The sequence below is a fragment of the Chelon labrosus genome (genome assembly GCF_963514085.1).
Source record: "Chelon labrosus genome assembly, chromosome: 1".
Classification (NCBI taxonomy): Eukaryota; Metazoa; Chordata; class Actinopteri; order Mugiliformes; family Mugilidae; genus Chelon; species Chelon labrosus.
In genome coordinates this window covers 2,125,716-2,188,038 of record NC_140337.1, presented here as the reverse complement: position 1 = coordinate 2,188,038, position 62,323 = coordinate 2,125,716, and the positions used below count along the sequence as shown (strand labels likewise).

At 42.2% G+C, this 62,323-nt stretch overlaps 2 protein-coding genes across 2 annotated transcripts; one reads left to right on the top strand and one right to left on the bottom strand.

The window, feature by feature from the left end:
- Positions 1-1,932: 1,932 nt before the first annotated feature.
- Positions 1,933-18,269, top strand: LOC311486661 (myelin-oligodendrocyte glycoprotein-like). The gene is made up of 4 exons (XM_084542606.1): positions 1,933-4,369; positions 16,742-17,119; positions 17,249-17,338; positions 18,084-18,269. The coding sequence occupies exons 1-4, from the start codon at positions 4,354-4,356 to the stop codon at positions 18,167-18,169; spliced, it is 570 nt and encodes a 189-aa protein (XP_084398732.1). The 5' UTR covers positions 1,933-4,353; the 3' UTR covers positions 18,170-18,269.
- Positions 18,270-28,995: 10,726 nt separating this feature from the next.
- LOC311486651 (tripartite motif-containing protein 16-like) lies at positions 28,996-31,146 on the bottom strand. Its single transcript, XM_084542578.1, has one exon. It carries the CDS (start codon positions 31,129-31,131, stop codon positions 29,461-29,463), a length of 1,671 nt encoding a protein of 556 aa, XP_084398704.1. The 5' UTR covers positions 31,132-31,146; the 3' UTR covers positions 28,996-29,460.
- Positions 31,147-62,323: the final 31,177 nt, after the last annotated feature.

The window sequence follows — 62,323 nt, the reverse complement described above, 5'->3', positions numbered from 1 at the left end:
GATGTATTTATTGTTTCTGTAATCTTCACTGATGGTGATGTCAGTGTGGAACACACTTGTTACATGTTGTGTACACAGATACAGTATGTGTAGCTGTGTTCTTTTTTTATTATGTTTCATGGGATACTAACGTTGTAGGGTCATTTTTCTGGGCCTCACAACTTTCTGAGTGATGGTGTGGGGAAGGTTTTCTTGGACTCTTTGGGGTTTTTAATGGCAGTTAGTCATGGTTCGTCTGAGTATTGTTTCTAATCATTTTCTAATGGCTTCTCCAGCAGGATGATCCTCCATGTCACAAATGAAAAATGGTCTCAACTGATTTCATGAACATGTCGTGAGTTCAGTGTCCAGTAACACTTTGATGTTTGGTAGATGCAGCTGCTGTTTTTACTGACACTATTTTGTCATCCGTCCTGTGCTTTGTGGGACATATTTCAGTGCTGCAGTAGCTGTTAATACACCAAAGGTCAACAAGCTAACAATCAGCTAAATTTACTTTAGGTACTTTCCTCTTTCCCCTTTAGATCACACTCTGTATTTGTACAATGTTCCTACTAAAGAAACATGAATTGATCTGAATAAAGACAGTATTAATTAGGGGTGGGAAAAAAAATCGATTCTCCGATTTATTTCGATTCTATCCTGAACGATTCTGTCTCGATTCAAATAAGTTCATAATCGGAATTTTAAAATTAAAATTTTTAATTAGCTCGCCCGCTGCAATATTCTGTGCGCCTGTTGCGGAGCTCAACAGAAAACTCTCCTCTCTGGCCTGCTGATTCTCTGCCGCATGTAAACAACTCGCATGTACTCGCATGTAAACGCATGTAAACAACATGCGCGTGCATGCGCACACACGTGCGAGTTGTTTACATGCGGCGATAAAATGGCTGCAACAGCGAGCGGTACAATACCTAATGTGAGTACGTGAGGGCGTTCACACTGAAAATTCCAACGGGACGAAGTGCACTGCAAGTACCCGGATGGTGTACTCATAACGGTCAAAAAGCTGAGTGTGAAACGCTGCACACTTTCCACCCTAAACGGCAGCCATCTTGACTACGAAGCGGAAGGGGAGGGACTATCAACCCAATTCAAACTTGCGATAGTGGCGGCTGATCTCGGCGGCAGTGATTTGGAAGCGGTGGTGGAGCAGTTTTACAGGTCCATACAGATGTAAGTTATAATATGACATTTAATGAAAATGATCTATATTGCTGTTTTACACGTAGTACTATTAAATTGCTGGTCGATATACGCTCGCGGTCAAAATCAAAATACGGCGTTAGTCATTCGTCATTTCCGGTAAGTATAGGCGTAGCACCCGATTTGAGACGATAATACCAGAGCCCGTCTACGGAGAGCCTTGCCACTCTCTATTAAGTCCCATTGTAACTAATTTTGGTTGCAGTTCCACCAGATTTCCACTGGGGGCGATCGCCATGAGTGCAACATGAATGGGACTCTATGGAGCTAAACGGCTAAATGTGTCTCTTTCACCCGATTGTCGTTGAGAAATCTCAGATTTGATTGTAGGTTTTGCAAGTTCAACATGGGTTATAGGTCAAAAGTTGAATGAACGAGAACTTATGTCCTTTCGTTTTCTTACAGGTTGAGTTGTTGTTGCCCATAACACGCTAGCATTGTGCTAATGAACGCTGATTGGTCAGTGAAGGACTGATTACGACTAGATCCCGCTTGACGGTATCGTGGCATCCGAAGCGGGACCAGAATGTAAAGGCGGACTTTTTCGCCCAAGTTTTTTTTTTTCGGCCCGGTCTTTTAAAACAACAAAACAGAAACTCTTCTAGCACGATTATTTACCCGTGTCAGCTGTGTTGTCCATGCCTCGAGAGAAAAGAAAGTGCAGAGCGCGAAAGCACCAAAGCAGTGACTGAAGGATTGCCGTAAAGCAGTATCTGGTCGTACGATGTGTATGACGTCACTGACATTTTAAAATACTTTTTAAAGCAAAATAAGTGACTCTAAAAAATCTAACACCCAGCAGTGTGTCATTTCTTTGCAACTCCTTTCAAATTCAATATTCAAATTACTGCACAAAAAATTATATCCTGAGAAAAGTGGATTTTGAGGGGTACTGCTCCATAGACTGCCATTCATTCTGCACTCGTCCTGAGAGCGCCCTCATATGGAATCAGAGTGGAACTGCAACAGTTCAGAACCCGGAAGTTCAGTGAGAGTGGCACTTCTCCCCATATTAGACGTTCTCTGATAATACCTTTTTGAAAATTACGCACTATGGACGTAAGTGCATAGTGCTCATAGTGCATGATATCGAAGTGTACTGACGAAAGTACGCCATTTGAGACACAGTCATAAGACTTGCACCGGCTTCTTTAAAGGCTGACGTATGGCAGCATTTTGGATTTTTTGAGGATGGAGGAAAGATCGACAAGACTTTCACCGTTTGTAAGGTAAATACTAAAAAAAATTAGAGAAGGTAATTCATCTGTTTTTCTTTCTCTAATGATCAACACAATAGTAGGAAATGATTTGCAAATTCTGAGTAGCAAACTCATATTTAAGAATCTGACCAAACTAAAATATGTGTGTGTGTGTGTATATATATATCACAAAATTTAAAGTCACGCATGGAAATGTACATTAAAAAAAAAAAAAAAAAAAATCAATTAATCGTTAATCGATTAATCGATAATCGTTTTAGAATCGAATCGTTGACCTCTGAATCGGAATCGAATCGAATCGTGAGGTGCCAAGAGATTCCCACCCCTAGTATTAATGCTGTGTGGTTAACATGTCTGTTTTCTTTTTTATTATGTAACCTTTACGTGACATTTGTAGCCAGAAGAACTGGATTTCTGAGGATGGCCTACCGAATGCTAAAGAAGACTTAATGATACGCCCATTGCATTAAGTGTTTTTCACTGCAGACCACAATAATGAAATTTTGTTTGGACTGGTATTACTGCATTCATGGTTGAGGTCAAGACTGTGAAAGTGCATGAGACAAGAAAGACACCACTGATTGACCTCAAAATTCTTTCTTTTTCTAATCCCTATCCGTGCTTACGTACTGCTAATTGTCTGCAGATGCCTCACATAACCACCTCAATCAGAACCCCATCAAAGAGGCAGTCCTGGCTAGATTTACGCCCTGGGCATATTTTAGGAATGAAATACAATTTATTTGGAAGCAGTTTGTGTTGTGCGGCCTGGGATCAGTCGATCCCTCGCCCCCCTCCCCCTTGCCAACCACTGCAGTCGCAAGTTGATCCCCTGCCCAGCTCCCCCTTGCCTCTACTGACACACACAACCATTGACTGTATACCTGTATGACTCTCAGCAGCAAGTTGACGTGACAATGAGGGCGCCCCAGCGCCCACTCCACTAACTTGACATGGAAATGAGCTGTAGTGTAGAAAACTGGCATGTTTTGTTTTGAGTTTTTTTTTTGAGGGCGCTCGTGCCCATAGCAAAAACCGGCCCTGCAATCATTTGCAAGAATTAACCACATCCAGCTGTGAAGCATTCAAATTCAACTCAATTAAATTTTATGTATACAGTGTCAATAACAGTATCATCTCAAGACGCTTTACAAAACTCGGCCTGAAACACTCAGTAAATAAAGTGCAAAGTTAAAAAAAAGGTGGTATCAAAAGGTAGTATCATCAAAAGATCATCAACAATAACATTTCAAAGAAAAGTCTTTGACATAACATTTTAAATAGAAAATAAAATAAACTTTTTTCAGAACTCAAATCTAAATTAGTTAACAGAGTGAAGAGACTGTAATTCTCCAACTATAATGTGACTGAGCCAGCAGTTCATTTAGAAGGATGACTAAGGTGTCTAATGTATAATACCATATTGTTGTACTAATACAAACTTCGGTAAGCTGAGGTAAAAGATTTCTTTGTTTCCATATTCTGAAATCAATACTTTTCCATGACGCGCAGACTTCAACTGAAGAGGTCGACTTCATCTGACCTGACCAATCATCTGAACCCCTGTCGTCGGTTCAAGGAATTGAAACTTTGAATCCTCATTTAATTTCCGGTTCAGGATGGCCAGGAGGGCTGTAGAGTTCTTCTCTCTTTCAACAACTTCTACCAGTATTCCTTTGAGTGAGGCACCTAGATTGGTGGTCCTTTCGCGAGCTGCAGGGGATTAAAGAAAAGGAATAATTAGTCAACTGCCTCACAAGAGGTCTATGAGGTAAGTGGACAAAATGAAAAATATAAACCTCTGACTCACTTTCTTTTTTCGACACTTTGACATGGTGTAGCCTCCGACTCCAACACTGAGGATCAAGAAGACAGAGAATACTACGAGTGGGATGAGTCTGCTCCGACGGATCAAACCTCCTGATGGATGAAACCAAACAGAGGTGAGACTGACTGTGACTGGATACCTCCAGACACACAACATGAACATGAGTCAGCTTTAATAAGAATCCAGTAGTGAGTTTAATCCTAAAAGTCCCAGAGTTATGCAGACAGTAAACACTGATAGAAAACGACTGGTGGGGAGTTACCAGTGATAAAAAAAAACAGGGCAGGTGGACTGAGACACACTTTCTGGTATTCAAAACGATGCATCTCAGGTTAATCTGCATAACATCCTCTGATTGGTGAGTACTGGGTTGTTAACACAAGGACACCACCCAGAGATGATCTGAAATAAAATCTAAACGCCAAACTAGTAATTTAGAAACTAAAGATGATGAAACGGCTTCAAGAAAGCTCCCAAAAACTGCTTTGTTGTTAGAGATGCCATGACAACATAGAATATTCACAAACCCCGAAAAGCTTTTCCTTTTCTTTTTAACTTCAGTTTTCGTTATTGCCTCACCTTTATCATCCGCCTCCATCTCTGGATAAGATGTGAAATCTCTTGGATGCTGTGGTGTCGCTGTTGTCACAGTTTTGGCAGATTTTGCGTCTAGAAAAACAAACGATTTTAAAATGTGATTCCGAGAAGAACATTTAAAGAAGGGTGTTGCTGTTTTTTAAACACATTTCAACCTTAATTTGGACATAAGCTACAATCAGTTAAACTCACCAACAACTAGATGAAGAAATGAAGACTGTGTTGTCCCCTTTAACTTTGGGATGAAACATCTGTATCTTCCTGCATCTTCAAGCGTCACATTAGTAATTTTCAGCGATATGTTGCCTTGTGTCAGGCCATCCGTGAATAACTGCGTTCTCTGCATGTATGATGAGATCTTCATGTCCAGGTCTTCTCGTAAGGCCCGGTACAGATGGACGTATCTGTCTCTGCTCAGTCTGTTGTTGGGGTCAGGCTGGACGTCAGGCTTCGACCACTCCACTGTCAGACCCTTCACATTTAACCTCGGTTGCACGTGACACGGCAAGATGACATCATCCCCTGGGGCAGCTACGATTGGCTGAAGTGATCCGATCACTTCAAACTGACCTGAGAAAAAGGGGAAATACTTAGCTTATTGATAACATAAAAAGACTTTCCATACATTCATGCACAACTTTTGAGAGACGCTGAGATTGAAAAGTAGACAATGGTGTGCCACTTCAGCTCCAACAACATATCCTGATCTCACCACCTTACGCCATTGATCTGCTTCTACTTTATGGACATAAATTAAGGTCTAGACTAGTCAAGACGAGCTGAAGATCGTTCATATACTATAGTTTAACTCTAGACGAACAGAGTTAACTTGTGTTAACATCTGTATTTTATTTATTGGCTGTGTCTCATCACCTTACTGAGCTCTAAACTGAATCAGACTTTATACAGAAATACTGTAACAGCTGTGGTATAAACACACACTGATGGACTTTCCCAGAAACTACTTTTCTATCACTTCAATTGCCTTAAATAGAATAGAACATACTCTTTTAAATAGAATTTAAAAAGATCATTATTACAGTTAATTGAAACTTAGTACTATTACAAAATAATAATAATAAAACAAATCTTAAAAAGAACACTAAACATACACACTGACAAAATATTAAGTACACTGGTGAAAACAAATATTCTAATACAACAGTTGTGCATTAAATCGTCCTTCGTGGCTGTTCTAATGTTCAGAAGATGTTGAAACAGTGTCAGAAAGGTGGCAATTCATTCATTCATTCATCTTCTATACCCGCTTGGTCCTGTTAAGGGTCGCGGGGGTCTGCTGGAGCCTATCCCAGCTGTCATCGGGCGAGAGGCAGGGTACACCCTGGACAGGTCACCAGAGACAGACAACCATTCACACTCACATTCACACCTACAGCCAATTTAGAATCACCAATTAACCTAATGAGCATGTCTTTGGACTGTGGGAGGAAGCCGGAGTACCCGGAGAGAACCCACGCAGACACAGGGAGAACATGCAAACTCCACACAGAAAGGCCAGCCGGCCCATGGATTTCGAACCGGTGACCTTCTTGCTGTGAGGCATCAGTGCTAACTACCTCGCCACTGTGCCGCCCGGTGGTAATTCGATGGAGGATCATTTCGAACGATGTAATTTGTAGTGCTGTTAAGATGGATTGAATTAAACATCAGTGCTACAAACCACATCCTCAAAAAGTTAAAATGAATAAACAGCTCTCTCAGTTATTTGAAACTAATGCTGAGTACTATAATCTTCATGAAGATGAACACATGCACAGATGATTTCAATTATATCATATCAAACAAAAGAGATTATACACCGATACACAGATTTTAGATCTATACTGGCCGTGGTTACTTGGCAACTATGTGTAAAGTACGTCTCCAACCAATCCAATGTAGCTACAACAACAGTGAAACAAATAAAATAAGGCTTACATACACACACGGGGTACGTTTTTAACAAAATAAACATTTAAATTGTTAGAATTCAACAACACAGATGAGGCTACGTGTTGTATAGACTGCAAACTTACCTTTAACGAAGGAGAAAAACAGCAAAACGTTGACGAGAATTAAAGAAACACTGGAGCTGAAATGCTGAATACCCATGTCAGCAAGACAACGTGCGACAGTCAAACTGAGCAGATACAAACTAAACACAAACCATATCGACTGAGAAAGAAATAGGGAAATCCCCAGGGCAGGTCACCACGCAATCACAAAGACAGAGACAGACAACTGTAGCGGGTTTGACTTGTTGTAATGTTGGGGTGCCAGTCAGAGTCAAGTCTGACAACGTAAAATAAAACAGAACAAAAAAAAATAGTCAACCCACACAAAATAATAACCAGGCAGATCAAATACATCCGTAAAGCACAAAAGCAATCAACCAACCCAGCAATGTGTTTTTCACCATGTATTTCACACTTATGATCAACAGTGCCAAAACAAACAAACAAAAAAGGGGGTGCGCCTTAGTCCGTCTCTTAGTTCCAGTTCAGTCCGGTTGGGAAAGTCTGTTTCGGGTTTTACGCAAAATCACAGTTCAGTCCAGTACATGCGCCCCCACAAAACAAGAACTCAAATGTCCGCTCCGGGTTTTACCGCTGCTCCAACACAAAATAAGGAAACAACTCAAAATAACGAAAGTTACGATGTAACTACGGTTCTATGAGTCCCGGATGACCGCCAGAGGCGGTGCTTTAAGCACTGGATAACTCCGCTTGCGCTAGCGCATGTCGAGTACGAATAACAACAACGTCACCTGTGACCCCTGCATGACCCCCGGGAGGCTATATCTTCCGGTGTCAGCAGGTGATCAGCTCCCAAAATCTTCACGTGAGCGCGCAAGGATTCTGAGTGACAGAGCGCTCTGGCGGTCATCCGGGACTCATAGAACCGTAGTTACATCGTAACTTTCGTTCTATTTCGTCCCTCCTGACCGCCAGAGGCGGTGCTTTAAGCACTGGATGACATATACCAACAGTGTCATGAAGAATCCCACAACCCACCTAGTAATGAGGGGTTGAAGACCCAGGGCAAAGGACCACGCCCAGCGGGTGGGGAGCGGCCACATTAAGCCGGTAATATTGATGAAAAGTACCGGGCGAAGACCAAGAAGCTGCTGCACAGATGTCATCCAGGGGTACGCCCCTCAGGGCAGCCCAGGACGTGGAGACACCACGTGTGGAGTGGCATCTGACCCCCGCCGGCAACGCTCGACCGTTGACCCTGTAAGCACAAGAGATGGTGTCCACAATCCAATGGGAAAGGCGCTGTTTGGAGAGGGCACAACCCCTGTTATGCCCCCCATAGCAAACAAACAACTGTTCTGTCTGCCGCACGTGTGCAGTGGCACTGATATAGGCAACCAGGGCCCGCACAGGACACAAAACACGCAACCCATCATCAGCCACTGGGGGATCAAATCGCGCCAGGTGGATAGGACGGTTGACATGGCCACGGGGCAAGGTCTTCGGCAGAAACGCAACATTAGGCCACAGGGTCACTCCTGACCCTTCAGGCCCCCAACGCAGGCAGGACTCGCTGACAGACAAAGCATGTAACTCCCCCACCCGTTTCGCTGAGGTGATAGCCAGAAGAAAGGCTGTCTTTAATGACAGCCACTTGAGGTCAGCCCGGGCGAGAGGTTCAAAGGGCGAAGAAGACAGGGCCTCCAGCACCAGGGAGAGGTCCCACGCTGGAACCCTGGGGGGGACAGAGGGCCGCAGCCTCAATGCCCCCCTCAGAAATAGAGACACCAACCGCTGGCTCCCTACGGTAGCATTGTCTATCAGGTTATGCTGCCAAGAAACGGGGCGTGGCCCATGTCAGCAGGCGCTGGGACACCTGCAACAGTTGTGCCGACTTGGTGCTCCCCTGATGGTTGATCTGGGAGACCACTGCCTTGTTGTCTGACTGAACCAGCACATGTTTCCCCTGCAGGTGCTGTAGAAAATGCTGGAGTGCCAGGTGGACAGCCCGCAGCTCCAGCACATTGATGTGCCGTGTGCAGTCCCGACGAGACCAACGTCCTTGGGCGGATCTGCCACGCCAAACTGCACCCCATCCTAACTGGGACGCATCTGTTGCAACCGTCTCTCGGAATGAAGGAAGGACCCCCAGAGGCGCACCCCCCAGTAGGAACGCCCTGTCCTGCCATGGCTCCAGGGCGCGGACACACACCCGAGACACTCTGATGAGCTCGTGCTTGTGAAGCCTCTGGTCCAGACGGAAGCTGTTCAGCCACATTTGAAGCGGGCGGAGCAGCAACAGGCCGGAAGGTATGGCAGTCGATGCGGCCGTCAGTTTGCCCAGAAGCTGCAGGAACTGAATGTAAGGCAGCCGCCTGCCCCTCTTGAAGGAAGGAAGGAGCTGGAGGATGTCGTTCACGCGCTTCTCTGACAGGTAGGCCTTCATGGCAACTGAATCCAGAACCAGACCCAAATAGGCAGCCCGCTGAGTGGGAACCAGGCAACTTTTTGCAATGTTGACCCTGAGGCCCAGTCGGGACACATGCGACAGAAGACGGTTGGTGTCCCGAATCACCTGGGCCCGGGAAGGCGCACACACCAACCAGTCGTCGAGGTAAGGCAGGATCTTCATGCCCCCCGCCTGCAGAGGTGCCAAGGCCGCTGCAACACAGCGGGTAAACACCCTTGGAGACAGGGAGAGCCCAAAGGGGGGCACCCTGAACTGGTAATGGTGGCCCTGGAAGGCAAACCTCAGAAAGGCCTGATGATGAGCAGCGATTGGGACATGGAAGTATGCATCTTTGAGATCTATGGAAGTGAACCACTCGTTGGGGCTGACTACACGCTGAACATCTGCTACAGTCAGCATGTGGAACGGCAGAACTTTTAAGTACCTGTTCAGGCCTCGCAGGTCCAGGATGGGTCGAAGTCCGCCATCCTTCTTGCCGACCAGGAAGTACGTCGAGTAGAACCCCCCGGGATGAAGGAGGGGGTCCACCGGTACGATGGCACCCTTGTCCAGGAGGGTCGACAGCTCCTGGGTTAAGGTCTGGGCCTTGGCAGGGTCGCCGATAGAGGTCATCCTCACCCGGCCGAAGGCAGGGGGCCGGTGTCGGAATTGCAATTTGTAGCCCCGGGTCAAGGTGGAAACTACCCAGGGATCTGAACAGCAGGCAGCCCAGTGGCTGAGCTGCTGCTGGGAAAAGCATCCAACAACCGGCCCCGTGGCTCTAGCGCCGCTGCCCCCGGGCCCCGAAGGAACCGGAAGAACGGCGGTCGGGCTTGGAGGCCTGCTGCTGACGAGGTGAGCGTCGCACGGTTGAGCGAAAGTCATCCGCCGGCTTCTTTGCATCCCGTCGCGACGGCCGCCGACCACCCCGGGGAGGCAGCTGTGGAGGACGTGGGGGAGCAGATGGAAAAGCCCTCGGCCCGCTGGAGGTAGGCGTTCTCTTATGCAGGCCTGCAAGCCGCCTCCTGGTCTCATTGGCCTCAGCCGTGCGGTCCAGTGCATCCAACGCTGCAGAGCCAAACAGCTCACCAGGTGTCGCCGGCACCCTGCGAAGGGCCCTACGAGTCAGGCCTCCGTCAGGGGTGATTGGGCCAGCCAGACGTGTCGACGAGTGTGGACGAGCGTGGACATGAGTCGACCCAATTCTCTCGTCTGGCAGGCAAAAGTCTGCACTGAGGCATCGCAGATGTCACGGACGGAGTCATCCACCTGAGCCCCCTGCAGAGAAGTCGAGAGAGCCAGAAGGAAGTGGGATAGGGTGTTTCCAAGGCGGCCGATGCGCGCTGCCGTGTTGTAAGCTTTACAGACGTAATCATCCGTGACTTTACACTGGGCAGAAGGACACCGGGGATCCGACTTCATTGCCTCATCCGGAGACACGATCAGGGCAGCAATTGCAGGCTCCACCGATGGCATGTGGAGAAGGCCAACTGTCTCAGCACCCTCCATGGCGGCTAAGGCCCGCTCGTCCGACCCTGGCCTGGTGAGGGCTGACGTGTCTCCCCAGCAGGAGTGCAGCTCCTTCAAAAAATCAGGAGAGTGTGGCACCAAAGTCTTCGCCGTTGGGGGGTTGCGCCTGTAGAAAGCGCTAGGAGCCTTTTGCTCACTCGGAGGATCAAGCTGCAGGCGCGCCAGGGCAGCTCGGATGATTGCCTCCATGGAAGAGTCCTCAGAGCCCCGCCGGGAACCCGAGGCTGAAGAATGTGAGGAGCCCGCCGCCGTCGGAGTCGCCAACTCAGCCTGGGAATCATTAAACTGGCTGGACGAAGCTGCAATGGAGATGGCATCGTCCACTGGCAGCGGTGACCCCTGAACAGCTGCACCAGCAGCATGTGGCATCCTACCAGCAGGCTGCAGGCCAAGAAGAAGTGCCTTCATCTCCTCCATATCAGCTGCCAGACGGTCAACCTTAGAGGAGAGCTGATCGTCTGTCTTCCTCCGTCGTTTTCCTGCGGGGACACCATCCACACCCCGTGAGGCAGACCTCTTCTGTGCATCCCGACAGGAATCCGCCCCCCCAGACTGGAATGAAGGCAGGCAAGATAGTGGGTCCAGTTGGGCCAGCCTGGCCAGCCTTACTGATCTTGGCATGATGGCACAATTTATGCAGGCTTCATCTGTGATGGCCTCCCGCAGGTGATCCATGCCAAGACAGGACACACACCGATCATGGCCATCCTCAGGCTCCAGGGACGCCATACAGTTGCTACAAGCATGCTCCATCCGGGACCGGATGGAGAGGTAGCCAAGAAAAATACAAAAAAGACACAAAAAAGAACACAAAGTGTCACGTTGCCGGGACGGAAACGCCAACACCTTGAAACGCCAAGCCAAGTTGGGAGAGGGGGCAGGTGCGCAACCTTCACCAACAAGGTCAGTAGTTTAACTTTTTTTTTTTTTTTTTTAACACCCAACTGAGCTTGAAGAGGGGCTGAACCCTACCTCAATAACACAGTTGAATCCTTCAATAATACTGTGAACACTAAAGAGAGAACACAAAACAAGCAGAGATTAGCATAAAACAGCATCATCCTGCTAGTAAAGTTGTATGCAATGCTGGAAGGTGAGGTGCGGAAACGCCACCAAACCAGCCAGCCAACTTTACAGAGCAGGTAAACATACAGCGTGCAAATCGCTGGCGACAGCCTCTGGGAGGACGAGCGTCTGCCCGTTACTCCCGCTACAGAGGCACGAGACTGCACAAAGCCAGCAGCACGCCAGTGATAACCATACCAGTACAATTGAATGGCTATACTCTACTTACGTACACCTCAACGCGCGGTCACGAGAAGAATGAAGGAGCTGATCACCTGCTGACACCGGAAGATATAGCCTCCCGGGGGTCATGCAGGGGTCACAGGTGACGTTGTTGTTATTCGTACTCGACATGCGCTAGCGCGAGCGGAGTTATCCAGTGCTTAAAGCACCGCCTCTGGCGGTCAGGAGGGACGAAATAGAACCAGCGTCTCTCGTCGCGGTGCAACAAACGGCACATACAAAACAAAAATGCACACCGGGTACTCACGGTACCGAAGTTTTTTAAGTAGTCAGTCAGTCTGTCAGAGTCGGACTTGCTCCACTGGAACGGTATCTCCCGACTCCAGAGACAGCTGATCCGACAGGGAAATAAACAAATCCAAGCGGCGTTCGTGCCGACAGAACTCCAGCGAGAGGAGAGAGGATTAAGTGGACCGCTGTCACTTTCCTCCTCCACGGACTCTCCTTCTACGTGGTCAACTCACCGGGGACTTGCACTCATCATAAATGCTTCCTGGAGGACGGATTCAAACTGCGCGGGAATTGGTGGATTATTTCTATTGGAGTAGGAGATGAATGTGGGTGGATGACGGAGGAAGCCATGTATGGAGGTGTGTTTTGAGATTATGACTTTGCGGGCGCTACACAACAATTCACACTCGCATGCGGTGGAAGGACGGTGGGAGCACGGACGTAATTGGGGGGGGGCACAGGGGACGTGTCCCCTGCACTTTTTCAAAAGGCCGTTTTGGCCGCTAAATTTTCATATAAGCTTTTGAAATTTACAGCATAGATTTGCATTCTAAGTTATAAAAATGGTTTGTTAAATATCTTTGTGGTTTTCACAGTGAAAAATCTAAGTTTTTCCTAATCTGATTTTATGTTGTTATGTGGTTTTAGGTCCACTGTGTTAATACAGTATGTCAGAATGAAAAAATAACAGTAAAATCACACCTGTGAAGTTATCCTGAAATGAATGCAACAAGGCAAGGTAAACTGTTTTTAAGATGAAATATAAGGTAAAATCAAAAGTAGTAAAAAAACGGGCAATTATAGACCTCAGAGGGTTAAAGGGCTAAAATCCTCAAAATGATGGAATTTATGGTAGTTTTGTAAAGTGCTGAAGTGGTTTAAGAGATTTATGCAGAAAAAATCAGTTAATCAGTTAAGTTTTTATAGCAGTGTTTTGGAAGTGGACATTTTTGTGTCCCAAGAAGATAGAAAATTTAAAATCTGATGCTACACAAAAACTAATAATGCATTCAATTTGAAAAAACAAGCTAAATTACAGGCGCAAAGAGGAAGGAAGTCAAGAGTAAATATTTAAGAAAAACTCACCGCCCCTCAGGTATCGTGAAAATCAGATAAACCGGTCTGCTTGTGTTCACAGCAGTAGAAGCAGGGCATTGTGGGAAAAAGTGAATTCCTCAGATATAAACTCAAAAAAGGAGGAAGTCTGTTTTTTCAATCAGTTGTGTTTTGATTCTTTGATTCTTAGAATCATTTCAATTTGTAAAAAATGAAACAACAATTTGATTAGGCTACTTATTTGAATATTTACTTTTACACCCAAAGCCGTTTAGCACCTGTAACTCAACCATGAAACGAATTCACAGAAAGATATTGAGATCATACCTGTCAAGTTTTGGATTTGAAAATAAGGGAAATTTTCCGGCGCCCGCTGCAAGCAGTCCCACCATGCCAACCAAGCTCCAGTATCCCTTACATCAGGGGTGCCCACACTTTTTGGCTATATATATATATATAGTTATCACAGTGTTAAAAGCTCAATCCATCTTTGTTTTTATTTTTATCAAGAAAAATTTTAGAAAAATCGCACTGTCTCTTTAAGAAAGACGGTAGTTTTGAGTTGTTGTTGAAGTTGTGCGTGGCTGCGGATGTGTGCCGCTGAACGGAGGCCATGTTGCGAATATAAAGTAAAAATAAATAAATATGAACGTTTGTCTTGCTGTTTGTTTTGGAGGTGCGACAGATAAATGTTTTAGACTAACACCTAAAAAGAAAAAAAAATCAATGGCACGCGATCTACCCGCACTTTTTCTCGCGTTGTCACTCATCATCTGACGTCACACACTAACCTCGCGACAGCTGCCACCTACAGTACCTGTAGTAGGCTACTGCAGGTGGCAGTTATCGCGAGGCTACTGACAGAGCTCAGATTGGGAATGTTTTTTGTTTTTTTTTTACTCCGCCTGGGCCCGGGATATTATTATTTTTTAATAACGCAGGTTAAAATACGGGAGATTTACGGGAAAATACTAATACGGGAGGACGGCGGGAAAGAAGGGTAAAATACGGGACTTTCCCGGCCAAAACGGGATACTTGACAGGTATGATTGAGATGGAGATTAAATGCCATTTGTTTTCATTTTTGGACAGGTGTGAAGAAGAATCCCAAAAATCTACTAACCGTTAACAAGATTTGAACTACGGACGGCCGATCACCAGACTGACGTGTTACCCACTAAACCAATTAAGGATGATACTGAAGAAGCAGTACTACGATATAAGTAAAGGATAATGGATGACACTTCTACAAATTTAATGCACGCATTCTAGATGGTAAAACGGCCCAACGCGAAGCCTTAGAATGTAACCTGCGTTGTGTTGAACCTGCGCGATTCAGCTCTGCACACGCCCGGACTCGAACCAGCAGCACCTCGGATCGGGAGGCAAGCGGGTAGTCTAATGGAGTGAAGTCCATTATCCCGCTTATTCTACTGTTACCAACATGTTAAAAATGCCTTTTTACAGTTTAATCGAAGAAATGAACACTGCATTGAACTGCAGTCAGATGTACAACGTTTTCAGTAGGCCAGCCTACCATTGTTGCAGAAATCACATATAAGAAGGTATCCCTTCGATTTCTGTTCATTTTCGCAAATTCCAACATAACGAAGCGAGAAACGTCAAAATCGTCATGAGGAGATTCCTCCCAAACTGCCCAATCACGTCTTTGAACTGACGTCACGAGGGTGGGTTTCCGTTCGTGCAGTTCGTGGTAAGCAACTGCAAGATCTGACTGCAGGCGAAGACTCCCACGATATTTTAAGGTCATGTGACATGGTGACGTGGTGGTAAGTCCCTCCCCAGCTGACACAAGTCGGACAGGATTTCTAACTAGTATGCATTGCGTCCATCCCAGTATGCATTGCGTCCATCCCAGCATGCATTGCGTCCATCCCAGCATGCATCACGTCAAGTCAGATCTGCACAGATCTGCATTAAGTCGAACGAGCCTAGTCCCTATAAAGGCGGGGAGCTACCTCTGGCCCCACCTGATAGGGTGGTGCTTTGAATGTAGATGCCAGTCTGGGCTATTTTTTTTAAAACTGAATTGAATTGAATTGAATTAGTAGGTGCGTTCGACTTCATGCAGATCTGTGCAGATCTGACTTGACGTGATGCATGCTGGGTTGAACAAGTTCATTTTAACCAATCATATTCGAGGTCTATGAGCATGAACAACCCAGCATGCATCACGTCAAGTCAGATCTGCACAGATCTGCATGAAGTCGAACGCGCCTAATGATACGCCCATTGCGTTGAGTGTTTTTCACTGCAGACTACAATAATGAAGTTTTGTTTGGACTGATATTACTGCATTCATGGTTGAGGTCAAGACTGTGAAAGTGCATGAGACAAGAAAGACACCATTGATTGACATCAAAATTCTTTTTTTTCTTTTTATAATCCCTATCCGTGCTTACATGCTGCTGATTGTCTGCAGATGCCTCAAGTAACCTCCTCAATCAGAACCCCATCAGGAGGATTTTCAATCATATTGAGAGGGGTGATGTAAAAATGAACAAAATATTCAGTGGTGCGTTTCTTTTTGAAAATTTGTGTGATTCCTTACACCCAAGACTAAACATTCTCAGTACTTTCTATCTTCCCTACCCTGAATCTGCCCTGTCACAGACTTTTAGTTTCATTTTTAAGGAAAGTTGCAAGCAAAGCAAATGCTCCTCAGTTGCAGGTATTCCCCTTTGTGGGTCAAATAAAGGTTTTTCTTGTCTTTAAATTGTTAGTCCCTCCTGATGAGTCATGACATCACATGACCTATGAGGAGCTCATCGGAATGACGAGGCGGAGTGGGAGTGGTTGTCTGTGTTAGAAGGCGGTGGGGGGGTGGGGTCCGATATGGTTGTGTTTAGTTTCTGTCTGCTCTCAGTTTGACTGTCGCACGTGTTCTTGTTGACATGGACGTTATGGATTTCGGCTTCAGTGTTTCTCTCCCATCGAGTTTAATTCTCGTCAACGTTTTGCTGTTTTTCTCCTTCGTTAAAGGTAAGTTCGCAGTCGATACAACACGTAGCCTCATCTGTGCTGTTGAATTATAACAATTGAAATGTTTATTTTTTTAAAAACGTACCCTGTGTGTGTATGTAAGCGTTATTTTATTTCTATGTTTTCACAGTTGTTGTAGCTACTTACTTTACACATCGTTGCCAAGCAATCATGGCTATAGATCTGTATATATAAATCTGTGTACCAGTGTATAATCTCATTAGTTTGTGCACTTTGGCAAGTAAATATGTTCATCCGGGTTTGATATGAATCTGCATGAATGTATGGAAAGTCTTTTTATGTTATCAATAAGCTAAGCATTTCCCCTTTTTCTCAGGTCAGTTTGAAGTGATCGGATCACTTCAGCCAATCGTAGCTGCCCCAGGGGATGATGTCATCTTGCCGTGCCACGTGCAACCAAGGTTAAGTGTGAAGGGTCTGACAGTGGAGTGGTCGAAGCCTGACCTCCAGCCTGACCCCAACGACAGATTGAGCAGAGACAGATACGTCCATCTGTACCGGGACTTCCGAGAAGACCTGGACATGAAGATCTCATCATACATGCAGAGAACGCAGTTATTCACAGATGGCCTGACACAAGGCAACATATCACTGAAAATTACTAACGTGACACTTGAAGATGCAGGAAGATACAGATGTTTCATCCCAAAGTTAAAGGGGACAACACAGTCTTCAGTTCTTCATCTAGTTGTTGGTGAGTTTAACTGATTGTAGCTTATGTTTCAAATTAAGGTTGAAATGTGTTTAACTCATTAAAAAACAGCAACACCCTTCTTTAAATGTTCTTCTTGGAATCACATTTTAAAATCATTTGTTCTTCTAGACGCAAAATCTGCCAAAACTGTGACAACAGCGACACCACAGTATCCAAGAGATTTCACATCTTATCCAGAGATGGAGGTGGATGATAAAGGTGAGACCATAATGAAAACTGAAGTTAAAAAGAAAAGTAAAACCTTTCAGGGTTTGTGAATATTCTCAGTTGTCATGCCATGGGTAAGAACAAAGGAATTTTGAGGAGTTTTCTTGAAGCCATTTCATACAGTTTCATCATCTTCAGTTTCTAAATTACTAGTTTGGAGTTTAGATTTTATTTCAGATCATCTCTGGGTGATGTCCTCCTGTGTTAACAACCCAGTACTCACCAATCAGAGGATGTTATGCAGATTAACCTGAGTTGCATAGTTTTTAATACCAGAAAGTGTGTCTCAGTCCACCTGCCCTCTTGTGTTTTTTGACAGTATGTGAATATCTTTGGTAAAAATGTGTACAGACAAAGTATGTATGTGTATTTTTATATAATGTATGTGCACGCCTCTCTTTGTGTAATCTTCTACATGTATTTAGATGTAGCAGTTCTCAGTTTTAGAACATATAATTTTAATAACACAATGATCAACTCATGTTTTTTCTAACTCACCTTAAATACTTAATGTGTTTGTTGTTATGCTTAAGGAAAAGAGCTGTTGATGGCGGTTTAATATTAAATATAGGTCAATTTAATGGGTCTTTATTCAGAAAGTCCACATCAGAATGGTCTGATATTTCCTGGGTGACTTCCTGAGTGTTGAACTTTAGTAGCAGTTGTAACTATTGCTTTATTACTATAAGTGATTGTGTTCTTGATTGTTGGGTGTTTTTTTTGTTTGTTTCTTGAGCTATGGGCTGTGTGTGGAGTGTGAGCAGTTTGTTGCAGGGTGCAGCTGAACTGATCATCAGGACCGGTAGAGTGGACGGTCAGTGATGATAAACCAGTATTGTTAGTGTTGCAAAACAAGAATTAATGTTACATGAAAAATGTAAAACTTTGTTAGTTAATTCTGGGTTTCGTGTTGGTGATTTCATTGCAGGTTTACAACCAAACTAACATAATTGACCAACTGAGTTCAACAGACGTGTGTGTGCAATAAAACATGAAAAGAGACAAGTTGTATCTGTTGTACTTTTTCTGGTAACCCTTTCAGAGGGGAGTTTAAATAGTAAAAATCTGGACCCTGAGGTTGTGTATTATCAGGGTGAAGTGAAATTAGTCTGTAGAAACTGGCTGTTTCCTGTTAATTGCAATCTGAACTGGTATGGAAAAGATCTAAAATATAAAACAATTAAAGGGGCTCTTATTTTGAACTTCCATATCTGAATAGTCTGATATTTCCTAGGTGGCATTCTGAGATTGTATACTATCAAGGGGAAGTGGAATTAGTCTGTGGAAACAGGGAGTTTCCTTTAAATGTTAGATTTTATTTACATCTTATTGACTAATTTGACACAGTCCCACATTTCTATAGTTAGTTACCCTTTCATTGTAATTCAGTGTAAAATTATTGCAAATAATAATTTGTCATTATTTTTTGTTTATATTTTTCATTAGATTTAATTTGTTACTGATGCATGAATGACATCGCACGTGGGGGCTGGCCTGACCATGTTCTCCATAGTGGAGGCTGGCTTTACCGCGGTGATTAACTGGTGGAGTAACAGGCTAGAGGCGCTGCGGCAGCCAATCCAGAGCTACTATAATCTCATGTTCACCGTAGATAATAAGACAACGTCTTTGACTGGTAGAGGAAGCATATTCCTGCCAAATAATTAATTCATCCATTGACCTGAATACTGTCTCAATCCAAATAAAGGAGCAGTTACAATAATTCTGTGAGCAATAAAATTTATGGAATAAAGCGCACCAATAACTGCTGGGAAACTTCCCTGCATGTGTTAAGATCTGTTTGCAGATCTCATTTTGTTATTCCGCCCCGGCAGCTGATCTTTAATCAAAGACATGCTTGGGTTCAGAGAAGTGAAATAAGTGGACTGTAAGTTCGTGATACACAGTCAGTCGTCTGTGTCTGCTTACAGTTTTTTCCAATTCCTTAAACACAATTCTGCAAACTAGGCTGATTTTATCAAAATACTAACACAATTCACCAAACCACACACCCAAACTGCAAAATACCTCATAAATCCCGCAAAATGACGCACTGCAAGCAAAATCAAACTTTTGTACCAGATGGCACACACTTTATTCGTATTACAGATTTTTGTCTAACCAACTACACACTGTTGGGCATAATGAAAAGCACTCTCATCTTTAGTATGCTTTGCCATAATACTAACATAGTTCAAACTGTAGAGAATTCTTCAGATTGTTCACATGCACAGGAATCTTTGCAGATACACACACGTGCTATTGAAATATTTATTTTTTTATTTTTCACCAAACAAGTCAGTGCAACATATGCACAGCAGATATATTTACATTGGAGTTAACTAACATATGCTCACAAAACAGTAAGCTGAAAAATACAATTGCAGAAAAAAAATAAATGAATAAAGAGGAAAGCAAAATAATTAGACAGCATCCTGCCGGCCAGCTGGGTCTGGCCACAACGCCTCGTCCACATCACAGGCAATATCTTCTCCTGCCAGACATCGAGGGAAGAAGTGCCTTGAGTGCCTTATCCATCCCTGAATCATACCCAAATCAACTTCATCACATGCCTCTTCCATAGCCTGCACAAGAAGCATGCGCACAAAGGGCTGCTGGTCGTATATCTTTCACCGCCATGCTGAAAAGAACTCTTCTATAGGGTTCAGAAATGGTGAGTATGGTGGGATGTATTGCGTGAGAAATGGTGGGTGGTCAGCAAACCAGTTTTGGACTGGGGCTGCACGATGAAAGCTCACGTTGTCCCACACTACGACATACCGGTTTCTTTGATGGTCTGCATCATTCTTACGCTCTGGTGGAATGAGAATGTTGTGAAGTCTGTCCAGAGATGTGAGCATATGGGCTGTGTTGTATGGTCCAAGGTTGGCATGACGGTGGAGGACACCATGCGTATTGGAGATGGTGGCGCACATTGTGATGTTCCCACCACGTTGGCCAGGAACATCTATAATGGCTCTGGCCAATGACGTTTCTTCCCCTTCTCCTGGTCTTTGCCAGGTTGAACCCAGCTTCATCTATAAAGATGAACTCATGTGGTATTGCATGAGCATCCATTTCCAGTACTCTCTGAAAACAAAGAACAGAAATGAGTCAAAATGGATGTTACAGTATCCAGTACACTGGGAAACAATGTTGCGTGTAGTGTACTGCACTCAATATTGTACTTGCATCCACATATGCTCGTCTGAGGTCTTTGTTTCTTTGAGAGTTTCTCTCAAAAGGCACCTTATAAAGTTGTTTCATTCTGATGTGGTTTCGCTTGAGAATGCGACCCAATGTGGACAGACTGACTCGTTGAATGTTGTTGAATATGATGTTGTCTTGGATGATGTGGCTTTGAATCTCTCGTAATCTGATTTCATTATTTGCCAAAACCAAGTTTACAATGGCAGCTTCCTGTACCCCAGTGAACATTTGGCCCCTTCCTCCACCATGGTTGAGTCTCTCAGTCCTTTAGAGAAACAAACAAAAAATATATATATATGGCTTGGACAATGCAGCCTAAAGATATTTCCCCCACAGTAGAGTAACTTGTACAGGAAAGTAAACAGGTCTCACCCAGCTGATACATTATGACATGTGGTGTACTACATAGTGTGAAAGAAATGTTGGTTACATAACTGTGCTCCAGTCTAAATGTCCGGATTACAGACGCAACAGTGAAACGGCTAAAGTTGGGCTGCACTCTGTCCAGCCTCTCGTATTGTCAGTCCATGGTTGATTACATGATCAACTAACGTTGCTCTTATTTCATTTGAAAGTTGCCTTCTTTGGCCACGAGCTCCTCTACCTGCTCTACCCCTACCTCTCACTCTTCCTCCCCCTCTCATTCTCACCCTTCCTCTCAGCAATGTCTTCCGTTGTTGTTGTAAAAGAAAAAATGATGCTCACCTGTGGTCTTTTGTTGATTGAAGTGTTAACAATTACATAACACCTGTTTGGCCAGGTGGCACATATAGTGGCCAATGAGCTCATGTAGTGTCATTTTAAATGACAGTGTTTTGAAATTGCAAACATGTGACTTTATGTCAGATTGTTGTGTCTTAGGCAGAGAACCGCGTTCAGTACACTTAAAAAGTGCCATTTCGAATTGAAAATAGTGAATGTGTTTAAAGTTTTGGAGATTTGAGATGATGTTTTGCTCCCTGTGTGTCAGTTTAAATATTTGTGCTATCCATGTCATTTTAGTGTGTTAGCAACTGGAAAAAACTATAATAATTGTATGGTAATTTGTCTCCCTCTAGTGGCCGTCTTGTATATCTTTCTCGTCGCGTTATGTCTTTGCAATTTTGTGCTTTTTATGGTCATTTGTTGATTTGTTGTCATTTGTTGATTCATTTTTCAGATCTGTTCTATCTCTTTTCTATCATTGTGCACCTACTTGAGGTGCACAATGGCCGTATTTCCTCAGGAGGCTAAGGTCGTTTAATATCTGCCAGAAGCTGCTGGACATGTTCTACCAGACTATCGTTGCCAGTGTCCTCTTCTATGCTGCGGTGTGCAGGGGAGACAGCACTAAGAATGAGGGCAGAGTTGGAGTCCCTGACATCAGTGGCAGATGCAAGGACCTTGAACAAACTCTGGTCCATCATGAACAATCAGATGCAAGGACCTTGAACAAACTCTGGTCCATCATGAACAATGTCCACCACCCTGACACCATATTCAGGCAGAGAATCTCATTCAGTGACTGTCCATGGACAATTTTTTAAAATGATAATAATGACATATTCATTCATCTTCTATACCCGTTTAGTCCTGTTAAGGGTCACAGGGGCGAGAGGCAGGGGTACACCCTGGACAGGTCTCCAGTCCATCACAGGGCTAACACAGAGAGACAGACAACCATTCACACTCACATGCACACCTACGGCCAATTTAGAATCACCAGTTAACCTAACCAGCATGTCTTTTGGATGGTGGGAGGAAGCTGGAGTACCCGGAGAGAACCCACGCAGACACAGGGAGAACATGCAAACTCCACACAGAAAGGCCAGCCGGCCCATGGATTCGAACCAGTGACCTTCTTGCTGTGAGGCATCAGTGCTAACCACCTCGCCACTGTGCCGCCCATGACAGATTCAATAACATTTAATTTTCATTCATTTTTAATTAATATTCAGTCCAAACAAGTTGAACCGAGAATCCACACCGTGGATATACACATCAAGCAGATGAATATATGTAGGATAACTTTTTCTCTGCAGGGACAAAAACAGCTGACTGTGGCACCAGTAGCTACATATGCTGCTCTTCACCACCAGAGGTCAGGGGATGCCTGAAGCATGTTCTTTCACATGATATGATGTATATTATTCGTATGATTCCTTTATTCTGAAGTCTCATTCTATGTGATATCCTGTCATGCACTAGTGACAGGAGTGCAAATTGTATAGTTCATTAAACACAGAAATACCAAAATAAATAAATAAATCACATTATTATAAAGAAAAAAGATGTCTTATTCAATTTAAGCCAATCGTAAATCATTGCTAATATTGATTAGCAGGAAAAGAAACATTGTTTTGCAGACATTTTGATTTGTTATAATCATGCTACTATGAACAATAAGGTCACCTATTGTCCAAAAAGATAATATTAAAAAAAAATATTATAGCAAATAATAGGAACAAACCCAAAGGAATATTATTTATTGTAGGACTAGGTAATAGCAAAATAGGCCTTCTTTACTCATTTGTTTTTATTTTGTATCATTTCCTCACCACATGTTTTCCATCACAACGTTTCTGCAGATAACAGAGCTGCTACATGATTGAGTCTTTAATCCAAGATGTGTAGCACAGAAAAGGAGAACTGGTTTAATCACATGTACAGTTTAACTGCATGTGATGCCAGCGTGACTTTGTGCAAACAACACAGACTTCCTACATGTCCTTAATTTGCAGCTAAGGAAATTCATCGCCAAAAAAGCTCAAACAAAACTTCTTTTCATCCCACACAGACAAAATATAGGGTTTTGTATTGTGTAGGCCCCGTGCCATAATGGTCCTGACCCAACAATACAAACTGAAATGCCACTGTTGCAATAAATATACCAGCAGCAAACAAACAAATTGTTGCATTTTTTTATACACCGGCATAAAAAATAATCTAGATCCATCTTGTAAGTGTCTCTGGCCAGGAGTTGTGTGTTTCCTGTTGAGCTCCATACTACATCTGTTGTCGTGGTCTCATCAGCCTGCCCAGTCTTCATGGAATCCTGCAGTTATCCACTCCTACCTGAATGAACAATTCTCCAACCTGCCTATGATTCCTCTTACATTTTCAAACTGTCATGTAACATCATCAGCTGTATGTTGTATTTGTATCATCATCAGATTCACATGTACGCTTTAGTCAGATGTATGTATCTATGACAGATGTTTGTTTATGTCGTTCCTCCTGCTGTTCTCTTCTCTCTTTCTTCTGTCTGTACCCGGCTGGCCTTAGGCAGATGGGTCCCTCTGTATGAGCTTGGTTCTGCTTAAGGTTTCTTCCTGTTAAAAGGGAGTTTGAGGCTGGATGTTATAAAGCGCCTTGAGACAATTTTTATTGTAATTGACGCTATATAAATAAAATTGAATTGAATTGAATGAAAAGTACAGTAAGCCTCAAATGGGAAGTGCTTGCTCCATTTAGTGAGTAATTTCATCTAAACCAGTTTGTTAAGACTGTTTCCATTTCTGTCATGGAAAAGGGATCCATTCTTTGCTGTTTTTCTTGAGGTCTCCATATTTTAGGTGTCTAAGGGTAGAGATGTTGTGTGAAGAGATGAAAAGGATCGAAGAAAGGACATGAAAAGGGTCAAGGGGAGGACACAAAGGGGGAGGAAAGTGTAGACTGATAATAGAAGAGAAAGTGAGACTCAGAGTGGAGGCACATCTCAGGAAGCTTCGGATCCATGTCCACTGGTTCCTTTAATGAAAGGTGGAAGAGGAAGAAAAGAAAAGAAAGGAATGCAGTGGGTGGTAGTTGAGAACTGAGACAAACAGAGAGAGAGACAGGGTTAGGACACACAGTTATGGGTAAGCCTGGGAAATAGAATGATATGGGGTGTGGTCTAGTTCCCTAACTTAAGTCACAATAACTTCATCATAACAGACCAGACAAGTTTTAGGAACAACAATAGCTGGTTGGTCGTTGCTTGAATGAGAAGTGGGAGTTTTAGAAGCAAATACAAAAGCATAGTTGATTAGAGGGATATTCAAAAACAAATATCCTACTCCCAGTGTCAAGCCTGGTTGCTCTCCTTTTTGTGTATCATCAAATTTCTTCTTTTTGGTTGTAGTGGTTATAGCAGTGGCATATGTGGTACCAACAGGGCCAGATGTAAAAAAAAAAATGTTGGTGTTTTAGAAAAAAACAGATGTGGCACAGGGACAATCAATTTTGTAGTAAAGGGAGTAGATGCATTTGTTAAAGGGCCAGATGTGCCACAAGGAAGAGAAGATGTGGTAGAAGGTGGGGCAGATGTGGTAGTAAAAGGATCAGATGTAGCACTAGGAGGAGTGAATGTGGTGGTCAGTAAATCAGACGTGGAAGTACAAGACACGGATATAACACCAAATATGTAAAGATGGTTGTAGATGAAGCAGGGGAACTGAGTGGTGAGCAATGGCAGGCTCTTTTAAGGTCTCGGTCAATGTTTGGGTAAAACTCCGTAACAGTTGTGTGGAGTGGACATTGTGTTCCAGGAAACACTTGAAACTGTCCTCCCAGTTCCATGTGGAGCTCCTCCAGAGTCTTAGTCTGCAAGTATCTGTTGTTAGATTCAATGTTCTCACCCCAGTGTGCGCTTGCTAGCCATCTCCTCTGACTGCTGCTGTAGCAGCAGAATGCTGACCAGAGCATGGAAGGAATATTAATCCAGCTGTTGAGGATGTTGTTGTTGCTGGGCTGCGCTCCTATTACTACAAAGCCTTCTATTTTATTATTGTTGTTGACGCAGTATTTATCCAGAACACATCTGATGCATTGCTCCATGTTGTTCCAGCTTCCAGCGTTGAATTGGTGCTTTTGTGGAACAATGTTAGTCAGGGTAAATGTGGATTTCCGGTCATTTTCTTTAAATCCATAAGAGCTTGGCAACAAATGACCTCTGTCAAAACTTTGGTTGTTTTTGTAGTCGGTGTTCCCAGCCTGGTAGTTGTAGGTTATGTCATATCTTGAAGGTGACATATTGTCGTTTCCATTAATGTCCTCAAGCTGTAACAGTTGAAAGACTAAATTACTGGTTTCCTACAAGGCAGCAAAGTAGACTAAATGTAGAGTTAATATTTGCTTGCATATAATTATATAATTAAAAGAAAATAAAGGGAATGCTTAGGGCAACACTTTTATTCACTTATTCCTATTTTATAAGCAAACTTGGACTTAAAAATTGTAATGTAATACTACAACAATGTCCCACATGTTTAGCCAGTGCAGTCAGCTAGTAATTAGTTATGATTACAACATTAAAATTTACACTAATACTACTGTTTTCGGTTATATAGCAGTGTTTTTCAGCATGAACGATGACTGTATTGCAAATAAAACCTTTAAAAAAAATTTAAAAACACACTGTGTGGATATAGCTCTGTTATGCGTATAAAAAAAAGACCAAAATACAAAACAATAGTGTTTTTTGTTAAAAAAAAAAAAAAAAGCTCACCTGTGGCTCAATATTCCACTTCTTATTTTTAGGTCTCTTGCCAAGGCTCCCTCTGTACTTTGCAGCAGAAAACACTGAGATCTTGTTGTGAGTGTCATAAAGCGTCACAAAGGTCCGGTTGTTATTGAAAGTCTGGCAAATGGGTTTGTATCTGTTCTGGTCCAGGATGTTCCCTCCCTCCAAGATTCCTGGGACATTTGGTGGAGTTTGCTCAAGAAAAAATTCTGCACAGTCTGGCATCGACCTCACCACTTTAGTTTCTGCAGGAACGCTGGCGAGAAGGAGGAGAGCAGCGAGGGGCAGTAATGTCATGGTGGAACACTGTAGAACAAAAAAATCTAATTAGAAAACATCACTGTTAGGTCACATCTGTCCACTGAATCACAGAGAAACGTCCACTGTTGCATGTCAAGTTAAATCAAATTACTGAGTAAAGTCCTGCCTGATGACCCTCAACAGTACAACAAGGTTGTTCACACTATGCAGTATGTACATATATGTTTTTGAGAGTGACAAGATGGAAGCTTTACTCACCTCGGGTTTCATAATAGTCAGCTGAACTGGTCTCCTTGTGTTCACAGCAGTAGAAACAAGAAAGTCATTGTGAAGCAAGAGTGTCCTCCTGAAATATAGCTTTAACCTAAAGAGGAAGTATTTTTATGTTGTCAGCAGTCTTTAAAACTGATGAATTCTTAGAATCGTTTTAATGTGACCGAAACTTCATTTGAAATATTTTAAAAATGCGTCCTGCACTAAATCTTAGAGTTTCATGACTGTTTGAATATTCAGTTGATGCTAAAACAGCTGTGATAATTCAACTGAATGATTATTTGGAGGAGGTAGTTTGTGGTTCTGTTAAGCTCCATTGAATTAAAAATATAATATAATTCAATATCCAAAAAATCATTGAAGAAAGGCAACTGGACTTGTAGAGTTTCTTGAAGACCTTTTGCCACTCATCCAAGTACCTTCTTCAGTTCCAAGGGACTGGTGATTGAGTTTTTTGTTTAAACAAGAACACCTGTGGGCGTAGCCCATCAGAAACCTGCTTGACTAGTTTCTATTAATGACCGGATGCTGGCACGACTGGTGTCTGTTCACGGCTTGATACTTACCTGTCTTTAAAGGGGGACTGTTTGTCCCTGTCCTCTTCCTCCAATGAATGGTGCTCTGACAATCAACTGTAAGTCAGAGGTTCCAGTCTCAAGGTGCTTGGGGACAGAAGACTATGTTGTAGATTGATGGCATATTATATATCAGTCCACCTCACTTGTTCAGAGAGGGATTTTCCAATTTGAAATTGGTGGCTTTTTTTTACTCCCAAGCATCTGTCTTCTCTGGCTAAGATTTGGACGTTGTTTTCTTCAAAGGAGTGTCCTTTGTCCTTCAGGTGAAGGTGGACCGCTGAATGGTTTCCTGATGAGCTGGCTCTCCTGTGTTGGTACATGCGTATGTGGATGGGTTGGTAGTGTGTACAATCCTGACTGCACTGAACACCGCACACTCTGTTACTCTGTTTTTGCCTGGGCGTTTTGTCTTTGGGGTGAGCACGTTTCTGCCTCAGCATGTCACTAGTCAAGCAAGTTTCTGATGGGCTACACCCACAGATGTTCCTAATTAAACCTCAGCTCCTCACCAGACCCTTAGAACTGAAAGAAGCTACTTGAATGAAACATCTTCAAGAAACTCTACAACACCATGACTGAGAGCCTTCACAGACAATATATTTCAACACTACTACAAACAACAGATGTTTTAAAACTGTTTTATGACAGCTGTTTTATTTTAAAACAATGCTGAATAGCATGACCTTCATGAAACTTAGGTTTAGTGCAGGACTATTGTACCTAATAAACTGGCAAGCGAGTGTATGGTAAAATATAGAAACAAGAAGGTAAGGACTATCTGCTAATAGTAGAGGTGTAGATATATGCAATTTATGGCAGAACTTTGCAAAGACAAGAAACTAGTGGTGGCTGGAAGGTGATTTGGAGATTGAAGGAGTCACCACCAGAGGGAGCTTTTACTACAAATGCACAATGTAACATTCAGATGTCACATAGATGCAACTAAAGATGTATATGAGCAAGAAAAGAGACTTTGACAAACTGCAGACATCGATAAGACAGCTGTAAATGCCGTATACACTAATGCAATAATAAAAAATAAGGAGACATACACCAATCAGGCATAACAGTATGACTAATACTGTGTAGGTCTCCCTCTCCTCCAAAACAGTTGTGACTCATCAGAGAATAGACATGGGCTTTCTGAGAATGTTGTTAGTGGGGGCCTTTGGGTCCTATGTGTTGAGGGGAGGGGCCTCTGTGGATCATCCCACTGATACTTGATCAGATTGGGATCTAGTGAATTTGTCCGTTTCCCTCTCAGTCAAACATATCAGGCTGCACAGCTGGCCAGTAATAGTGGAATACATTTTGGTTTCCAAATACACAACACTGTCTCATGGATAAAAACAATAAGGAGAAACACACGAGCACAGAGTTTACACCAGCACAATTGACACTAATAATATTCTATTTAATCTAAACAGACATTTTGCTTGTACAGTTTTAGGGACAGTGCACATTGAGCCAGTTGGCCCATTTTCAGCTTCAGTTCCTGGACAGATGTAATGAAGACATGTCCAGTAAAATACATTAAAGCAGAAACAGCACTACTGCACATGTAACAGTCGAAAACTCTTAATATTTCAGACAAGCAGCGTGACATCAAAACTATTAATTTCTAGTATTTGGTCACACACTTGATTGTCTTTTAATCTAGATTAAATTACTTTCAATTCAGTCAGTTAGTTTGACTCAGAGTATCAGCTATGTACAATCAAATAATGACCAATGTCCTGTTGCGGCAAACGTGTTAAACGTATATAGTGAAAGAATTCCAAGAAACTGATCCTTGTCTTTATCTTTTATTAAGCTGAAACAATGATTAGTCAAAGCTTTCTCTGCTGAAGATGAGACACATGGAAAAAATGAAAATTCTACAGCCTAAGACACTTCACATCGCACCACCCTCTCTTATCAGAAGCCGATTAAGAGAACAAAGAACGTCTGTAAAAATAACTGAAAACAGTCAGGCATGTGACAAGTAACTACTCCAAAAGAATAAACACCAAAGCTGTTAGAAAATAATGAGAACAACTTGAGAGTATATGAAATTTCCTGTTGAATTCTAAGTTTATCTGTACATCCATTTGAACAACAACAAAACAACAACATGTGGTCTTCAAATCAATAAATGTCAATTTAATTCAGATTTCTTTCTTTCCAAAGTTAGAACTAAATCTCATTAAGGAGCACCAATCAAACAAAGTTCAACATCATGATGCTGAGCTCAGCTATAATGATGGAGAGCACATCAACTGGTGACTAAAAGGCACATTTTAACCTTCTGTCGTTAAAGTGACTTTTGGCTATTTGATTTTAATGAACTCAGCAGTGGTATCAATATCTAAAAGGAGTCCAGCATAGAGCGGCTGAGTGAATGTGGTCTGTACTCTGTGGAGGAGAGTCATGGTTTCAGAGACGCTGTAGAAAGACAGAATACCTGCTCTGTGATCCAGGTACACTCCTACTCTGGAGGACGGAGGGCCAGAGACTGCAGTGGTGACATCGTTGTGGGTAAAAAAAAGTTTGTTTGTTTCACAATGCAATGCCCAAGATTTGTCATTCAACCCAAATGCACATTCACGTGATTTCCCTGCTCTGCTGATGTTCTTGTATGCGACTGCTACACCAGCTCTTCCTCCTCTCCACTCCACCTCCCAGTAACAACGTCCACTCAGACTCTCTCTACTCAGGACCTGAGCCCACCCTGTGAATCTGTCTGGATGATCAGAACAAAACAGTTGTTGATTCATTACTGTTGCTTTTCTGTTCTCTTCAGATAATACCAGATATGTGTGTGCTGTGTTTGGATCCAGTGTGATTTTACACGAATATTTTAAGAATTCATCTCTGGTCTTAGGCTCTGGTTGTGACAGTAAAACGTCCACTTCAGTCACTGCCAGGGAGATGTCTGTCCATGTCTCTTTCAGAATGTCCTGTAGTTTCTCTCTGGTCTCTGACACAGCTGCTGTCACGTCCTCAAAGTAGCTCAGAGGACGAATCTTGATGCTGGATGAGTGTGTAGACTCACTGGGTGGTGGCAGTGAGGGGTAGCTGTGTAGAAACTGGTTGTGATCCTCTGTGTTTAAGAGCTGCATCAGCTCGGAGCCCTTCCTCTCCAGCTCAGTGGTCTCCTGCTCTAGCTTCTCCTGAACCTCTTTTACTCGACTCACTTCAGTTTCCTGCTGGGATCTGACCAGCTGCTTCACATCAGAGCTTCTTTTCTGGATGCGACAGATCATGTCAGCGAAGATCTCCTCACTGTAAGCCACTGTTTTATCAGCAGAGCCATTGATGGCCTTTACCTCCTGTAGAAGCAGCTCCACGTCTTTCTTATTCTTCTGGATTCTCTGCTGGATTTCGTGTAGCATCACCTCCACCTCCTTCTGCTTCTCAGCCCTTTCTGTTGCAGCTGGGACTGTGTCGTGGCCTTTATGTACATCCATTGTGCAGAGATAACAGATACTCTGCTGATCAGTACGGCAGAAAATCTTCATCACCTCATCATGACGGGAGCAGATGTTCTCCTGGAGCTTCTTGGAGGGGTCGATCAGCTTGTGTTTCTTGAACTGAGCTACATCATAGTGAGGTTGGAGGTGTTTCTCACAGTAAGAAACCAGACAGACCAGACAGGACTTGACGGCTTTCAGCTTCTTCCCAGTGCAGACAGCACAGGCCACATCTTGAGGTCCAGCATAGCAGTGATCAGCTGGAGCAGCTTGGAGTCCAGTCTTCTTCAGCTGCTCCACTAGCTCTGCTAACATGGTGTTTTTCTGCAGGACAGGCCTTGGTGTGAAAGTCTTCCTGCACTGAGGGCAGCTGTGGATTCCCTTCTGGTCTTCTTCATCCCAGTGGCTTTTAATACAGTTCGTGCAGTAGCTGTGTCCACAGGAAGTCGTCACAGGATCCTTCAGTAAATCCAGACAGATGGAACAAGAGAAGGTTTCTCTATCCAGCTGAAATCCTTTCTGCGCCATTTCACCTCTCAGCGTCGATGACTGAGGGAATTTCTGTTCGGTGGAAGTGAAACTAGTCAGAGAACTGATCTAAACAACATGTTTCTGCAGTGAATGTGTCTCTCAGCTCTAATACTTCCCCTGATGCTGGTTATACCCATCTTCAGTGCAGAGATCTAAAGGGGAGGGGACAAGGAAATATGAGAACAGAGTAGCGCCTCTATGTTTCAGAGCAGCAAGAAGAGGCAGGGCTTATAACACTTTGACTTCGTCCAGGAAGAGGAGCAGTTTGAAGCAGATGCTGCAGCTGTTTTTTACCACTCCTTTACAGCAGAACACATTTCTGACAAACTTTGGTCAGCTCAGTTTTTATTTCTAGACTGTAAATTCTCCTTAGAATGTCTGTTTAGAGATGGCTGACTGGTTTTTATAATTAGCTCCTCTGTTATCCTAAAACGCACTTGATTCAACATTTCATTCATACTTTATTACAGAGAGTTTCTATCTTAAACAACACTGACAAAGCTTCATTCAGCAGTCCAATATACGACAACAAACAAACTAAAAATATATTAACATATTACCTGAAGCTGAGGGCTGTTGAAAGACAGATAACATGTATTTTAGCACTTTTACTGAAAGTATTTCAATATTACATTTGTTGGTTTACATCTTTGTCTGAGAAAGAGACGCAGCCAGATCTCTATTGTCCACTGAGCACAGTTGCACATGGAGAAGTGTGACAGGAGGAAAAGTCACGTAATGTAGAAATATATAAAAGTTGTATGTTCTGCATCACGGGTAGAGAGAACTAACCCACTATGCAGCTTGTGTTCATGGTGTCGGTTCCTCTAAATAAAACTTGCAAAGATATATTTCTCAAACAGAGTCTCTTTATTTCACAAACTCATAGTTAAGGAGAAAAGAAAACCAAACAAAAGCTGCTGCTCTATAGAATCCTTAAATTCAGTTCATTTCAATTAAATTTTATTTATATAGCATCAATAACAATACAAATTGTCTCAAGATGCTTTACAAAACCGGGCCTGAAACCCCCAGAGCAAGCCTGAAGGTGACGGTGGCAAGGAAAAACTCCCTTTTAACAGGAAGAAACCTCGAGCAGAACCCAGCTCATATGGAGGGACCCATCTGCCTAAGTCACGCTGTCTTTTAGAATGATGACACAAATGACCCATTCATTCATGAATGTCCTGCAGGATGTGTCTGAGTTAGCTCCATTTGACACAAGCTGCAATTCAATTATCATTTGGAGTTTTGTTCAGATGTAATGTAATGTTACAGCTTTGGTTATCTGAAGTTTATTACTTCAGAAGAAATCTCTACAAAGCAGTCAGAGCTTCAGTTTCTACAGCTTCCAGCTTGTTAGCTCCATTTCCATTTGAATTTTGTTGGTGATTTCATTCTGTTGAGTTCTCCTGAATTTGATTTATTCATTCATTCATTCATCTTCTGTAACCACTTATTCCTTATGCCTCGCAGGGTCTGCTGGAGGCTATCCCAGCTGTCATCGGGCGAGAGTGAATTTGATTTAAATGGCTTAAATATAAATTGTCTTAAAATGCTCGAGAAAAAAAAAAAAAAAAAAGCCATATTTTGAAACCCTCAGATCAAACACAGATGTGATGTTGAAGAACAGGCGTTTCTGCTTACTAAAGCAGCTGCATCTGCTTCAAACTGCTCCTCTTCCTGCAATGAGTCCAAGCCTGATAACTCCTCCCTCTTCTTCTTTGTCCCCACCCCTTTAAATCTCTACACTGAAGATGGGTGTAACCAGCAAAAGGGGAAGTGTGAGACTTAGCAGGCCCCATTCACTGTAGAAGCACATGTTTTTTAGATCAGAGCTGAAACTAGTTTCACTTCCAACAAACATAAACTCACACAGTCATCGACACTGAGACGTGAAATGGCGCAGAAAGGAGTTCAGCTGAATAGAGAAACCTTCTCTTGTTCCATCTGTCTGGATCTACTGAAGGACCCTGTGGCTATTCACTGTAGACACAGGTACTGCATGAACTGTATCTATCACTATCATGGAAGCGCAAGAGCGAGACAGACAGTTCGCGCCAGGTAACGAGAGCAAAACAAGTGAGCCCAGTACGAGAGCTGCTTTTAAGTTAAAGGCGATCGATCTGGCTGACTTTTCTGGTATAGTATTTCCTGTCAACTTTCAAAAGAATAACAGCTAACTCTGCTTTGTGATGTATTTGTGTATGTATAGTATAAAATATACATACATAAATACATACATATACAATTAACTTAAATAGTAAAACACACTTCTGTTTTGTGTGATCAGTCAAATTAAATCTGGAAATAAAAACAGAAAAAAAAATGGAAAACCCACATCTCACTTCTCACTTCTGAGTGTCTCAATTCTAAATTTCTAATAGAAAATATTGCTTTGTTACAAGTATGAGTTTCACACATATTAACATCTCAGTTGATGGAAAAGTTGCAACATTGTCATTATCTATCACTACCGAGATTTTGAATGAATAAAAATTACTTTTTTTGTATTGGTGTTGGACATTTATTTAAATGTATTCAAATTCACTTGGCTTCACTCTCAAAATTGTGGCTCTGTTTTATTTATTTACCACATGAACCATACAACATTTTGAATTGCAGCTGTGCTTAAAGCTTTACAGTTTTTTTCAATCGGTAACAAGCGCTTACCCATACTTCAGATATTTTTTCTAAACTCTTAACACAGATTCACGCCTACAAAACACAATTGGCCAAATGGATAATTTTGTTCTCAAAAGCACATTTTGTTAAATATATACTAACTCTTCATTTCAAAATAGAACACATCTTTCTCTGTACACACCAACTTTATACCAAAACACTGGAAATATGACTCAAAATGAAATTATTCTGTCAAAGAATAACACTTGTTTTCACTTCACAAGGTACATGCAGTGAATCAAAGTACACCAGGTTTCAAAATACTGGCTATTGTTGACATTACAAAAACTGCATAGACTTTTATGCTTCAGTTTTACAGGTATTTGCATGCAAAACATGCAATCCACTGTTTTTTACACAGAATTTCTTGGTTGGGAACTGTATGTCCACATGTATTCACATTCAAAAGCATTCCAGTAAAAAGCAAATCATTTTTTTTTCCTTTACTGTTTACAGTTTTTTCCAATTGCTTAAATACAATTTTGCAAACTAGGCTGGTTTTATCAAAATACTAACACAATTCACCAAACCACTCACCCAAACTGCAAAATACCTCATATATCCCGCAAAATGAAGCACTTCAACCAAAATCAAACTTTTGCACCAGATGGCACACACTTTTTTTGTCTTGGCACATTTTTGTCTAACCAACTACACACTGTTGGGCATAATGAAAAGCACTCTCATCTTTAGTATGCTTTGCCATAATGCTAACATAGTTCAAACTGTAGAGAATTCTCCAGATTGTTTACATGCACAGAAATATTTGCAGATACACACACATGCTATTGAAATATTGATTTTTTTTTCATTTTTCACCAAACAAGTCAGTGCAACATATGCACAGCAGATATATTTACATTGGAGTGAACTAAAATATGCTCACAAAACAGTAAGCTAAAAAATACAATTGCAGAAAAAATGTGCAGGTACAACAATACATTTCAATGTGCATTGTACTATGTATAACTGTGCATGTGACAAATAAAACCTATCTATCTAATTATCTATCTAAAAAAAAAAAAATGAAGAGGAAAGCAAAATAAAAAAAAGCACAAAATTACTGTATCTAATCTCTGTGATCTTCACGGTTAGGCCACATGTTTTCATCAACATCGTATCTGATATTATCCAAGGTGATGCACCTGGGATAAAACCACTTGGTATGTCGGATCCACCCTTGGCAATCATCATCTGTGATGTTCCTGCAGCCAGCATCCATGGCTTCAAGGAGGGACATCTGGTCATGTGGCTGACGGTCATAAACCTTCCACCTCCATGCAGAAAACAACTCCTCTATGGGGTTGAGGAACGGTGAATAGGGTGGAAGGAAGAGACGTACCAGTCTTGGGTGGTGAAAAAGTAAACTTTGAAGGGACATTGAAATTGACACGTCTGGGGCAATTCCAGCCATATGTTGATCTCTCCTGCCTCTGCTCCCCTGCTGATCAGAGTTTCCTGATCATACTACCTGAGTGTCACTCCTTTGTTCTTTTGTCCTTTTGTTCTGACCACGTCTGGGAGCCACCTCTGCCCCTCCACTGACTTCACCCTCCTGTGTAAAGTTGCCCTCGACTGACCAATATGCAACCACACCTGGGGACAGGGTATATCTGTGCTCTGGCCCTACATTCAGGGTCAGTCTCCGGTCTCAGACCCACTCTGTGTCAGTAGGCTCACCATGACCTGGAACTCCAATAAACTTGAACTTCAGCAAACTTGGAACTAGACTTGGATTGTTTTTTTTCTTCAACAGTGGACTTCAAACCATGTTGTTAGCAATTGAAAAAAACTATTATCAGCTGAGATATGTTGTTTTTGAACTGATATCATTGCAGAAGAAGAGGTTTTTATACTGTATCTAAGGTTTGGAATATTGTTTTTGCTATTGTTGGATGTTGTGTTTTAACATACGTAAATAATACAAAAACAATCCATAATTTTGTTGGGAGGTACAACTGGTCTGTAAAGAAAATGTAAGCATTGTGAAAATGTGTTCACTGACTGCATATTGTGTGAAAACGACATGAAACGTGTGAATGGTATGGCCACAAAAGTCCGATGCTGTGCTAATTGTGTTTAGAGTTTTGAAAATGTGACCACTGATTGGACAAACGCTTGTTAGCGACTGAAAAAAACTGTAAGCTCCCTCTCAAGGTGCTCAGGAACTTTTACACCTGCACCATCGAGAGCATCTTGTGTGGGAGCATCACCACCTGGATGGGAAACTGTACCAGGCAGGACTTCCTGGCCCTCAAGAGGGTGGTCCGTTCAGAGGAGCGGACCATCAGAACCCCCCTCCCCAACCTGCAGGACATCTACAGTGGGTACGGAAAGTATTCAGACCCCTTTAAATTTTTCACTCTTTTTTTCATTGCAGCCATTTGCTAAAATCAAAAAAGTTCATTTTATTTCTCATTAATGTACACTCAGCACCCCATCTTGACAGAAAAAAACAGAAATGTAGAAATTTTTGCAAATTTATTAAAAAAGAAAAACTGAAATATCACATGGTCATAAATATTCAGACCCTTCGCTATGACACTCATATTTAACTCACATGCTGTCCATTTCTTCTTATCCTCCTTAAGATGGTTCTGCTCCTTCATTGGAGTCCAGCTGTGTTTAATTAGGTCATTGGACTTGATTAGGAAAGGCACACACCTGTCTATATAAGACCTTACAGCTCACAGTGCATGTCAGAGCAAATGAGAATCATGAGGTCGAAGGGACTGCCCAAGGAGCTCAGAGACAGAATTGTGGCAAGGCACAGATCTAGCCAAGGTTACAAAAGAATTTCTGCAGCACTCAAGGTTCCTAAGAGCACAGTGGCCTCCATAATCCTTAAATGGAAGAAGTTTGGGACGACCAGAACTCTTCCTAGACCTGGCCGTCCAGCCAAACTCAGCAATCGTTGGAGAAAAGCCTTGGTGAGAGAGGTAAAGAAGAACCAAAAGATCACTGTGGCTGAGATGCAGTAGGGAGATGGGAGAAAGTTCCACAAAGTGAACTTTCACTGCAACCCTCCACCAGTCGGGGCTTTATGACAGAGTGGCCAACGGAAGCTTCTCCTCAGCATAGAGTTTGCCAAAAAACACATGAAGGACTCCCAGACTATGAGAAATAAGATTCTTTGGTCTGATGAGACCAAGATTGAACTTTTTGGCGTTAATTCTAAGCGGTATGTGTGGAGAAAACCAGGCACTGCTCATCACCTGCCCAATACAATCCCAACAGTGAAACATGGTGGTGGCAGCATCATGCTATGGGGGTGTTTTTCAGCTGCAGGGACAGGACGACTGGTTTCAATTGAAGGAAAGATGAATGCGGCCAAGTACAGAGATATCCTGGAAGAAAACCTCTTCCAGAGTGCTCAGGACCTCAGACTGGGCCAAAGGTTCACCTTCCATCAAGACAATGACCCTAAGCACACAGCTAAAATAATGAAGGAGTGGCTTCAGAACAACTCTGTGACCATTCTTGACTGGCCCAGCCAGAGCCCTGACCTAAACCCAATTGAGCATCTCTGGAGAGACCTGAAAATGGCTGTCCACCAACGTTCACCGACAGAACTGGAGAGGATCTGCAAGGAAGAACGGCAGAGGATCCCCAAAGCCAGGTGAGAAAAACTTGTTGCATCATTCCCAAGAAGACTCATGGCTGTACTAGCTCAAAAGGGTGCTTCTACTCAATACTGAGCAAAGGGTCTGAATACTTGTGACCATGTGATATTTCAGTTTTTCTTTTTTAATAAATTTGCAAAAATTTCTACATTTCTGTTTTTTTCTGTCAAGATGGGGTGCTGAGTGTACATTAATGAGAAATAAAATGAACTTTTTTGATTTTAGCAAATGGCTGCAATGAAACAAAGAGTGAAAAATTTAAAGGGGTCTGAATACTTTCCGTACCCACTGTACACCAAACGTTGCAGGTTAAGGGCCACAAAGATACTGAAACAGCCCAGTCACCCCGGACACTCTCTCTTCTATCTACTGCCATCACACCGGCGTTTCCGATGCCTGAGGACAAGGACTGAGAGGCTGAAGAAGAGTTTTTATCCCCATGCCATCCGCCTGCTCAACTCTGAGCCTTAACTGGACTTTAAATATCACTGTACTTTATTCATGTAGCTACTGTAAATGTATGTACATATACAACTACCCCCCCCCCCCCCCCCCCCCCCAGGTTACTAGTCTATATTTTTATTCAGTCTATATTATTTTTTATATTTATTTCTCTATCGGTGTACATTACACTTACATTGCTTACCTTGTGTGTAACTACTGTTTACTGTAGTACTTATATATTATTATTTTATTTTTTGTACTACTGGCTGCAGGTACAACAACACATTTCACTGTGCATTGTACTATGTATAACTGTGCATGGGACAAATAAATCTAAAAGATCTAAAAAAAAAAAAAGGAATTATAGGCCTATATTTATAATATTATGAATGAAATGTGCGTTATATGGAAGAAAGTCAAGGTGTGACTGACTTTAGCCCTTTTATACAGTTCAACTAACATCTTGTTTGTTCAGGAATTTGGCATTTATTTTATTCAGGCCATTTAGAGAGGAGGACATTACAATTTGAACCTCCAAAAACCAGCCACTTTGTAGAGTCGTATGGCCTAAGAGACAAATGACCTCCAGAGACAGCAGCCTGTCACTGAACGAGGTTCTCTGATTGACTCAACTCAAACTTTAAAGATTCTGTATGAGTAAAACGAACATTAACCACAATACTCATAAGAAGTCAAGACAATGGATTACTAAAATTTTGAAAACTTGTTAATTTGAGTTCATTATCAAAAACTTGTCATGACTATGGAGTTAAAGAGAATAAAAACATTCTCATAGTTTAACGGGGCTGAAATGTTTTACAGTGTATAATGAAACTAAAGCTACTTAACAATAAAAAAATAAAAAAATGCAAAAGTGATTTCCTAGAGTTCTCTTGTTCCTATATCTTTCCTTTGCTCTTAGTCATGTCTGCAGGAGTCTGTACCCACACCCAACAAATTTTACCAGTCGTCTGACAAAGATCTTGGCACATGTCAGAAAGAGTACAATAGCCATAGAGATGATGGTTAGAAAATAAATCGAAAACAATCAAAGTGAGAGGGATGACATTTAAGATCAATAACCTTTCTCGGAATAGCCAGGAAAAGTGAGATATTACACTGCGACTGGATTGAGCCATTAGAAACATAGACTGGTGAAAGTGATTTAATGAGATTGTTAAGGCTGCTTTTTTTTGGCAGTTACAGTTTTTTTCAGTCGCTAACAAGAGTTTGTCCAATCAGTGGTCACATTTTCAAAACTCTAAACACGATTACCACAGCATCGGTCTTTTGTGGCCATACCATTCACACATTTCATGTCGTTTTCACACAATATGCAGTCAGTGAACACATTTCCACAATGCTTACATTTTCTTAACAGACCAGTTGTACCTCCCAACAAAATTATGGATTGTTTTTGTATTATTTACGTATGTTAACACGTTTGCTGAAGTGGTGCAAGTTTATTGGAGTTCCAGGTCATGGTGAGCCTACAGACACAGAGTGGGTCTGAGACCGGAGACTGACCCTGAATGTAGGGCCAGAGCACAGATATACGCTGTCCCCAGGTGTGGTTGCATATTGGTCAGTCGAGGGCAACTTTACACAGGAGGGTGAACTCAGTAAGGGGGCAGAGATGGCTCCCATACGTGGTCAGAACAAAAGGACAAAAGGACAAAGGAGTGACACTCAGGTAGTATGATCAGGAAACTCTGATCAGCATTGCTGTTGTATTTTTTGTTCAGAATGCTCTTGTGTGTTTCATGGATATTTTGTTGCTGTACTGTAAGCAATACTGTAAAACTTTTTCTGTTCTATCATACTGTAAACAGTATTTCTACTGTGCCTCCTGTAGTAAACAGTAAAGGAAAAAAAATGATTTGCTTTTTACTGGAATGCTTTTGAATGTGAACAATACATGTGGACATACAGTTCCCAACCAAGAAATTTAGTGTAAAAAACAGTGGATTGCATGTTTACATGCAAATACCTGTAAAACTGAAGCATAAAAGTCTATGCAGTTTTTGTGATGTCAACAATAGCCAGTATTTTGAAACCTGGTGTACTTTGATTCACTGCATGTACTTTGTGAAGTGAAAACAAGTGTTATTCTTTGACAGAATAATTTCATTTTGAGTCATATTTCCAGTGTTTTGGTATAAAGTTGGTGTGTGCAGAGAAAGGTGTGTTCTATTTTGAAATGAAGAGTTAGTATATATTTAACAAAATGTGTTTTTGAGAAGAAAATTATCCATTTGGCCAATTCTGTTTTGTAGGCGTGAATTTGTGTTAAGAGTTTAGAAAAAATATCTGAAGTATGGGTAAGCGCTTGTTAGCGATTGTAAAAAACTGTAAAAGTAATCTGTTACGTTACCTATGAATAAAACGCGTTAGAGTACTCATGCCTTACCAAAAATTAAAAGCTGTTTGCATCGGGTGAGAGGCGGGGTACACCCTGGACAGGTCGCCAGTCTATCGCAGGGCTAACACAGAGAGACAGACAACCATTCACACTCACACTCAATTTAGGCTACCTTTACACGGAAACGATCTGAACCAAAAGCGCAAAAGTGGCGTTTCGTTTTCACTTTTAACTCCGCATTTAGACGAGCGTTTCTGAAACAAATCTGTGTTCAAACGGAAACGCAAAAGTGTGTGAAATTTCATACACATAGATGCAGTATACCGCCAGATGGCTAGGTGGCAACACTCCCAAGAGTGCCTGCGTAGAGGTATTTACTTTTCTTCTACTTTTCCACGCTTAGCGCGAGAAATACATTAACAAAAACAACCACTTGGATACAAATTATTGCGGCTAGGGCCTGTTGAACCTCCATCGCGGAGCTCGACATGTTGTTTACTTGTTTTTCCGGTCCTGTCGCATGCTTGTCACGTCATTTCTATTCGACGAGAAACGCAGTTTTGCGTTATTCACCCTTTGCACGGTGACGCGAGGGTGGAGCGTTTTTAAGATTTCCACTCTGGAGGGTGGTTTCACTTTTTTGCGTTTTCAACCCCCAAAAACGCCGTCACCATCTAAACGATATAGGACATCCGATAAAATGTTTTGCGCTTTTCACCTCCAATCGTTTCCGTGTAAAGTGCCCCTTAGAATCACCAATTAACCTAATGAGCATGTCTTTGGACGGTGGGAGGAAGCCGGAGCTCCCAGAGAGAACCCACGCAGACACAGGGAGAACATGCATGGATTCGAACCGGTGACCTTCTTGCTGTGAGGCATCAGTGCTAACCACCTCACCACTGTGCCGCCCTAAACTTAAAACAGCCATATTTTAATAAACAGTACAGCATTACCTCACATTTGAGAACTGATTATACTCTTGTCCAGTTTGTTGTTTCTCGGGTCATTTTTCATGTACTGCATTCAGTATTCAGTATAAGGGGTCAAACATACACTGTAGTCAGTGTGAAAGCAGGGAATGGTTAAAGGGGAAGTTCAGCTCACAGTGGGGTTCAGCTCTGTCAGCTTTCTGGAGATAGCGAAAGGTCAATACAAATTGAAATGATTCTAAGAATCCGTTCTCTTAAAACACAACGGATTGAAAAAACAGACTTCCTCCTTTTTTGAGTTTGTATCTGAGGAATTCACTTTTGCTTCACAATGCCCTGCTTCTACTGCTATGAACACAAGCAGACCAGTTTATCTCATTTTCACGATACCTGAGGGGCGGTGAGTTTTTCTTAAATATTTACTCTTGACTTCCTTCCTCTTTGCGCCTGTAATTTAGTGAATACAAACACAGAACAGAAATAGACTGCAAAATGTTCATCTTTAAGCTCCATTATTTAGCATTTTCTGAACATTTAACTCACAATGTCATGTAGCTGCAATCAATGAACTGATTAACTGATTAATATTTTTTTTTCTGCATGAATCTCTTAAACCACTTCAGCACTTTACAAAAATACATAAATTCATAAATAAACATACATAAATAAATTTACATAAATTCCATCATTTTGAGGATTTTAGCCCTTTAACCCTCTGAGGTATATAATTGCCCGTTTTTTACTACTTTTGGTTTTACCTTCATATTTCATCTTAAAAACAGTTTACCTTGCCTTGTTGCATTCGTTTCAGGATAACTTCACATGTGTGATTTTACAGTTATTTTTTCATTCGGACGTATTACAGTTTTTTTCAGTCGTTAACAAGCGTTTGTCCAATCAGTGGTCACATTTTCAAAACTCTAAACACAATTAGCACAGCATCGGACTTTTGTGGCCATACCATTCACACATTTCATGTCGTTTTCACACAATATGCAGTCAGTGAACACATTTCCACAATGCTTACATTTTCTTAACAGACCAGTTGTACCTCCCAACAAAATTATGGATTGTTTTTGTATTATTTACGAATGTTACAGTTTTTTTCAATCGCTAACAAGCGCTTACCCATACTTCAGATATTTTTTCTAAACTCTTAACACAGATTCACGCCTACAAAACACAATTGGCCAAATGGATAATTTTCTTGTCAAAAACACATTTTGTTAAATATATACTAACTCTTCATTTCAAAATAGAACACATCTTTCTCTGCACACACCAGCTTTATACCAAAACACTGGAAATATGACTCAAAATGAAATTATTCTGTCAAAGAATAACACTTGTTTTCACTTCACAAAGTACATGCAGTGAATCAAAGTACACCAGGTTTCAAAATACTGGCTATTGTTGACATCACAAAAACTGCATAGACTTTTATGCTTCAGTTTTACAGGTATTTGCATGTAAACATGCAATCCACCGTTTTTTACACTAAATTTCTTGGTTGGGAACTGTATGACCACATGTATTGTTCACATTCAAAAGCATTCCAGTAAAAAGCAAATAATTTTTTTTCCTTTACTGTTTACTACAGGAGGCACAGTTGAAATACTGTTTACAGTATGATAGAACAGAAAAAGTTTTACAGTATTGCTTACAGTACAGCAACAAAATATCCATGAAACACACAAGAGCATTCTGAACAAAAAATACAATAGGAAAAAGCCCAGATAAAAAAAGGGGGGGGGGGGGGGGGGGGGACTAAAAAAAGCACAAAATTACTGTATCTAATCTCTGCGATCTTCACGGTTAGGCCATATGTTTTCATCAACATCGCATCTGATATTATCCAAGGTGATGCACCTGGGATAAAACCGCTTGGTTTGTCGGATCCACCCTTGGCAATCATCGTCTGTGATGTTCCTGCAGCCAGCATCCATGGCTTCAAGGAGGGACATCTGGTCATGTGGCTGACGGTCATAAACCTTCCACCTCCATGCAGAAAAGAACTCCTCTATGGGGTTGAGGAACGGTGAATAGGGTGGAAGGAAGAGACGTACCAGTCTTGGGTGGTGAAAAAGTAAACTTTGAAGGAACATTGAAATTGACACGTCTGGGGCAATTCCAGCCATATGTTGATCTCTCCTGCCTCTGCTCCCCAGCTGATCAGAGTTTCCTGATCATACTACCTGAGACTCACTCTTTTGTCCTTTTGTCCTTTTGTTCTGACCACGTCTGGGAGCCACCTCTGCCCCTCCACTGAGTTCACCCTCCTGTGTAAAGTTGCCCTTGACTGACCAATATGCAACCACATATGGGGACAGGGTATATCTGTGCTCTGGCCCTACATTCAGGGTCAGTCTCCGGTCTCAGACCCACTCTGTGTCGGTAGGCTCACCATGACCTGGAACTCCAATAAACTTGCACCACTTCAGCAAACTTGGAACTAGACTTGGATTGTTTTTTTTCTTCAACAGTGGACTTCAAACCATGTTGTTAGCGATTGAAAAAAACTGCATTATCAGCTGAGATATGTTGTTTTTGAACTGATATCATTGCAGAAGAAGAGGTTTTTATACTGTATCTAAGGTTTGGAATATTGTTCTTGCTATTGTTGGATGTTGTGTTTTAACATTCGTAAATAATACAAAAACAATCCATAATTTTGTTGAGAGGTACTGCTGGTCTGTTAAGAAAATGTAAGCATTGTGAAAATGTGTTCATTGACTGCATATTGTGTGAAAACGACATGAAATGTGTGAATGGTATGGCCACAAAAGTCCAATGCTGTGCTAATTGTGTTTAGAGTTTTGAAAATGTGACCACTGATTGCGCAAACGCTTGTTAGCGACTGAAAAAAACTGTAACACACAACATCCAACTACAGCAAAAACAATATTCCAAACCTTAGATACAGTATAAAAACCTCTTCTTCTGCAATGATATCAGTTTAAAAACAACATATCTCAGCTGATAATAGTTTTTTTCAATTGCTAACAACATGGTTTGAAGTCCACTGCTGAAGAAAAAAAACAATCCAAGTCTAGTTCCAAGTTTGTTGAAGTGGTGCAAGTTTATTGGAGTTCCAGGTCATGGTGAGCCTACTGACACAGAGTGGGTCTGAGACCGGAGACTGACCCTGAATGTAGGGCCAGAGCACAGATATACCCTGTCCCCAGGTGTGGTTGCATATTGGTCAGTCGAGGGCAACTTTACACAGGAGGGTGAACTCAGTGGAGGGGCAGAGGTGGCTCCCAGACGTGGTCAGAACAAAAGGACAAAAGGACAAAGGAGTGACACTCAGGTAGTATGATCAGGAAACTCTGATCAGCAGGGGAGCAGAGGCAGGAGAGATCAACATATGGCTGGAATTGCCCCAGACGTGTCAATTTCAATGTCCCTTCAAAGTTTACTTCTTCACCACCCAAGACTGGTACGTCTCTTCCTTCCACCCTATTCACCGTTCCTCAACCCCATAGAGAGTTCTGATTTTCAAAAAAATGATTTGCTTTTTACTGGAATGCTTTTGAATGTGAACAATACATGTGGACATACAGTTCCCAACCAAGAAATTTAGTGTAAAAAACAGTGGATTGCATGTTTTGCATGCAAATACCTGTAAAACTGAAGCATAAAAGTCTATGCAGTTTTTGTAATGTCAACAATAGCCAGTATTTTGAAACCTGGTGTACTTTGATTCATTGCATGTACCTTGTGAAGTGAAAACAAGTGTTATTCTTTGACAGAATAATTTCATTTTGAGTCATATTTCCAGTGTTTTGATATAAAGTTGGTGTGTGCAGAGAAAGATGTGTTCTATTTTGTAATGAAGAGTTAGTATATATTTAACAAAATGTGTTTTTGACAAGAAAATTATCCATTTGGCCAATTGTGTTTTGTAGGTGTGAATTTGTGTTAAGAGTTTAGAAAAAATAGCTGAAGTATGGGTAAGCGCTTGTTACCGATTGAAAAAAACTGTAACACAGTGGACCTAAAACCACACTAACAACATAAAATCCGAGTAGGAAAAACTTAGATTTTTCACTGTGAAAACCACAAACATATTTTATAACTTAGAATGCAAATCTAAACTGTAAAATTCAAAAGCTTATATAAAAATTTAGCAAACAACAAAGTTATTTACAACTATTTACACTGAAATACAGGAAATGCATCAGGCATTTTTTGTACAACTATTTACAACCATTTGCAAAACTATTTTTCACCGTATCTTCCTGCACTAACTGGCACCAAACATGATGACAATATTCAGGAAAAAGCATGCCGTATATTCGTTTTAATAAGTCCAGTTTTACTTGGCCTATCAACACAATTTAAAAACGGGTATATAGTTTGAAGTTAGCACTTTCTACACAAATTGAAACGGAGTCTCAGTGAGATTTCGTCTTGCTGCTACATCGTCTTAAACTGGTCATGTGATTTGGACGTGCCGGCGTGTCCGTCGACTCCAATGCCAGTTGGATTATTTGAAGTAATCACACTACACTGTTGTTTTTTATTAAAAAAAAAAAAACACTAAAAATCTGTTATTTTCTATGAAACTAATGGATATGACCAAGATTATCTAAAATACTGACTTGATTGCATTATTAGTTTTTATTTAGCATCAGATTTAAAATTTAATATCCAAACAAAAATGTCCCATTGACTCCCATTATATCTCACAGCCATGACACAATATGAATATATCATTCATTCTGCAATATTAGTCAAATTTGTCATTTTTAGTGTTCAACACTAAAATCAGCCACTTCCCACTTATGCATAGGCCGTCATAGAGCCTATTCATTAAATGTTTTATTTATTTTATTAGTTTTTGTGCTTGTGTTATTGAATTTAGCAGGATATTTTAAGGTCTCTGTGTGGGTGTGTGTGTATTACTGCATTTCACTGTGGAGAGTTTATAGTGAGTTTATGCACCTGGCTGGAGTCCTGTTTGGAGCTTGGCTGTCTGGTCATTTCATTCCTTTGACAACCAAGAAGCAAGATGAAGATGTTCTTCTCTGTGCAAAAGGGTCAGAATGAAACTCCCAGAGAGATGCAGGGAAGTGAAACATCCCCAGAAAGAGAACCTGATGCGGACTTTGTGGTGGAGTCAGATCATTCTGCTTCCTCAACTTCCTCTCTGACCTCTCCACTGTGAGTGGAGATGACGCAACCGATCCCACAACAGAATGGATTTTAAAAAGTGGGCAGGTCTAGTTTCCTACTATTGCATGGATTACCCAATATGTTCCTGTTACCAGAGGTTGGATTCTAGGCCGACACTGTACCCTCGAGCTATTCAATTGGCGGCCCCCGTGCCGGGTCCAGCCCCTGAGGAGTTTTGTACCGGCCCTTACAGTGTAGTGTAGTTATTACATATGGATAGTCTGATACAGCGCATGACTATGGCTAATTGTACATTCTCTCGTATAGTAGGAGGTGGTATGCACACGTTTAATGTGGACCTATATTTTAAGGGACCACACATGACCAATCAAAGTCACTGTTCACCGTTCGCGCTCTAGTGCAATGCTCTGACCGCTCTGATATCTTTCTTTCTTTCAAGCACTAAGGTTGGCTTACAAGACAAAATGTCTCTACTTTCAAAAAAAAAAAAAAGTTGACTCCGAGAACAGGTAGTTTAACAATGAATGGACAGAGAAATACACGTTTATTGCTGTTGATGCGAATCCTGTGTGCTGTGCGTAAAGAGTATAATTTGAGAAGGCATTTCAACACAACGCATGCTAACTTTAATGCAACTTTCCCACCGGACTCTACCGCTCGGAGGCAGAAGATATCGGGGTTTGCTATGAGCAAAGACGTCGCATCATTACAAGTGGCTGTACGAGTAGTTAACTTAGACTGATTATTAAGGTGTCTGATTTATATTCAAAATAGACAGAAGTGACTTCAGGAGTTGTCCACATAAAGAGGGTAGCCAACCGTCCCTTGAAAAACGTAATCGTCCCGTTTTTAGAAACAAAAGTACATGTCCCGTATTCATCTGAAACAGGACGCACTTTGTCCCGTATTACCGCGAGAATCAAAAATAGTTTGTAAAATGTCAATGGAATGAATGAATAACAGGACGCTTTATATGAAATTTTTTGCTAAACCCAGGCTGTCTTCTGCTCTGTGACCAATCAGCTGACAGCGAGAATCAGGTTTCTGTTAATTTTGTCATTTTGTATTAAAATAAATTGTTGAATAATAATTTGTTTTCCACGTGTTCATATCACTCAAAAATATGCATCTAATTCAATTCAGGTTCAAGTCAAATAGTTTCACCACACCGGGAAGGGTGAAGGCAATTGGGTCAGCCGGCCCTGCCAATGAGGTGTCCCTTATTTATTTTTCAGGGAGTTGGCAACGCTATGTGCATATCTTGTTCTGCATTTACAAAATAGAATACACTGACTCCTTCATTTCTTTAGTTGTTACCGTGATTACTTTTATTCTCTGGCCCCGTAGTTTGCCTCAGTTTTACTAGTGCAGTGCCCGTCGGAAGTATGTATTCCTATAGTGGGAGCCTACAGGTGCTGTGTATGAGGATTAGTGGAAATATTAGAGCGGAGAAAACCTATTTTACCGATATATTTTACATTTCTTATCCAAACAACGTCAAACTTAGCAGTGCACATCTTTGTGCCCGTAGCGAGACACCTGCCCAGTTTCAAATCAATCGGGCCAACGGTTCGCGAGATATGCGTGCCACAGACAGACACACAGACAGACACACACACACACACACACACACACACACACACAGACGCTTCTTGATTTATAGATAGATGGCAGACTACATGCTAGTTTTCCTGCTGGAGAAGATATTGAGCCTATTAGGGTTACCAGGGCAAAATATAATTTCTCCTTGAGTTTGGTTTCTTCTAAAGCCGATTTGTTAACAGTGCTCAAGATTTGTGCGCATGCTCCGCCTCTTCCTCTCCGTTTTTGGTGAATTTCTGAAAGTGGCTGTTTTTGATGCCATGGCAACTGGAGTAGTGGAAATATTAGAGCGGAGAAAACCTATTTTACCGATATATTTTACATTTCTTATCCAAACAACGTCAAACTTAGCAGTGCACATCTTCGTGCCCGTAGCGAGACACCTGCCCAGTTTCAAATCAATCGGGCCAACGGTTCGCGAGATATGCGTGCCACAGACAGATAGACACACAGACGCTTCTTGATTTATAGATAGATGAGCTGGCCCCAATTCCCAATTAACTGAATAGCCCTGCTGTACACTCTCACCAGGATGGCATGTACTGATGAAATGTGCAATGGCCTTTGAAAGGGACAAACTGATCATCAACACACAGATCTGTGTCCCAGGGTCAAAAAGCAATAGGAGGCAATGTTTTAGTGTTTTGTCTCAAAAATTAACCCTAATATTGCAGAATGAATGATTATATTGTGTCATGGCTGTGAGATTAAAAAATGAGGTTGTAATGGCTGTCAATGAAACATTGTCAGCTAATGACTCAAGAGGATAGTAAATTTTAAATCTATATAAAAATTAATAATGCATTCAAGTCAATATTTAGATAATCTTGGTCATATCCGAGACTGATTTGAAAAAAATGCCCCAGCACCCTAACATTAGTTTTATGGAAAATAACAATTTTTTAGTTTTACAATACAAATCCATTTCAAGATGTGATTAGTCATAAATAGTTAATGCAATTTATGTGGATTAGGCAGAAACTGGCTCCATAAAGACTGATCAACTTGGAGGTCAAAGGATTTTATTTTCAACATTGTTAGGCCTAGTTTTACTGTTGTGGATCATCAGCCAGTTCATCAATTAATAAATTTAGCTTAACTTGACATGCAGCAAAGTGTAACGCTGGATCGTTTTTGTTCTCTCCTAACCTGATGATACAGAGTTCCACCATGCCATTACTGAAGGCGCATTGCCTCCTGCCCCTCGCTGCTCTCCTCCTTCTGTCCGTCGTTCCTACAGAAACTAAAGCGGTGAGTTCGATGGCAGACTGTGCAGAATTCTTTCTTCAACAAACTCCTCCAAATGTCCCAGGAATCTTGGAGGGAGGGAACATCCTGGACCAGAACAGATACAAACCCATTTGCCAGACTTTAAATAACATCAGGACCTTTGTGACGCTTTACGATACTCACAACAAGATCCCAGCGTTTTCTGCTGCAAAGTACAGAGGGAGCCATGGAAAGAGACCTGACCGCCCCGCATGGATGATTGAACCACAGGTGAGCTTTTCGACAAAAAATAAATAAATAAATAAAAGCCATAATAGTAAAGTACAGTTGAGTGGTTTTGACCTGTCACATCATTTTGCAACAGCGGTCATTCATTCTGAAATAATGTGGTGGAATACTATAACATGTGGGACACTGTCGAGGTTAAATTATCGTCTAAACTTTTAGTCCAAGTTTGATGTTTAAAGTAGGACATGTTTAAACTGAATGATTTTGAGAAACCAGGTATTACTTTTACATTAAATCTACTTTGCTGCAACCCTGCATGCACTACTAATTTAGTATTTTAATTGTTTGCAGCTTGAGAACTGCAACGACAATATGACACCTACAAGAAGTGACAGGATCTACAACTACCAGGCTGGATACATTGACTACAGTAACAGTCAAAATTTTGACAAAGGCCATTTGTTACCAAGCTCTTATGGATTTACTCAAAATGAAATCAATTCCACCTATACCCTGACTAACATTGTTCCACAAAAAAAACGATTCAACATTGGAAGCTGGAACAACATGGAACAATGCATCAAATGTGTTCTAGATAAATACTGCATCAACAACAATAACAAAATAGAAGGCTTTGTAGTAATTGGAGCACAGCCCAGCAACAACAACATCCTCAACAGCTGGATTAATATTCCTTCCATGCTCTGGACAGCATTCTGCTGCTACAGCAGCAGTCAGGGGAGATGGCTAGCAAGTGCCCACTGGGGCGAGAACATTGAATCTAACGACAGATACCTGCAGACTAAGACTCTGGAGGAGCTCCACATGGAACTGGGAGGACAGTTTCAAGTGTTTCCTGGAACACAGTGTCCACTCCACACAACTGTTACTGAGTTTTACCCAAAACTTAAACGTAACTGCAACTGCCCACCACCTACTTCAACTACTTCTGCTCCTTCTTCAACAGCTTCAGCACCAACATTTATGTCTTCTACTTCCACATCTGATTCACAAACCATCACATCTGGCTCGTTTACAACCACACCTGTCCCAACTTCAGTCACATCTACTTCTTTCAGTAGCACATCACAAGGTTTTACAACCACATCTGGAAAGTCTACACCAGGCTCTCTGAGTACCACATCTGGCCCTTTTACAACCACATCTATCCCAACTTCATACATGTCCACATCGCAAGTTTTTACATCCACGTCGAGTAGTTCTACATCTGACCAACCCGGTAGCACGTCTGGGCCTTTTACTACCACATCTAGCCCATCTTCTACCACATCTAGCTTTTTTACTACAACACCAAACACTGCCACCTCTGGCTCTCCGAGTACCACGTCTCAGGTTTTTACAACCACATCTGGAAAGTCTACACCTGGTTCTCCCAGTACCACATCTGGCTCTTTTACAACAACACCTGTCCCAACTTCAGTCACATCTACTTCTTTCAGTAGCACATCACAGGGTTTCACAACCACATCTGGAAGGTCTACACCTGGTTCTCCCGGTACCCCATCTGTCTCTTTTACAACCACACCTGATACCTCTACATCTGGCCCTTTAACAACTACGGTTAGTCCCTTTACTACAACATCTGTTTCTCCTAGTGCAACATCTACCAATCCCCTAGCTTCCACTTCCAATTATCCAACAACAAAATTTCCCACAAGTACTAAATCCCATACAACTACAAATCCACCAACTACAGTCCTTACAGCCACCACCAAAAGTACAACTGCTACAGCAACTACTTCCATGACCACAGTTACCACTACAACTACCACGAATGCAACCACAACAACCAAAACTACGAAGAAGAAAGATGAGGAGGAAAGAAACAAAGAAGGTCCCCCTGGCGATGGTCCCCCTGGCGATGGTCCCCCTGGCTGTCCACCTGGCGGTCCCCCTGGCGGTCCCCCTGGCGGTCCCCCTGGCGGTCCCCCTGGCGGTCCACCTGGCGGTCCCCCTGGCGGTCCCCCCGTTGATCCCATTGGCGATGGTCCCCCTGTTGGTCCCCCTGATGTTCCCCCACCTACTACTACAGCAGGTACTGCTACGACTCAAACAACAAAGGAAAACACTTCAACCAAACTACCTGTTGCTACTACAGTTGTTTCTGCTACAATGCAAACAACTGAGGACACAACCAGTACCACATCTGGCTCTTTTACAACCACTACTGTCCCAACTTCCGTCACATCTACTTCTTTCAGTAGCACATCACAAGGTTTTACAACCACATCTGGAAAGTCTACACCTGGCTCTCAGAGTACCACATCTGGCCCTTTTACAACCACATCTATCCCAACCTCATACACATCCACTTCTTTAAAGACCACATCACAAGTTTTTACAACCATGTCCAGTAGTTCTACATCTGACCAACCTGGTAGCACGTCTGGGCCTTTTACTACCGCATCTATCCCATCTTCTACCACTTCTAGCCCTTTGACTACCACATCTGGCTTTTTTACTACAACACCAAACACTGCCACCTCTGGCTCTCCGAGTACCACGTCTCAGGTTTTTACAACCACATCTGGAAAGTCTACACCTGGTTCTCCCAGTACCACATCTGGCTCTCTTACAACCACACCTGTCCCAATTTCAGTCACATCTACTTCTTTCAGTAGCACATCACAAGGTTTTACAACCACATCTGGAAAGTCTACACCTGGCTCTCAGAGTACCACATCTGGCCCTTTTACAACCACATCTATCCCAACCTCATACACGTCCACTTCTTTAAAGACCACATCACAAGTTTTTACAACCACGTCCAGTAGTTCTACATCTGACCAACCCGGTAGCACGTCAGGGCCTTTTACTACCACATCTATCCCATCTTCTACCACACCTAGCCCTTTGACTACCACATCTGACTTTTTTACTCCAACACCAAACACTGCCACTTCTGGCTCTCCGAGTACCACGTCTCAGGTTTTTACAACCACATCTGGAAAGTCTACACCTGATTCTCCCAGTACCACATCTGGCTCTTTTACAACCACACCTGTCCCAACTTCAGTCACATCTACTTCTTTCAGTAGCACATCACAGGATTTCACAACCACATCTGAAAGGTCTACACCTGGTTCTCCCGGTACCCCATCTGGCTCTTTTACAACCACACCTGATACCTCTACATCTGGCCCTTTAACAACTACGTTTAGTCCCTTTACTACAACATCTGTTTCTCCTAGTGCAACATCTACCAATCCCCTAGCTTCAACTTCCAATTATCCAACAACAAAATTTCCCACAAGTACTAAATCCCATACAACTACAAATCCACCAACTACAGTCCTTACAGCCACCACCAAAAGTACAAGTACCACATCTGGCCCTTTTATAACCACACCTGTCCCAACTTCAGTCACATCTACTTCTTTCAGTAACACATCACAAGGTTTTACAACCACATCTGGAAAGTCTACACCTGGTTCTCCGAGTACCACATCTGGCCCTTTTACAACCACATCTATCCCAACTTCATACAAGTCCACTGCTTTAAAGACCACATCACAAGTTTTTACAACCACGTCCAGTAGTTCTACATCTGACCAACCCGGTAGCACGTCAGGGCCTTTTACTACCACATCTATCCCATCTTCTACCACATCTAGCCCTTTGACTACCACATCTGACTTTTTTACTCCAACACCAAACACTGCCACTTCTGGCTCTCCGAGTACCACGTCTCAGGTTTTTACAACCACATCTGGAAAGTCTACACCTGGTTCTCCCAGCACCACATCTGGCTCTTTTACAACCACACAAGTCCCAACTTCAGTCACATCTACTTCTTTCAGTAGCACATCACAAGGTTTTACAACCACATCTGGAAAGTCTACACCTGGCTCTCCGAGTACCACATCTGGCCCTTTTACAACCACATCTATCCCAACTTCATACAAGTCCACCGCTTTAAAGACCACATCACAAGGTTTTACAACCACGTCCAGTAGTTCTACATCTGACCAACCCGGTAGCAAGTCTGGGCCTTTTACTACCACATCTATCCCATCATCTACCACATCTAGCTTTTTTACTCCAACACCAAACACTGCCACCTCTGGCTCTCCGAGTACCATGTCTCAGGCTTTTACAACCACATCTGGAAAGTCTACACCTGGTTCTCCCAGTACCACATCTGGCTCTTTTACAACCACACCTGTCCCAACTTCAGTCACATCTACTTCTTTCAGTAGCACATCACAAGGTTTTACAACCACATCTGGAAGGTCTACACCTGGTTCTCCCGGTACCCCATCTGGCTCTTTTACAACCACATCTGATACCTCTACATCTGGCCCTTTAGCAACTACGTTTAGTCCCTTTACTACAACATCTGTTCCTCCTAGTGCAACATCTACCAATCCCCTAGCTTCAACTTCCAATTATCCAACAACAAAATTTCCCACAAGTACTAAATCCCATACAACTACAAATCCACCAACTACAGTCCTTACAGCCACCACCAAAAGTACAAGTACCGCATCTGGCCCTTTTACAACCACACCTGTCCCAACTTCAGTCACATCTACTTCTTTCAGTAGCACATCACAAGGTTTTACAACCACATCTGGAAAGTCTACACCTGGCTCTCTGAGTACCACATCTAGCCCTTTTACAACCACATCTTTCCCAACTTCATACAAGTCCACTGCTTTAAAGACCACATCACAAGTTTTTACAACCACATCCAGTAGTTCTACATCTGACCAACCCGGTAGCACGTCTGGGCCTTTTACTACCACATCTATCCCATCATCTACCACATCTAGCTTTTTTACTACAACACCAAACACTGACACCTCTGGCTCTCTGAGTACCATGTCTCAGGCTTTTACAACCACATCTGGAAAGTCTACACCTGGTTCTCCCAGAACCACACCTGTCCCAATTTCAGTCACATCTACTTCTTTCAGTAGCACATCACAAGGTTTTACAACCACATCTGGAAAGTCTACACCTGGCTCTCAGAGTACCACATCTGGCCCTTTTACAACCACATCTATCCCAACCTCATACACGTCCACTTCTTTAAAGACCACATCACAAGTTTTTACAACCACGTCCGGTAGTTCTACATCTGACCAACCTGGTAGCACGTCAGGGCCTTTTACTACCAATTATCCAACAACAAAATTTACTAAATCCCATACAACTACAAATCCACCAACTACAGTCCTTACAGCCACCACCAAAAGTACAACTGCTACAACAACTACTTCCATGACCACAGTTACCACTACAACTACCACGACTGCAACCACAACAACTAAAACTACAAAGAAGAAAGATGAGGAGGAAAGAAAAAAAGAAGGTCCCCCTGATGTTCCCCCACCTACTACTACAGCTACTAAAGCAGGTACTGCTACGACTCAAAGGAAAACACTTCAACCAAACTACCTTTAGCTACTACAGTTGTTTCTGCTACAATGCAAACAACTGAAGACAAAACTATGACCAAACCTTCTCTAACTTTGTCACCATTTTCTGCATCAGCTTCAATACCTGAGGAAAGCACTATGACTGAACCTTTTTCGTCTCCCTCCTCACCTCCTTCTCCAGCCTCAAATGTTCATTTTCCTATTTCAAATTCCTCCTTATTGTGTGCTTCTCTTACACAGGTCTTTCACCATTACCAGAATGTCCTTGCCTACTACCAAATTTTATACCAGTACCAGACTAGTGGCTAGAGATTCTTTCTCCTGAAATACTTCCAAATAGCATTAAAGTCTGTACCAAAACAAAAACAGCGGGGAAGATTTGGACCACGTGGTTGTACCAAATAAATGAAAGCAATAATCTAGGTCTGGCTAACACACTGCCATGTGGAAAACAACAAACAAAAGGGCCTAACTATATTTTCTCCTAAAAATTGTTACCAAAACTACATGGTAGAGATGTGATGCTTGAAACAGATGCTCAAAACAGTATCAAGCGTTCAAAGCAGAAGTATCGCGCCAAAGATGTTTCAATGCCTCGCTTCATCAGTTGAAAAAAAAAAAAAAATCACGTGATTCCCCAAATGAAGCTTCATTACGTCACACGCATATCGGCCATCATCGGCAACGTGTCACGTGATTGTCAAACTCACAATGCTTATAAAATGAGCACAATCCCTCAGATGGTTGTGGGTTGTTGAGAGGAGAGTTCTGCCTATGTTACGTAGTTTCATTCATTGATTTAAAATGAGGGAGAGTGAAGTTTGAGGTAAGATTAGTATAACATTAGATTAACTTGCATACTCACATCGGCACATAGGCATTCACACACTATACATTGATTTACATACCTGTATACATACATAGAAGAGGAACATACTAAAGCCTAACTTTAAATAAAAATCTCTGAACCACCCAAATCCCCTTCCCAGTTCCCCCACAAGCATTTTGTACAACTACTATCATCACCGTCCCTAGATGCACAAGCATTTCACTTATTTTGCAAATATATTTTTGTATTTCTATCAATCTTTTATCATTTGTCGTGGATTTTTCACAACTTCGAATAAAAAGATCTCAAAACAAAGGTTTTGCCTTTGTGAGTTTTATTGCAGAAAACAAAGGTATGCCGTTCATGAAGGGGGAGGAATCATCTGTGAAAAACTCCGCAGATTCTCTTCACAGTTTTAGTTTTGCAGACGGTTTTTATCTTTGAAACAAGGCGTTGTACAAGTACTTTCTGCTCATTGGTTCTTGTTCCTCTCGTAGGAGGTTTTGTCTCTATCAGTTTTTTCAACAACCGTGGGACCTTGAGAAGGTTCTCACAGAAACGGCTGAGCAGGTGCAGATATGTTTTGGTTTGTGTGAGCAAAAACAAGACAGTCAGTGCTTAAGGAATTTCCATTACAGGAGTGAATGGGGCATCGAAACACAGCTTCTAAATAACACACTATCTGCTAAAAAACACATTCATTTCATCAATATTTTGTTATGATAGTCAGTACTTAGAAAATTTCCACTACACAATTCAAAACATACGGTAATATATGATGTATAACAAAGGATCAGCTACGTGGTGGGGTGTAAAGGGTACCCCAATCTTCCCTCTGGTCCGCACCTTCCACCACAACTGAAATGAATCAAACAAAAAGGGTCCACACATCTCAATACCACGGCAGGCGAAAGAAAACAAAAGAACAATCGAGCAGGGTAACAAGCAGAGGGCAGAGACTGAACCATGTGGTTCCCAAAACAAGCAGCAAGCAGTCAGCGCAACTAGCATACAGCAGCAGGAGGTCAGGTGCAGAGGAAGTAGAGAGTGAGGAACCTGTAGCTGGATCCTTTTAAAGTATGTCCTGTGGTGGTAATTGGATGAACCAACCAATCAGCAGGCTTTGCAAGGCTTCCCAGGTGGAATCACTTGCAGTATCACCTGAACACACAGGGAAGAGAGAGAGGGAGAGAAAAACAAGAAAAATACACTGCCCCTGCCTGGCTCGTAACAAAGTCCTATAAAGGAACAACTTGACAATGTTTTCTATATCTATGTCAATACAATATGCTCAATTATATAGTAATGATAGAAAACACAATTTTTTGCGACCAGTTTATATTGTGTTGTATCTCAAAATATAAATTTAATACAAAAAAACACACTTTTCAGAGTCTTTTGCACTTGAGGATACAGTATTATTATGAATTAATAATGAATATGAATGTCACGTATATTCAAATCTTGACTGATGGAAAATTTGTGACGTGTGTTAAAAAAAGTCATGGATAGTATAGCCTTCATATTGCTTAAGGAGTGGACATATTTATTCAAATGCATTCTACTCTGATTAAGTTTGATGTTCTATTTTATTTCTTTACCATTTAAAACACAAAACATTTTGAATTGCAGTTCATAGCTGTTCTGACAAGGTTATGCATGGGACTACTTTCACTGTTTGTTCCACTCATTTTCAGTTGTGTTCAGCTGATATTTCTGAATATTGTTCTCTTACTGAAAGGTGTCAAAGTCCACATCAGACTACTGGTAAAAATGTGTTTCTGCTACATACAGATGCCTGCAGACAAGACTCTAGAGTCTAGAGCCTAGACCACAAGGCCCACCACGTAATTTTTTGTGGCCCACCAGGACATAGCATGCACTGTGTGGGTTCTGTCCAAGTACTCCAGCTTCCTCCCAAAGCCATGCTTGTTAGGTTAATTGGTGATTCTAAATTGTCCTACGGTGCTGTAATATTTCTGTCTTGCCTTAAACTTATAACATACTGTAATGGACACTGGTATGCTTTATTGCGCCATCTTGATATGCACACTTCAATTGTGACGTTGCATGAGACTATGGTGGCGCTTCAAGATGTTACATCTCACTTCTTAAAAAAAAAACAAACAAAAAAAACAGAATGATATTCATTTACTGAACACAACACTTGTTGTGACTCACATCAACAAACCTCATATTATTGAGCCTTGACAAAACTTATGAAAGGGTCATGAGTGAACTTTGATGTCTCATAAGGACATCACACATTAGGAATAAGTTAACAGGTGCGTGGAACATAAGAGGTAAGAGGAATTATATCAATACACTAGCATTTTCAAGAGTAACAGGCGAGTATGTGTTTCCTATATTTTCTTCAACATTTCGTAACAGGTATACAACAAGTATGTATGTTGTAAGTTATGTCTAACACTTACACTCACTTACAACAGGTAAGTGAGCATTTTTTCATGTATATGTATATATATAAAGGCAGCGGTCCGCCTACACCCTTTACTATTCACAAGTCAAGGACTCGCCTTGGCCTGATTATGCAGCCAGATCTTGTTGTGTAGCCAGACTGTTGCTGCTATGGCTGGCTCTCTGGTTGTGGGTGGTTCTCAGGTCTGAGGGCTGTGTGGGGCTGGCATGGGTGTTCATATACATTGTCAATGTTTGGAATCTCTCTGCTTTTGTGGAGGTGCCAGCGGTTCCGTCGGAGAGTCTGTCCATGTCTTGTCTGAATGTAAAAGCTCCTGTATGTGTCTGCATGCTGTGTCACCGTTGCAGGTCTCAGGATCCATCTTCCTGGATGGGGTGCCGACAGGTAAGTGAGACAGGTGCCTGGTGGTTCATATTACTGTCTGTAATATGTCTGCTGACGGTGTTGGCAGGCCGTTCCCCTCTTACAAACAGTTGTCTGCGGTGCTACTCCGGGCTACACCTCTTCCCCAGTCATTGGGAGAATGTAATGCAGATGTCGGCTCATCAGTACCTGGGCAGGTGATTGCAGATGTGTTTCTGTATTCAAAGAGAGCAAGGTAGGCTGAAACAACCAGTGCAGGGTTCCAACGTTTGGCTGGATCTGCAGCGTTTGCCAGGGTTGTGGGCGGTATTGACGGCTGCCACATCCGCATTAAGCCACCAAGTGCTGATGCCCAATGTTACTTTAACAGAAAACGGTTTCACTCCATACAGCTCCAAGCAGTGTGTGACCACCAGTGCTGATTTCTGGACATATTTGTTGGCTACCCTGGCTCTGTCCATGACGCCAGAGTTTTGAAGAACAGCCCCCTTTATGTCCAGAAGTTCTACCCACCTGAAGGCTTCCAGATTCTTGGAGATGGTGGGTATCCCTGCACCTCGCGGAACCAGTCGCCCTCATCACCCCTTACAGGGAGCCTGTCAGAAACCCTGTTGAGGCCAGATTTAACAGGCACCACGCCGAGGCCCGTTCCGTGGTGGAGAGGGCATTTGGCATCATGAAGGCCAGGTGGCGCTCAGTTTTTTTCAAGGCCTTGGAGGTGAAGCCACACTTTGCTGTGAAAGTCATCTCCTGTTGTACCATCCTCCACAATCTCTGCTTAAAAGATGGAGGCATTCTGGAGCCTGTGGAGGAGGCACTGGGGCCAGATGATGGCGGCCATCAGGTCCAGACAGATTTGGCAGATTTGGCTTGTGGAGAACGGCTGCGTGGTCACATTGCTGCTGCTGTTTCAGCACCAATAAACAATCCTCCAGCTCTGAAAGACCACAATTATTAAGAGACAAAGATCACAATCAGTTGTTAATAGGTTAAGTTTAGATGTTCTCTCTCTCTCTCTCTCTCTATCTCTCTCTCTCCCTCTCTCACTAATTAAATTCTCTTCTCTCTAACCTAATTTCACTCTCACTCTCCTCTGCCCTCTTATCTTCTCTTGGTTCAAGTTGTGATTCATGTAAATAGTTTCAGTAGCGTTTGAACTGTTTTATATGTTCTCTGTAATTTTGTTTGTTCAAATGTTCATATGTTATAATTTAGTAGTTACGTTGATAAAGAACTGAAAACAAAGTGAGACATGTATTTCCTTTTTGTTATTTATTAATCTAATTTACATTTTCTCCACAATTTTTTCGAGGAGGTTCAAAAGCCTCTCCTCCCTCTCCTCCTCCTCCCTCTCCTCCTCCCTCTCCTCCCTCTCCTCCCTCTCCTCCTCCCTCTCCTCCTCCCTCTCCTCCCTCTCCTCTTCCCTCTCCTCCTCCCTTTCCTCCCTCTCCTCCTCCCTCTCCTCCCTCTCCTCCTGCCTCTCCTCCCTCTCCTCCTCCCTCTCCTCCCTCCTGACACTCTGTCTCTAGTGGCCCTGAATCAGGGGAGGCTGATGCTGAGACTGGTGGGTTCTCCCCCCAGGCTGAGGCAATAAGACATGGAGGCCCAATAGAAGGCCTCCCACCTATTGCCTCATCCATGAGGGAGAACCACTTCCAGTCTCTGGCAGTGGACTCCCCTGACTCAGTGCCACTCCCTGTTGGTGGCTTCCTCAGCTCCTGCACACATTGCAATATACACACATTTGATGTGTGTAATTACTGGTAAAAGTCACTGTACTTTCATCTATGCTTTCACAAAATACAGCTGCATCCTTACCTTGTATGTTTTTTTTTTAAATTTTCCCATTTTTTGCCCCCCGGGCAGGTGTCACCACACCCGTCAGCCCCATCTCTTTCAGAATAGCTCTAAAAAATGCAACACGTACAGGATGATAAAAACAACAACAATTAACCTATCATTAATGCTGTCAGTATCAAGTGCTGAAGATATTTTGTCAAAAGTCCGTGTCATTTTACAGTTGTTCTCAGTTTTCATCTTAATAAGATAACGTCACTGTTTCACAAGAATGAAATAACCTTTACTCACTCCCAACCGGCTGCGGAGGCGAAGCGTTTGCCTGAAAAAAGGCGCTCGTTCTCCTTTCTCAGGCGGATTAAACTTGCCACATCGTCCTCGGTCCCTGCGAGATTAAAATAAATTCACGAGCTTCTCCTCTGCTGATTTGACACTTGAATGTAATTTCGCTAACGTTACTTATTAATTATAATAGGCTGTAGTACATTTTTACTCCAGCTTAACATGAAAAACAGCATTAAATTACCCGTAGTACTGACCTCGGTCGCTAGCCACGATTGGTGCCGTAATGGCTGTGTACCCTCCAGTAAGTTGCATATTAACAACCTATTAACAACCTGTTTTAAAACTCGGGAATCAAACGTCAAACAGAAAAATACTTACATTTGTACACAGTCTCCCGTCCGTCTGCCATATTTAATTTACTTTCCGCGCCAAGAGAACTTCTGGCAATGCATGATGGGACATCTTGCTCCGGTTAGTGACCATCGGATGTTCACTACATTTCGCGGTGAATTGTGGGATACATGCAGTGCACTATATGGTGGACACTAAACATTCGGACACCACTACAAAATGGCGTGGTCACTATATAGTGGTTAGGGAGTGATTTCGGACACAGCCATGGACTTGGAACTTAGCTTGTGATTCTAATGAGGAAAGAAAAGACGGACATTTTGACGCATTAAGGAGGGAAGCGAAGCTCCTGTGAGCTACAGAGGAACTGCGACCATTCCTGCTGCGAGTGTGAGCTGTGGATCGAGTTGGACGTGAGGATTGTGTATCGCTGCTGCGCCCTGTCGGTGACATTGTCGTTCCCTCTTTACACCGCTAACTGTCGGTGACATCGTCGTTCCCTCTTTTCACCGCTAACTGTCGGTGACGTCGTCGTTCCCTCTTTACACCGCTAACTGTCGGTGACGTCGTCGTTCCCCCTTTACACCACTAACTGTCGGTGACGTCGTCGTTCCCTCTTTTCACCGCTAACTGTCGGGAGCCGTGAGGACATGATTTTGCTCGTGCATTTTATTTCCAGCTTGTTAAAAGTGAAGCGGTCAGTTTGTTTCAGGCCTCAACGCACCCAAGCTACGACACAGGCCTGCACCAGGGGTTTGGGTCATTAGTAGAGACTGTTGTGGACCAAGTGTGTGTGTGTGTGAGAGTGTGTGTGGGTCCATTATGTTTTTTCTTGCTTCATATTATTTGAGGGTTTTGAACATAAGAGACTGAGTAATACCAAAACCAGGTCCCATCTCTGTTAATAATCAATACCCAAGTGTTTATTTCATTTCATATTATTCATTTTGGAACTTAAATTTAATTAGAACTAAAGAAGAGTTTTTGCATTTCCAGTTTTGTTGTGTGGTGTTTTGTTCAAATAGTTATATTTTATTTAAAAGCATAAAACAAAGGGAATATCATCAGAGTAACCCAGGCCCCGCCCCATAGCTACATGAGACGGGTGGTACATTTATTAATCCCACGTATGGAAATGACCTCGTCGCAGTAGCGCGCAATTTGGCAAAAATATCTACAAAAAATAACAACACTCTGAAAAATCTGGAGAGAAAACTATAAATGTAAAGACATTACATCCAGTGTGGTGGTGGAGAAAACTTTCCAGATAAATGATGGAGATGGCATGGAGTCTTCTGTTGAACAGAGACTTAATATCCATGCAGAGCCTTTTGTACCACATCAAGATGGAAGGGATGGAGGAGGACCACCGCCCCAAGTAAGAAGCTTCCATCCATATTTTGGGGGCGCGAGGTCAAAGCAATCTGAAGGAGCCAGTTATTTACAACAGGGGCCCTCGGTGCCAACAGAACCACAG

Coding starts and splice junctions, on each gene's coding strand:
- LOC311486661 (XM_084542606.1), top strand. Junction 17,120..17,248: donor AGTTCTTCATCTAGTTGTTG/GTGAGTTTAACT, acceptor TTGTTCTTCTAG/ACGCAAAATCTGCCAAAACT. Junction 17,339..18,083: donor GATGGAGGTGGATGATAAAG/GTGAGACCATAA, acceptor TTGTTTCTTGAG/CTATGGGCTGTGTGTGGAGT.
- LOC311486651 (XM_084542578.1), bottom strand. CDS start 31,131: ATGGCGCAGAAAGGATTTCAGCTGGATAGAGAAACCTTCTCTTGTTCC.